This window comes from Eumetopias jubatus, unplaced genomic scaffold (assembly GCF_037043125.1).
Source record: "Eumetopias jubatus isolate StellerSeaLion01/CBP00866 unplaced genomic scaffold, mEumJub1_p1.0 scaffold_13, whole genome shotgun sequence".
NCBI lineage: Eukaryota > Metazoa > Chordata > Mammalia > Carnivora > Otariidae > Eumetopias > Eumetopias jubatus.
In genome coordinates, this window is record NW_028274819.1 from 39,929,313 (window position 1) to 39,990,260 (window position 60,948).

The 60,948-nt window shown below is 44.4% G+C and overlaps 2 protein-coding genes across 3 annotated transcripts; both read left to right on the top strand.

The window, feature by feature from the left end:
* The first annotated feature begins 2,750 nt into the window (after nucleotides 1-2,750).
* On the top strand, nucleotides 2,751-19,908 carry E2F8 (E2F transcription factor 8). 2 transcript variants are annotated; one of them, XM_028117677.2, is made up of 13 exons: nucleotides 2,751-3,000; nucleotides 4,185-4,312; nucleotides 6,510-6,788; nucleotides 7,178-7,334; nucleotides 9,065-9,379; nucleotides 9,599-9,760; nucleotides 11,384-11,521; nucleotides 13,240-13,440; nucleotides 13,750-13,837; nucleotides 14,096-14,627; nucleotides 18,234-18,366; nucleotides 18,484-18,872; nucleotides 19,187-19,908. In XM_028117677.2, exons 2-13 carry the CDS (start codon nucleotides 4,298-4,300, stop codon nucleotides 19,367-19,369), a joined length of 2,592 nt encoding a protein of 863 aa, XP_027973478.1. In that variant the 5' UTR covers nucleotides 2,751-3,000; nucleotides 4,185-4,297; the 3' UTR covers nucleotides 19,370-19,908. The 2 variants fall into 2 exon arrangements, with proteins under 2 accessions (XP_027973478.1, XP_027973477.1); XM_028117676.2 differs by lacking the exon at nucleotides 2,751-3,000 and adding an exon at nucleotides 3,517-3,858.
* Nucleotides 19,909-50,552: 30,644 nt separating this feature from the next.
* Nucleotides 50,553-60,231, top strand: CSRP3 (cysteine and glycine rich protein 3). The gene is made up of 5 exons (XM_028117694.1): nucleotides 50,553-50,664; nucleotides 55,243-55,411; nucleotides 57,169-57,301; nucleotides 58,487-58,580; nucleotides 60,155-60,231. Exons 1-5 carry the CDS (start codon nucleotides 50,553-50,555, stop codon nucleotides 60,229-60,231), a joined length of 585 nt encoding a protein of 194 aa, XP_027973495.1.
* The last annotated feature ends 717 nt before the right edge of the window (nucleotides 60,232-60,948 follow it).

Genomic DNA, 60,948 nt, shown 5'->3' on the forward strand with positions numbered 1-60,948 from the left:
GGTCTAGGAGACAAGGAGCTAGAGCACCTCCCTCTCTAGCCCTGGGCCCGCCTGGCTGGGGGCGGGGAGCTGCTCTTTTCACACCCCACCACCCTTGCGAGGCTCTGGTGATGATGACAAAACAGGATTCCCAAATCCTGAGTGTGTCCTTTGAATCTAGACACCTCAGATGACACTCATCTTTCCCCCTTACTTCTTTTCTCCCTTTTTAGTGCTTAGTGTATTACACAACACCTCACCCTCCACGTTGTGCAAACCATTAAGCATAGAGTTGAAAAACTGGTCTAACTTCGGTGAGACACAGATTACACAACATGGTGAACGAAAGACCCAAAATGAACGAATGAATATTCCCTTGGATTTTATAACGAGTAAACGGAAAACATGTTGGATGGGGAAGTAACAAAAAAGATTTCAAACCTGTCCCCTCCTCCTTCCTTCTCGGCAATGCAGTGAACATTAAAGCTTCCCTTCATATTCGTGATGAATTTTACATCAACACATGAGGCAGTGTCGAGTGGAAATACTTCAGCTTGCTTTTTCATTACCTTTACATAAAAGATCTGTTACGACTTTAAAACTCGTTCATTTCACTCTTAGTAGAGCTACTTTTCATCAGTCAGTGACTTGGATTTTAATTTCACATGCTTCAGTAAGATATGACAGTTGTCATTCAAACAAGAATGACTATATCCCACTTTTCCTATTATTTGGTTATGCTGGGGGTATGGGGAGGGATAGATGCTTACAGACTGGTCTCAGGTGTCACCAACATTGTTTCCGTAGGAACAGTGACAGTGAAATTGGATATATGAACTGGGAGCAGGTAGACCTGGATTCCAATTCTGACTCTATAGCTAACTTGGCCATCACCTAACCCTTTTCGTACCTCAGTTTTCTTCTCTATAAAGTGGGACAGAACTATCCTGTGAAGTAGGCAAGGGCGGCACCGGCACCTGAAGAACATAGCTTTCAGTGGAAAGCCCTTAGGAGTAAACAGACTTGGCTTCCAATCCCAGTCCTGCCACTTAGGGACGGGTACTGTAAAATGCGCTACTTCACTTTCCTGACCCATGGTGAACACCTGTGCTGAGTATTAAATGAGATGCCATCTGTGCACCACAGAGGTGGCTGCTCCCTGCACTGTTTGCCTTACAGGTCCTTGGCACTCAGACCCCTGGGGCATCAGTGGCCATGTAGATCAGGTATGAACCGGTTAGTCACCGCCTCTGAACACAGGGGAGCGGGAGCACTCCTATAAGCGCTGGGGATGGGGGGCAGGGAGGGCAACAATCTGAAACAGATAGTGGCTAAAGCAGAAACACCATCCAACCCCCTTCTGCGGATGCATGTATAAGCACACCTTGCTCCAGAAAAGGTGTACCTGGGCTCAAGAAGAAGCAGCTGCTTAGTGCTGTCGGTGGTGAGACCTCTGCCCAATGACCTTCGCTTTAGTTTAAATCTGAGACATTCTGCACAGCACCCCGAAAGGCGGGCTTTCAAGTAGAAGTGCCTGAAGTCGATGTGGCCCGTGACCCCCGGCTGGCGGCAAGGGGAGGACAGGGGCACCACAGCCCCTGCGCACCCCAGGGTCGCAATTCGCGGGGAGAAAGAACCACCGTTCGCAAACCGGACCCCAGGCCCTACGGTCGGTCGCTGCGGCACGGCGACCCCAGCCTCTATACCACAACAACCCCGCCCTTATACTGCGTTCGGGAATACGGGAATGTCTCGCGCTGCAAGTCAGCCCTGGTGCTTCACTGACACATGAGCGAGCCTGGGAGATCCTGGACGTGGGCCTTGCTGGAACTTAGAGACGCGAGACTACAAAAGAGGGGGAAGAGCTCAAACCAAACCGTCGGGAGATGGGCGCCCTGATCTAGGCGCGGTTGGGCAATACATGCCGTACCGCAACTCCAGCACAGGTCCCCAGAAAAGGGGAAACGCTCTAAGGCAGAGAACCGCGGGGCAAGCCAACACGGGCGCACACAATCCAGGCACAGGCAAGGCAGCTCTGTCTGCAAAACGAGGGCTTTGGACTAGAGCGTCTCCCAATCCTGCTATTAATCTAGAACTCTACAGTATTCCATGCTGAAGCTGTCCGAGACTCAGAAACCGGAAAAAGAGAGGAAAGCGAGGGAAGACGACAAGGGAGGGGAAAGCGAGGAGCGGGTGGGAGACCACGAGAGAAAAGGACACTGCGGACGCCCGGAACAGGCCTGGCGGGTTTTCAACCTTACTACACCTCCTCCCACACCTGAGTTCTCACAGCTCGGCCGAGACCCCACGCCCATCGAGTTTGGGCACCAGTTAGTCAAGCTTCTCCCTCTACACACCAGTTCCTAGAAGCCATGGGGCAGGTGGTGGGCAGCATAATAATGCATGCCAGAGATGGAAGGGGGAATGGTCCCGGCTGGGGGTCCGGAGGGCAGGTGAGTGGAGCTAGGCAGGGAGTGGGACGGCCTGACTGGGAATCGCAGAGCGCCCGCGTCTCAGCCCTCACGCCCCGAGAGGGCCAAACTTTATTCCCCAACTTTAGCAAGGGGAGGGGGTGTTCGGAAAAAAAAAAAAAAAGGGAAAAAAAAAGTTGCTGAACTTTTCCCCCAACTCTGAGTGGAGGCGGGACCGGAGGGCGGTGCCTACACCCTGATTCGCCGCCGGCTCTTTTCTGGAGGCTCCGATTGGCGCGCGGGGTCCGGGGCAGGGAAGAGCGGGCGTGGGGGAGGGGAGCGGCCCTCCCAGCCCGCGGGATCGGCTCGCGCCGGGAGCGGGTTAATTTCAAATCGGGGGCTTGACTGCTCCTGGACGGTCACGCTCCCTCTGCCCGCCCGCCGGCCCGCCAGTCCCGGTCCCGGCGTTTCCCTCCGCGGCACCCACCTCGGCGCGGCTTGAGGACCGACTGACGGCCCGACACGCGGGCTCCCGGACCTGAGCGGGAAAGGGGCGCCGAGGAGTCCCCGCTCAGCCCCCGCCGGCTCCAACCGTGAGGTGAACTGACAGGTCAGCGGGACGCAGAGGGATGCGGCGCCCAGCTGGCCCAGCACCGGGAGAGGGCTCGGGAGGGCAGCGGCAGAGACGGCCGTTTCCCGCCTCTCGCTCCGCCGGGGGCCGTGGAGGGAGGAGCTGAGCTCCCGCGCAGAGGGGAGGGGGCGAGCGAGGGGGAGGGGCGGGGATACAGTGGTTCCGGGCGCGGGTTTGCCCGCGCTCAAGCCCCGCGCAGCTAAGGGGCGGTGCCGGCCACGGTCCTGCTTTCCGCGCCAAATTTTTAAATCGAAGGCGGAAGGTCCGGACCCGCCCCTGGCGCCGCCAACCAATCGCAGGCCCGCGTCCAGCTCTCTGATTGGTTAGGAATCGTTGCCCTGGGAACCGCGAAGATGCTGTCCGGGAACTGCAGGGCTGGTGGCGCGCGGACTGGGCCCGGGGGGGGAGGGGTAGTTGGCCGGGCGAAGGGGGAAGTGCGCGGGGCGCGGAGCGGGTGGCGGCAGGGGGGCTGTACCTGGTTGCTTTACTGAACAAATGCAGCCTCCTTGGTAAGATCCAACATCGTGGCGTGAACTGGCCAACGGAATTGAGAGTACCCAGCGCTTTGCATCTTTAAGGATGTCTTAAAAAAAGGAAAAAGTCTTAATCACAAGGCGCTCTTTAAATACCCAGAGTACTTTTGGAGCTTAAGGACTGAATTTGGAAGTTTCCTATGAAGCTATTTCCCGAGACTTTACTGCTGACCCTGTGCACGTGTGTGTCAGGGGAAAAATTCAGGCATCTAGATGCAGACTTTTGTCGGGATGCTTGGGGTTGTGTCTGCTCAGCCGGAACCAGGGCTGGGGCGCTGAGTCCCGAGCCCTGACCTGTGAACAGGTGGGTGCTTGTGCTTACTAAGGTCCATTTGGTGGGGTCCGGAGAATGGCGCGCCTTCTCTAAAGGTGGGAGAGGACTGTCACTGGAAGTTCTGTGGTTTCCTTTAAGTCTCATGACAGCAGCTCGGTTTGCTGAAGGAATTTACTGGCGTTTGATTGAGTTCTCTGCCCAGGAGGACTATCTCTGGTCGGGAATAAAATGTAAATGTAATTTGTCATTTTTCGTTAGTCTTTGTTTAAGTGGCCTGTGGTGTCCACGAGGGAATATTCAACGGATCTCCTGGTTTTATTTTTCTTTAACTTTTTCTATTTCCTTTTCTTTTTAAGGAAAATAAACTTTTTAATAGAACTGATTGGACTACTTAAACCATCAGGGTGTTGGGAGAAACTCCAGATTTTTCATTCTTAAAGAAACTCTAAATGTATGAAAAATTTACAGAATGGAGAATGAAAAGGTACCTTTTTAACTTTAGTATTCATCATCCCAGTTTTAAATGCAATATCATCCTGATTTAACCCCATAATTTTTCCATATCCAATATCTTATTAATGCCACATCCCTTTTTAGTTACCTTCTGTAAAAACCCAGAAGGAAGGGAAATTTAATTTTTAACGAGGGGAAGAGTTTGGCCAGAGGTAAAGTAATCCAAAGTTTTTAATGGTTTGATTTCAAATGGAAATCTCAAAAGAGATAAGCAGAGAGAAAAGGTAGTTTTAAGAATAATAAAATTTGTTAGCTGCATTATGATATTTCTCAGAATTCTTGAACAATTAGAATTCAGAGAGGGCATTTGACATGATTTGAGATCAGATTCCTTTTGAAGATAATTTTCTACCAAATCGGCAGCTTCTTAAACTTGGGGGCCACAACACTTGATTTGTGAGCTAGACATTTTGTAAAATAACAAAAGAATTGTCAGTAGGGGTATCTTGACTGGTGTCCCACTACTGATAGGTTAAAAAAAGGAAAAATGCGAAGTTCCTCGAAGGTTTAGATATTAGTCAAGTAAGAGAATTGCTATCTTTTCGGATAGTCTGAGGCAAAGGACAGCAGCCTTTAGAGAGATGCCATTCTTGGGTCTGTACCTCCCAGGTGCACATGCTTAGGAGGGTCCCCCATTGTATCCATCACACTGATTTCCATGTAAGACCACCATAGTTGGATTGAGGATACTCTCAGCCAGGGTCTCCTCTTCTGCAGAATAGGACTACAGGATTTGGTGAAAATTACAAATGGAAAAGCACCTGATAAATCCCAAGGAGTCATAGACATGTTAAACAGTCCCATTAATCTTTGTTCCTAAAGTCACTGAGGAATTAGTGAGTCTCTGTCTTCTTTCACTTATTGCCATTCCAAACATTTTCTCTAAAATAGCCATAGGTAGTAAGAATGTGTGAAGTCCCCAGTGGCCAAAAGTGGAAGAAGAAACATAGTCTCATTCGTCTTATTTGTGCTGCTATTAATTTACCTCCATGTCTCAGGCAGTCCTGCCTCTGCCAGGAACTAGCTTTGTGACTTTGGATAACTAATTTTCTTTCTCTGGGCCCCATTTTTCCTTCTATAAAGTGAGAGAGTTAGGGGCGCCTGGGTGGCTCAGTCAGTTAGGCATCTGCCTTCGGCTCTGGTCATGATCCAGGGGTCCTGGGATAGAGCCCTGTGTTGGACTCCTGCTCAGCGGGGAGCCTGCTTCTCCCTCTCCTTCTGCTGCTCCCTCCTGCTTGCGCTCTCCCTCTCTCAAATAAATAAAGTCTTGGAAAAAAAATAATAAAGTGAGAGAGGTAAATATTGAAAGAGAAGACTTTTCCTTTACTCTTAGGCACTCTGGATTTTGCTCCCTACCAGGTTTTTTTTTTTTTTTTAAAGATTTTATTTATTCATTTGAGACACACAGAGAGAGAGAGAGAGAGAGAGAGAGAGAGAGCATGAGCAGGGGGAGAGGGAGAGGAAGAAGCAGGCTCCCCGCTAAGCAGGGAGTCCAATGCAGGACCCCGGGATCATGATCTGAGCCGAAGGCAGACACTCAACCATCTGAGCCACCCAGGTACCCCTCCCTACTAGGTTTTGCCTGTAAGTATGACCATAGGCTAGCCCTCACCCTTGTCTCCTTGGCTTTCTGACTCTTCCACATCAATGGTGTTTGACTGAGCATTCCATGCATGCAGCCATTGGGCCAGGCAGACACACACAGAGGAACGGGACTTGGTTTCTGCCATATAGGCTTTATTGCAGTGTCATGTGTGAAAGTCACTCCTAGGAGTTTTGGATCACCTAAAATTATCAGTCCTATTAGGGGAAGCTGAGTGAAAGGTATATGAGAACTCTCCATACTACCTGCAACATTTCTCTACATCAAAAATTATATCAAAAAGGTTTTAAAATTAGGCCTTCGAGGTTTTTTTTTTAATTCTTGGAACATAAGAAAAATTTAAGTCTGTGCTTTACTGCAAGATTAAAAATGGAAATTTAGCTAGTAAAAAGACAATAAGTGTCAAGTGATCTTTGGAAGACAGTTACTAATTTAATCGACTCTCCAGCCTCATTAAGCATGTTTTCCTTAGCAATATTCTATTTATTGTACAATTTCTGGATCGAAAGCTATCTGATAAATCCTGCTTAATAGTGGATTTAATTGTTTACTTGTTTTAAACCAGGAAAATCTCTTTTTTGAGCCACATAAAAGAGGACTCATGAAAACACCTCTGAAGGAATCCATTGCAGCAAATATAGTGTTGACGGAGATCCAGCCTGACTTTGGCCCTTTGACCACACCCACCAAGCCCAAGGAAATCTCCCAGGGAGAACCGTGGACACCAACAGCCAACCTGAAAATGCTCATCAGTGCTGTGAGCCCTGAGATCCGAAACAGAGATCAGAAAAGGGGGTTGTTTGACAGCAGGAATGGATTACCTGAGGCCAAAGATTGTTTACATGTAGGTTTGCAAAAGACTGGGTGGAAACTGGTGGGCGTGCGCGCGCACGCGTGTGTGTGTGTGTGTGTGTGTGTGTAGGGAGGGGTAGCTGTTACAAAAGTGCCAGTAATATAAAGCATTGCCACCTACAGACTTACTAGCCTGCTTCCGAGCACAGGAAAGGTTTGGACTGCATCAAATACAGCACTAGGAATTCTGAGCCTTTGACTTATTTTCAGTTCAAGCTTCCTTTTTAGATCTGCCAAGCGGTTTTATACTGGCTCCCATCTTTTTCCCCCAAATTTTGCAGTTGTTGAAGCTAAGCGTGTTAGCCCTCAAGTGCAGAGGGCCCCAATAAACCTGTCAGACTTTATTTCCGACTCAGACGTTATTTACCTCTTCTTTTGTAGGAACACTTATCCGGAGACGAATATGAGAAATCCCAACCAAGTCGAAAAGAGAAAAGTTTAGGATTGCTGTGTCATAAGTTCTTAGCACGATATCCTAACTATCCTAACCCCGCTGTGAATAATGACATCTGTCTTGACGAAGTCGCCGAGGAACTGAGTAAGTATGCAGAGCATTCACAGAGACAGTAATTAAAGTGATTCCGTGGACTTGCTCCCTCAGACCCACACTCATCTAGCCAGTGTGTGTAATGACACAGTAAATCTCTGAAGCCCTATTAATTTAAGAATGAAGGCAGAGAGTTTCCAATTTCAGTGAGTCTTCAAACAGAAGGAAAAATGACCATGGAGATTTGCTTCTGATTGCATTTCGAAAGCTTGGAAGCTGTAAAGGAAGGCAACATTGTTTTAGGACTTGTTTCATAAACAGCTACAACTTTGACCTTCTGTCTCGGTTCTCTCCTTGAAGAGCTAGGCTGAGGAACTAGGTATCTCCACAGTTTCCAATGGGGATGCGCTTCTGTGAGCGGAAGCCGGGCTTTACCGGGCCTTAGCGCTCCCTGCCACTCAATCTATGTGTTTGTGTTTGGCAAAAGTTACCGTGTTCCTCCTGCCCCTTTACTCCTCCAGACACTTGAATCTAGTGACCGCTAAAAAGGGGTCTGTGGCAAATTTGGGATACCTTTGGAGTCATGAAAATGTTACAATCTGAAACTGAAGGGAGGATGCAGGATATTTTCACATAGAGCTATCACTTCCTCAGAGAAAGTTTTACTCTTCAAATGCCCGTTTATAAGTATCAACTTGATTTCACATTTTAAGAATATGCCATTCAGATTCATCTATTCACCTATCCTTAATTATAACTATGTCAGCTGCACCTTTAAGTCAGTGGGTAGCTGTTGACCACCAGTGTGTGCCAGGCAGTGCTGTAAAAGCTTGGGATGACATCGATGAATGACAAGAATAAAATCTTCCCTCCTGTGGAACCTACTTTCTAGTGGGGCCTAAGAGATAAGTATGCAAAGGACAGACAATAAGGAGAGATAATTATGGGTATTATACAAAGCACATAGTAAGCAAGTAGTAATAACGTATGTTAGAAGGTAATACACGCTGTGGGAAAAATAAAAGGTAGAACAGGGTACAGGGGAGCCAGGAGTGCTGGGAGTGTGCTTTGCAACATTAAGTTAGGTGGTCAGCTCAGACCTCCTTGAGAAGGTGACATCTAAGCAAGAACCTGACAGAATGGAGGTGGGGAGCAGTGAGGGCATCGGGAACAGGGATTCCAGGCAGAAGGAAAAGCCCACTACAAAGGCCTTCAGACAAGGGCATATCTGGCAGGTTCCAGGAGCAGCAAGAAATCTCAGTGCCTTGTGCCTGTCATATGACGGCTCTGTGTGTGCATGTGCATGCATGCATGCACGTGTGCATGTTTGTATGTGCGTGCATGTGTGCATGTGCATGCATGCTTTGAAGAAGAATATAAAAACAGGTTGTAATATGTGGAATTTAGAGTACTGAAGACTTGTTTTTGCCACTTACTGGCTCTGTACCTTGGGGAGGCTACTTAGCCAGTGTGAGCTGCTGTTCCCTCATCCGTAAAGTGTGAAATAATAATACCTGCCTCACCGGTTTACGATAGACATTTCCTCCAGCTGTATGGCCCCTCATAGGCCCTCAATGAATGTTACCTCTCTCATTCGTATTCTTGGTGTACCCTATGAGAGCAGAAACATGTCTTCCTCATCTTCACATTCTTTGTGGAGTGTAACTAAGTTCTGTCATCCACACCCACACTGATCAATAGACCATGGAAGAAGAAGTTATCCCATTCTATACAACTTACAAAATCTGATCCTAGTACGTACAATTGCTCATTCTTGGCAGATGTTGAGCGGCGACGCATTTACGATATTGTGAATGTCCTGGAGAGTTTACACATGGTGAGCCGCCTGGCCAAAAACAGGTACACTTGGCACGGGCGACATAATCTCAACAAAACCCTTGGGACTCTGAAAAGCGTCGGGGAGGAGAACAAGTATGCCGAGCAGATCATGATGATCAAAAAGAAAGAGTATGAACAAGAGTTTGACTTTAGTAAGACTTACAGTATAGAGGATCATATCATCAAATCAAACACGGGCCAGAACGGACACCCAGACATGTGTTTCGTCGAACTCCCTGGAGTGGAATTTCGGGCAGGTGAGCAATGGTTGGGAGAGCCGGGCTGCACAGCACTTCTCCCTAGAGGCAAAGGTTCCTTCCAGAACACTGTTCTGACACTGCTGCTGCCTTTTAACATGTTAAAAAGCTGCAGTTGTCAACTGTTTGATCAGGCTGTGGTATTTTTAGCCTTGTTACTTTAGAAGTCACTTGTCCCTTCCTGAATTTTAATTCTCTAACCCTCATCCTTCTCCAAAGCTTCTGTAAACAGCCGCAAAGATAAGTCGTTAAGAGTGATGAGCCAGAAATTTGTGATGCTGTTTTTGGTGTCAACGCCTCAGATAGTCAGCCTAGAAATCGCCGCCAAGATTTTAATTGGGGAAGACCACGTGGAAGATCTGGATAGAAGCAAGTTTAAAAGTAAGTGCCATGACTGCCGTGGACTTCTGGGCCTCTTCGTAAACCATAAAAACTTACGTATGAACTAATTGCCAAATACATTTGCTACACTGACATCTTCTCTAATTATGCTTCTGTACCTTCACTTCCCCCCCCAGAAGCCAGGATTACACTGTTTTTCGCTAACTTGTAGGATTCAAAGATATGTATATAACTACTCTTATTTGTCTGGCACTCGGGCTTATAAACAGTTGCTTAAAAGTTCCCTCCTTGGATACTGTAACACTGTCCCCACTTTGCACATGTGGACTCTGTGGTACCCGAAGTCTAAGTGAGCAGTAAATTGTAAAGTGGGTCCAGAACTCAGGTCTCTGCTCTCAGATGTAAGAGTATAAATAACTCTTCTAAAATCGTTCCTAGAAGTGACCTACTTGCCGCACCATTGGTTTGCCGTTTTGAAAGAATGGTTTCAGCCAGACCCGCTCAAAGTAGGAATAATAAAAAATAAAGGAAGGCCTGGACTGGGTTCCTGATGCAGAGCTCTGCCTGCGCCTCAGGGACAGGCTTTGCAGGAGCCTCTAGGAAGAGAAGCATGTGGAAAGAAGAGCTCAGCAGATGGGAGGGGCCTGCTGTGCGTCCACCTCTCCCGGGGCCACGTCCAGGCAGTGTACGAGGCTAGCCTGACCAGGGGACCCGCTGTGGGGAGTGCCCGGGAGCTCAGACTTCTCCATCCCTGTAAAGCTGCGCTAGTCCCTCGAAAGTATATTCCAACACCCTCAGCTTGATAGTGACTCTATAAAGATAAAAGTAAGTCGAGGGTAAAGGCAATAATACCGGCAATTGGCCTGGGAGATGTGTAATTTCAGAAAACAGTCCCAGTACTACTGATGGGCTGCCTGATTTTTCTGACTCACCAGGCAGTTCTCAGCTCTCCATTTCACTGGTTAGTCACAGCATCAGAAACCATCCCAGGAACTGCAAATGTGTCATTTGCTGAATCCCCAGGGAATTCAGAACCCTCTGGCCTGGCTATGAAGAAGGGGCCCAATTTACGATTTTGTACTATCAAGCTGGCAGTAGAGATAGACCTCTTGTAACAAAACTTTTTAAGATATGTAAGATTTGTAGAATTCACAAATCTCTGCTTTGCATATAACTTTAAGGACAGTATGAAAATGTACAAATTTTGATGGGGTAGAGAATCTTCCATGCTTATGAGCTAAGTAAATCTCATTGTTATAAACCGTCACAGGCAGGAAAGCTATACATTTTCTATTGGTGCTTTATTTGTTCATAAAACTCTTCTGAATCCCCATTAGAAGATGCCCAGCAGTGGGAGCTTTTTATTAAAAAATCTGTAATGTAGTTCCCGATAGGGTGATCTCATGAAGGCTTTTTTCCTTTTTCAACCGTTGTCATTTCAAAATTCGGTACCCGCAGCAACTGAAGTCTTTTCAATATTTAAAACTATTTTTTGTTTGAATTAAAGCAGTCTCACCAGAATAACTTAAAAGAGTCACATTCTCCTCTGTCTGACGTTGATGGCTGGGCTAGCTCTCTGAATATACATGAAGTCTTTATGAAGCAAAGTCCTTTGATCTTTCATTATTCCACTGAGTGGTATATATACCTTTTATTTTCCAGCAAAAATTAGGAGGTTGTATGATATAGCTAATGTTCTGAGTAGCCTGAATCTTATCAAGAAAGTTCATGTTACAGAAGAAAGAGGCCGAAAACCAGCTTTTAAATGGACAGGCCCAGAAATCAGTCCAAGTCCCTGTGGTATGTATTTGCTTCCCTTCATTCCTCGCTTCATTGTTGTGAATTAATGCGCATTGGGAGATATTCTCTCTTCCCCTCCCTGTCCACACTCCGACATGGAAAGGATATCTGTAAGTTGTTGGAAAGACAAAGATGACTGCCAATATGGAAAGTTTGGCTATGGGTTCCATCAGCAATCCACGGTCCAAAACACCTCCTACCCTGTACCCAAGAGGCAGAATCTGTGTGAAAGGCCCTAACAGAGCCTATACACACTGAGAATATGAAATGAATTCATTCCAGTATTAATATTCTAGTCTCCATCTCACCTCTGGTGTTCTGACATTTTACATTCCACCAAAGATCCCATGCCAAAATGTTTAAAGTGGCAAGAACACGGGCCACGGAGGCAGAGGGAAACTTAGCCCCTTATTAGTTGTGTGGCTTTGAGCAAGTTGTATCTCCAAGGCTGTTTCCTCACCGGCAAAATGGGAAGAACAGTGGTGGCTTTGCAAGGTTATTGTGATTTTGAATATACATTGACTCTTGAACAACGCAGCGTTTAGGAGCGCAGTCGAAAATCTACATATGACTTTTGACTCCCCCAAAACTTAACTACTAATAGCCTATTGTTGACCAGAAGACTTAGCGATAACATAAAGTCACTTAGCAAATACTTTGTATGTTATGTGTATCATATACTATATTCTTACAATGAAGTAAGGTAGAAAAAAGAAAATGTTACGAAGAAAATCATAAGGAAAAGAAAACACACTTACAGTACTGCACTGTAAAAAAATCTGTGTATATGTGGACTCGCTGCAGTTCAAGAGTCCACTGTAACCTCAAGAGAGAGGTCCCTTGGTGCAGGGATTCTGAGTGTAGGCTCAGGGGCCAGACTGATGGGTTCATATCCCAGGCCCACTTTCTACTAGCTTAGAGACCGAGGTCAGTGGGTTAATGTCTCAGAGATGGGGATGCATTTCCAAAGAAGTACCTACCTGGTGGAGTTGTTGAGAATGTCTTACTCCATTCAGGCTGCTATAACCGAATACCATAGACTAGGTGGCTTATAAACAACAGAAGTTTACTTCTCACAGTTCTGGAGGCTGGAAAGTCCAAGATCATGGCACGAACAGATTCATTGTCTTGCCAGAGCCTGCTTTCTAGATGGCCGTCATTTTGTCATAACCTCACATGGTAGAAGGGACTAGAGAGCACTATGGGGCCTCTTTCATAAGAGCCCTAATCCTATTCAAGAGGGCTCCACCCTCATGACCTAAGCACCTCCCAAAGGCCCCATCTCCTAACACCACATCAGAGGGGTTGGGATTTCAACCTATGAACCTGAGGGGCCCAAATATTCAGCCCATCACTGTGAGGGTTGCCATATTTCATTGGGTTAGAACTCCACCGATGAGAAGATGCCCAATTTTGTGTCTGTATCTGTAAGAAAGAGAAACCACTAATGATTACACTCTAGCACATCACTGGTTGGTTGTAAGACGCAGTGGGTTTCAGAGAAGTTAACGTGTGAAATCTTACCTCCGAATTCAGTTAAAATAAGATTAACAAGGTTTTGTATCAAAGCCCTTCAGACAGTGTCTGTCCCAGGGTCGGTGCTCTATAACTGTTGATGCTTTCATTCCTAAAATCGATCTCAGACTACACTTGGGCTTCAGCCCCCACAAGGAAGTAGAGCTGGCCAGCTTCTGACCCCCCGCCCTTCTCTCTTTCAGGCCTTGGCCCTGTTCCTCTCCTCCCCTCCGATCTGGAAGCAAAGCGTCCTTCGAAAGACAACTGTGCCAAAAACCTCTTCTCCACGCGTGGGAAACCGAACTTCACTCGACACCCATCTCTTATCAAACTGGTAAAGAGTATAGAAAACGACCGGAGGAAGATAAATTCTGCCCCCAGCAGCCCCATCAAGACCAACAAAGGTATGTTTTTAGTCGCGTCGGGCTCTGCTCCGAGGAATTCCTTTTCTATCTGATTCTTTAGCTTACTTGATCCCTCTGGTACTTGTTAGAGAACTGTTTCAATACCCTAATACCCGGACCCACTTGAAGCCTAACCCATGTATGAATGAAAGGATAAAAAGTAATTGGTGGACTTTATCGTTTCTGCCGTGTGATTTGGGGGGTGAGGTGCATGTGTTCTGTTCCTTTGACTTCAGTCATGTTTCATCTGTGTGAGCATTTATTCTTTTGCTTTGACCAACACTACCCGCCCCCCTTTCTGTTTACCAGCTGAGAGTTCTCGGAATTCGGCACCCTTCCCAAGTAAAATGGCTCAGCTCGCAGCTATTTGCAAAATGCAGTTAGAAGAGCAATCAAGGTAGGTTAGCAATACTTTTTAGTGGCAGGATGAATTATTTTTACATTGCATCATTAGGATTCCTTATTTTATGTAAGAATATGCGCTAGCCTTGGAAACCGGCGAGATAATCTCTTCTATAACTCTTAGGCAGTCATTACAGACACTATCTGCTAGTTTCATGAACGCATGGCTTCAATTTGGGCCAGTCTAAAGTGGCAGAACATTTTAGAGAAAATGCATTTCCACTGTGTCATGTTTTGAAATCTTGTCTCTTAGTGAACCCAGAAAGAAAGTGAAGGTACAGCCGGCAAGATCTGGGCAGTGCAAACCCGTGGCCCCTCTGGACACCCCAGCAAATGCTGAGCTGGACCTGACGGCACCGTCCCTCATCCAGCCCCTGGGGGTGGTCCCCCTCATCCCCAGCCCGCTGTCACCCGCAGTGCCCGTGATCCTACCTCAGGCCCCTTCGGGCCCGTCCTATGCTATCTACCTGCAGCCTGCCCAGGCCCAGACCGTGACGCCACCCCAAGGCCTGAGCCCCACAGTCTGCCCCACCCCCTCTTGTAAAGCTACAAGATCAAAAGATGCCGCAGATGCCACCACCGAGAAGGCCACCAGTGATGCCACCAAGTCCAGTGCCTCCACCAGGCCCGGAAGCTTGCTGCCAGTGCCCGAGAGACCGGGTGCCAAGAACCGAGACAAGGAGCCTGCTGGAGAAAGAGGCTCGAAGAGGGCAAGCCTGCTCGAGGACAGTGGTTCCAAAAAGAAATTTAAAGAGGACCTAAAAGGACTTGAAAATGTCTCCACGGTAAGTAGAGCCTTGAACTGTGTAAAGCTTTGGGAACTCTGCAATTGATCAGGGGAGAATGCAGTAGCTCTGAAATTAACCAGAGCAAAGGGCAGTTTCTCAGAAGACAAGGAACTGTTCCTTAGCATCCCATAATCCAAACAAAGCCCCAGACAGCTAATCCCCTGACTGGGATGACGGCAGGGATATATTTAACCTTTGGAGGAAGGGATTATTTGCTCTCTTTTTAAAGCACCACGGGTGGTTGTCCTTAAGTTCATTTCTCTGTCACATACTGGAATGCAAACACCTGTCATGAAAGTCTTGAATAATTTACAAGCAGACATAACCTCAAATGAATGGATGGATGGATAGGGTTCCGTTAACTCCTGCTTTCTGAGTCACTACCTAATGTTTGTTTGAGGTCATGTACCTGGCATCTGTTGCCTGGATGAGAAATTGCTCCCTCTGTTTTCACTTTCCACCTAAAATTTAACCCCAAATTTCTGTTTTGTGTACTAGAAAAGTCAAGCTTATCTTGGCAGACTGTAGGTATATTTGCTGCATTGGCTTCTAGGGATTTCGATGTTCCAGATCATTTTTTTCCTAGGTGGAGTTAAGTTTAGGAAGGAATTTATTAGATGCCTACCAGAAGTATTAGGCACTTTTATATACATTATCTCATTTTTCTCCCTTGGGACAATTATATATGGAGGACATTATCACCAAATAAACTACCACTAAACGTGGAGGCAGACGTTAATCTCTCATTTTGTTCCAGCTCTTAACTCAAGCTATTTTACTTCTCTGCATCTTGTTTTTCTACCTCCATCAAGAATTTATTCCCCCAGTTTTTTCTGATCATCTCCTGGGTGTAAAGCACTGTGCTCTGGATCAAATCAAACCCAGCACCCGCCTTTGGTCACTGTTGCTTTTGAGTTCTTGCCCCAGGGCCCTGCCACAGGTTTTGTGAGGTTAACTGCATTTATTACATGATAATATACATAGAGGGGCTTGTGATCCTTTTAAGGCACCGTATAAGCTGAAGGGCATTATCTGTAACTGTTATTAAAGAGGCTTTAGAGTTTGTCAAATCTTCCCTGAGGATGGCCTCATGGTAACCATTCGAAACATCTATTATCTTAGCATAGTATCATTTTGCATTTAATATACATGCTAAGGGGAAAATCACCAGGCTTTGGCTTGATTCAATTTTCTGGGAGGTCCATAATCTCTTCGGGCCAATGGATATGATTTAATAATGGTCTCCTGTTGCTCACTTAGTCATTCAGGATCAGGATTTTCAGTGGATAGATTTTCCACGTCCCTCTTCTTTTCTCGTCTCTATGACTTCATTTTGACCATTTCTTTTTAGCATGGACTGAGCTGAACAAAGAAAATGAGAGATTCATGTGTCAATTCATTCATCAAACATTACTGAGAATCTACACTTCTATGGGGGGAGAGAAGGCAGTATACAAGTAAACACAAATACCTCAGGTAGTGAAGAATAAGTAGTAAAAATAAAACAGGCTGATGGAACGGGAAGGAAGGGGTAAGAGGTCTAATGTAGGACTGACTAGATGAGAAACGTGCAAGCTGAAATATACCAAATTCATTCATCCTGCTAATTCATAGTTCTAATATAAAAAGACACAAAGGAATTGGCATTATAGGTTAAAAGATTTCATAAAGAATGAAGTTTGTAGAAAATGGAAAAATAATTATTATTAGAGTACTATAGGTTTTGCTGAAGATTTGAAAGAATTAAACCAGCAACCAGAGTAACTTGTACTATGAAAGAGTATGATTAATGGTTAGCAAAGAACAGCTCTTTGTAAAATGCCTAAATCCACCCATTAAAAGTTTCTGTTCCTGTAGCTTTCAAGGAACCCAACCAGTAAAGCTATGGAAACAGTACCAAACCTTTAAGAAACAAAATTAATAAATAACCGTGTCGTAGAACAGTGTGAGCATTGCGGATTCTGAATTCACTGGTTCCCAAGGAAAAGATGGGACCTATTAACAGCTAGATCAAAGCGTAGACTATTGTTTGGACGATGGCGAGAAGAAAGATCTGGAGGAAGATAAAAGGAGGCCCCCCCAGGTTACAAGAGCTGCTTTTAGCTTTTGCCAGGCCTGCTCATGGTAAAGAGGAAATGGACTTTTCAGGCAGTTCAGCCACCCAGGCAGGCTCTGTTTGGTGAAATGCAGAGACCAAGCAGGCTTGGTGGGGGATGCACACAACATAACACTGGCCATTTCTGTCGCAAATATAACTTTATTGCCTAAAACTTTTGCTCCATGACATTTGGGGTCTGCGATATGAATTAATCAGTTCTCTTTTTTATCTATAGTTTTTGAACTCTGGTGCCCTGCCCTTTAGCTTGTATGTTATTAAGAGCATTTCCTCAGTATCACTGGAACCTAAAATACTAGGAAAAAAAAAAACATAGTTGTATAATTACTTAGTTCTCAGTGAGGGGTCAACAAACTTTTTTTGGAAAGGGCCAGATAGTAAATATTTTTGGCTTTGCAGGCCATATGGTCTCTGTGCTAACTATTCAACTCTGTCATTGTAAAAATACAAGAAAGCAGCTATAGACAGAACATAAATGAATGGGCATGGCTGTGTTCCAATACAATTTCATTCACCCAACTAGCCCGGAGGTCACATTTTGGCCCGTGATTTTGGCAACCTACTTCTCTAAATCACCATTTCTTAAAATGTTTCCCTTGAATACCAATGGTACCAAAAATTTAGCTGCCAAATCACCCAGGAAATGCTACATGCTGGATGCTCCCTGGAGATTTACAAATGCGTGCCATCATCAAAGCCCCTCAGAAATTCTCTAATGAAGACACCATATTCCTTTGTTTAGTTCAGCATTCCTGAGACCTGTTCAACCATGATTCAAGTAGGGCCAACTTGCATCTTATGGAACCAGGGTTCCTCAGAATACTCTAGGAAATGACCATCCTACATGATTCAGGAACAATCCTACAGTAATTCGACAGTGCCATTATGGTGCCCAACTGCATTAAACGTGATTTTGATGGCACCACATCATACCAAAAAATCTGTTGGTGGGACTTAAGATGTCAGTGTGAGGGGGTGTGCTGGGCAAATTCTACCCTTAAGCAGGCTCACTGCTAGCTTTAGAATACTTCCTAAGACCACAGACAGCATTTAAGAAACCAATGGCTTATGATAGTCAGGACAAATGTTGGACTAGGAGGGAGGGATATTGTCTTCCGCTAGCCGTAGAGCTGGCCCACATGTCGCCAATACCGTTGGATGCTTTGGTCTTATAAGACAAACCACCACTCGGGGCGCCTGGGTGGCTCAGTCGTTGTGCTTCTGCCTTCGGCTCAGGTCATGATCCCAGGGTCCTGGGATCGAGCCCCACATCCGGCTCCCTGCTCGGCGGGAAGCCTGCTTCTCCCTCTCCCACTCCCCCTGCTGGCGTTCCTGCTCTCGCTGTGTCTCTCTCTGTCAAATAATAAATAAAATCTTAACAGAAAAAAGTCAAACCACCGCTAAGGGATATGAGTCCTGGCACAGGCACATGGCCATTGTCCTTCCATATTTGTGTGTAAAATAAATCCTTCCTCCTTGTTTTCTAGACCCTGTTCCCATCAGGATACCTAATCCCTCTCACCCAGTGCTCATCCCTGGGGGCAGAGTCCATTCTGTCTAGTAAAGAAAACTCAAATACACTTTCCCCAAACCACAGGATCTACAGCTCCCCAATCACAGGTGAGTGTACGTAAAACACTATTCAGATGAGTGTCAGGCTCAAGTTCACGTAAGCCTTATAAGCTTCTCAGACAAATGCCTGTGCTTTTAAGATATCTTCCCCCCTCTTCTTTCCAGGTGTTATTCCAGTGACATCATCCGAACTCACTGCTGTTAATTTTCCCTCTTTCCATGTAACACCTTTGAAGCTAATGGTCTCACCAACTTCCGTGGCAGGCGTCCCTGTCGGGAACAGCCCGGCTCTCACTTCGAGCCACCCCGTTCCCGTCCAGAACCCGAGCTCAGCCATTGTAAACTTCACCCTGCAGCACTTGGGACTCCTCTCCCCCAGTGTGCAGGTGTCCGCCAGCCCGGGAGCTGTTCCCGTGTCTCCAAGAATAGAGGCTGTTAGTGTTGTACCAGACAATGCAGGCACTCAGCAAGGACGGGCCACCAGGTACGACTCTCCAGCCCCAGGACAGAACCAAACAAATGGACAATCAGTTGCTTTGACGGGGACACAACAGGTGAGAGCATTTCCGTTTAATGGATTTTTTTCCCCCTTGGGTTAATAAGGCCCAGATATCAGTATCACGGAAGACTCGCTTTTGCTTCTCTTCGCTGGCGAGGGGAAGGATGGGAGGAGGAGGAGACGGAAGGCCTCGCTGCCTTCCAAACCCAGGATGAGTACCCAGAAGTCCACAGTCCTCCCGGCCCATTGCAGAATATGCTGGGCTCCTGCTGTGTGTCTTGCCCTTCCAGTTCCGCCCTCCGATGCTAGTAGGCCATACCTATCTGTGTGGATTTGACGTCTTTTTCTTATTCTTCCCTTTCCAATCAGCCTGTTCCTGTGACACCCCAAGGGTCACAGTCAGTGGCCGAAAGTTTCTTCCGGACCCCAGGTGGACCAGTGAAGCTGACGGGCCCATCCCACGTGGATTTCGATGGTGCTAATAAAACCTCCGTAGGAACTCTCTTTGTCCCACAGCGAAAACTGGAAGTCTCAACGGAGGATGTCCATTAATTGACATATTGGGCTTCATTTACTTTTCTAAAGAGTTGTTTAATAGAGAAGATGTGATCAGACTGATTTGGAGAATACATTCTCTGAAAATACTGTAAATATGTTGGGAGTTTACTTAATTTCAAAGCAGACACTTGTTTTTCTACACACACACACACACACACACACACACACACACACACACACACACATTTGTACTAAGCTAATTTCAGCCATCAGTCCTACCAGGTAAAAGCACAATGTTGAACTAAGGTGTATTAACGTCCGGAGGAAAGGCTTCATCGTCTCATCTGTGCCTATATTATTATGCAGTGTAACCGTATTAAAGTTTACTTCCTTCTGAGTGACCATGTGACATGCGCAATGCAGCATTCTCGTCACCCTCGCACAGTGAAAACGCTGTGATGTATAGTGCTGTATTTTAAACGGAGGGCTATAGCTATATTTTTTGTAATTCCTTTAACCTGTTCTTGTTGCCGTGTGTCCTTTTGTAAAGTTTGCAACAATCCTCGATCAAGTCTATGGAAAAATTATTTATAAAGCGTATTTTTAATCATAAGTTGTTCAAATTAAAACTTTTCTAAAATGTATTTCACATTTTCATTTGGCCAGTTCGGGCACTGTTGGGAGAAAATGAAAGCCTCACTAGCTGGGGAGGCGGATCCTGGGTAAGGACGGTACCTCCTGAGTTCCTGTAGATGTGCCACATTTATAAAATGTTCCTACATTCCTTCCCACTTTTGATCCCCCCTGTGGCTCTACTTTTCAGCAGTTAAAATGGCTTTGGAGAGGCTGTTGCTGGGCCACAGACACCCAGCTGAGTCTCCTGCACTTTCCATCATGCCTGGGGAGATGAGAAATGAAAGAGAGGAGCAGGGGCACTTCCTACGCGGGCCTGACCTGACCAGCATCCAGCCCGTCTGCTGCCGTCTACAGAGGAGGGGCTGCAGTTCAGTCCTCCCACCACACTTTCCAAACAGCCGGGCTTCGGGATGGGAAAGCAGCAGTAGGGATTCTAATTTACGCAAGGAACTACCACGGTAAACCCCCATGAGCCCCAAGAGAAGGAACGAGCTACAAGGGGTTAAGCGTGCATCTCCTTGACTACCTCGTTATGGGAACTGCATCTTCACAATTGACACAGGCCTTCACTGGTCAGGGTCTTAAAGGATCATCGTGCTATCTATTTCCTATATATTTACTATATGCTAGCTACTGTGCCATACATTTTAAAGGCATTATCTCCACAAGCTAAAACTATGAGGTCACCGAGGCTGACGGATTAAAGCAGTAAGTCCAGAATCACACTGCTAGAATATGGAATGACTCAGGTGTGTGGTCCTTATCTGTCACCCATCTGCTAACACACGCCCACCTAGCTGCTGTAGTAGGAACCAAGCACACTCGGGGTAATCTAAGATCATCCCTTTCAAATATACATATTTTGTTTGCACAACCAAGTAAAGAGCAGATTTTCACACTGACGTACAGACTCCCCTTCCTTCACCCTAGAGAACCAATATGAGCTATTTCTTCCAAAGCACTTCTGCCTTTGCTTTTATCCTACTTGGAGGTCATGTGAATGGTTCCTGATACAAGAAATGGCTCCTGCCTTTAAGGTGCTTATAGTATGTGTGCATGCATAAATGAAAGCATTTCCATGCAGTAAAGAGATGGTAACTTGCCAAATGGTAAATACTGGCAGAAGATACAGTTCAGTGGAGGCCACTAGATTCAACTACACACTGACAACCGAGAGAAACCAACCCAGTCATGGTAGCTCTGAGGCGATGAAGCTCCTTACATCCCCTCCCCTGCCCCTAAAGCTGAGCTAGAGAGATCAGAGGCCAAGATTTGGTTCTGCCCCCCTATCAATTCACATGAAGAAGTACCTTCCCAGCACTGAGGTTTGGGGAAATCAGATGCACAGAAAGAACAAGCTATGTTCGACTTCAAGACAGCTCTGGGGATCATCCCACTCAGTTCTTCCACTTGGACAGATTCATAAGGTTGCCCCCAAAATCCCCACTTCCTGGTGTTCATGCCCTTGTGCGATCCCCTCCCCTTGAGTGTGGATGGGACCTACGTCTTCCTTCTAATAATAGGCTACAGTAAAGGGGATGGTGTATGTGTGATTATGTGTCCATGGTTATCCACTTACGTCACGTAAGATTGTAGTGTAACCCAGTTAGGGGAACCCAACACAGCAAGGGACTGTACGCAGTGTTCTTGGAGCTGAGGGGAGCCTGCAGCTAAAACTAACAAGAAACCGAAATCCTCAGTCCTACCTAGAACCACAAAGAACTGAATTCGGCCAACAACCTGAGTGAGCTTGCACATGGATCTTTCCCTAGTCAGGCCTCAGATGAGCAACTCTAAATGACACCTTGATCACAGCCCTAAGAGACCTCAAGCAGAGAACCCAGCTAAGCTGCTCCTAAGCTCCTGACCCATAGGAACTGTGAGATGGTAAATCTGTGTTGTTTTAAGATGCCTTTGGTGCAGGGCACCTGGGTGGCTCAGTCATTAAGCATCTGCCTTCGGCTCAGGTCATGATCCCAGGGTCCTGGGATCGAGTCCCACATCGGGCTCCCTGCTCACCAGGAAGCCTGCTTCTCCCTCTCCCACTTCCCCTGCTTGTGTTCCCTCTCTGGCTGTCTCTCTCTCTTTCAAATAAATAAATAAAATCTTAAAAAAAAAAAAGATGCCTTTTGTGGTAACATGTTATACAGCAATAGATAACCAATACAACCACTATTACACAGTGATGAAGTCATCAGAAGTTGGACAACTAATAAACCACTGGTTCTTCTAATTGTCTTCTTCCAGTTTGTCTTATTATTGTTCATTGGCTTTATAGACATTCATAGAAGCAAACAGCACAGGGACATGCTAACCTGAAAGGCTTTCATGGGAGAAGCACTGTCTGTTCATCTTAAAGCAGGAATCAACTTTCAAGATGCCAAGTAACACCACAGTAGTGGTCAATTACCTGCCCAGCTGGCAATTTCTTTTCCTCAGCTGCCTCCTGATTTCCTCTTAAGGAATTACTCGGTGGAGCCCATTGGCTGTAACTGGGGGCCCCGCCCATATCTAGCAAGAGTGAGCATGTCACCCAGCCTCAGACAACCTCCCTGGGATTTGATGTTCCATTTAATCCTAGCAGGGACCTCTCTCCCCATGCCGTTCCGGCTGCAAGACTATTGCTTGGGCCCCTGTGTCCCAGCTTCTGGAAAGGTCATGGTACCCGCTCCTGTTGGAGCCTGATTTTCAGCCATCCACTGATTCTGCAGGCCTTTGGTGTCCTTCCAATAAGTTTCCTTGGCTTAAAGTTGCCGATCATTTCCACACCTGGTAACTAAAGGGCTCTTACCAAATCACAGAGGGAACCCAAGAGCCAAGGCTTCCCAGTTCTCAGACCAGACAGTTCCCTCTTCGCTGGGCCTGGTGGAATGCAGCTGAATGCAGCTGAGGAGTGAATAGATAAGATGCTTACCTCACCCGCAACTCTCAATTCGAGCAACTCACCTATGTTCAAGTGAATGCCAAGTGCCATTTAAAATACCTGAAAGGGAACTAGTTGAAAGAAGAGATAAAAGGAAACCAGGAAACTGATGGCTTTGAAACAACTTCCCTCAGCCCTGTCCTTTTCAAGCGATTAGTGTTCCTGCAGATAAAGGATAAAGAGATTTTCAGAACTTAAGCAGATAAGCTGTCTGAGCAATCCTATTAATTATACAGAGGAGTGTGGGTTGACTGAAGATTCCCTACAATGTGTATCACCTGACTGGTAGTTTTCAAATCTTGAGGGCCTAAAATAAGAGATAAGTTGGAAGGAAATGTGTCATCATTTTAGGTTAAAAAAAACTATCAGTATTTACATCAACTTTTAAAGAAGTGATTTTACATCTCAGTGGCCTATTTGAGTACATTCAGGTCAATTATTTGCTCCATCAGATCAGTAACTAAATGAGAACCTGTCATAATGGCCAACAATTTGTAGGAAAATACAGGTAGGTCATATATTATCAGTGTCCTCTGACAGTCAAAGTAATTAAAAGCATTTTTGAAAGGCTACAAGAGAATCTTCCATAATGCATGAGTTAGGCTCAGAGTCTGATTTGCCCTGTATAAACTGAATTCTATTTAAAAAGGTATTTTTCCCAGCTTTTACCATTTGCCTAGCACTGTGTTATGCAAAACAATGCCTATTATCCTACTTTGGATAAGAAAAGATCCTCTGTGTGTGAATCGTCTATAAGTTTATCCTGAATGAAACTTCTAGTTACTATTGACTAAAATCTTTTTAAAATGATAATATAGCTCCCTAGATTCCTAAGTAGAGTACTTGGAAATAAAATTTTTCTTCATGTTTCAGAAACTCATGAGCACTATTGTTTTGTTAAATTCAAAGTCAACCAACAATGTAGACCATCTATGATACAGTAATATCCTTGGTGGCTGGCTATTTGACATGTAGGTAGGTCTATAAGCTCCTAAAATAAATGGCTCCAGGGTATTATGCCTTTTGAGTTCTGTTGTTATGGTTCTCTGCCTCCAACTTTGATATTAGCTTTTCCTTGCCTCTTCCCTCTACCCTCATGATAAATCTCTTTTCTAACCCAGAGAAACTAGAGGATTCCAGGGGAACCGAAGTCACCACACTTGCTTTTATAAACCATTCCAAGTTGATAGATTTCTAACTATTCAAGGAATGCTCTTTCTCCTGGGGGAAGAAGGCCATGAGCTTCACCTCAGGTGTCCCGTCCACCTTGCCAATCCATTGTCTTTCTCACTGTCCACACAGATCCAAATTTGTTGATACTGAGAATCTGGGACCATGATGGAATGCCAGGAATGTTGAATATAAATTATATACCTATATTCATTACCAAAATCCAGCACTTAGACAATAAGGGCATTTCTGCATGAAGATATTCTTAAGAAATAAGACATGTCCCAGATGCACTAGGGGAAAGAGTGGGACTCAAGAGTTAAAAGGAATCATTTTTACAGAGTATCTACTACCATACCTACTTCAGAACAATATTATCAGGTGTTTACTATTGGTCCCATTTTATGAATGAGGAAGCTAATTGCAGAAAGCAGGAAGAACGCATCCCAATCACAGCCTAAGGGTGCAGAGCCAGCCTCGATGAGCAGATCTGCCTGGCAACAGCACTGCATTGATTCCAGAATACCACACTCCTGAGCGCCACCATACTAAAGCTGTCACACATTTCCAGGCTGTGGTAAGACGGGCTGATTCCAGATTATTCGCTGGCAAATGAGAACAGAGCTTCAGGAGCATTACTCCTGAGGCGTCTCTATTTTTCAGGCTTCCACCTGTAATGCAGAACTCTACTGAGTTCTGTAAGCCATCACAAAAACCCTTTCATGTTATTGCGCTTGCGCTTTTGAGTTGGCCAACAGAGGAATGCTTGGTTTCTCAGGTTGAGTGGTTGGTGACTGCTCTGATTCTCCAACTCACCCTTTCAAACGTTTACTTCCCCAGCTCCTCCTATGATTGCGCATGGTCTAGTTCCTATAAGACATCCCTTACATCATAACTCATCATGGTTCTGCTTCCCTGATTAAACCCTGACTCTTCTTCTTTGGGGAAGAAATGGGAAGGGGGGTGTTCCAGAGGTAGCCAGGGGCTGTCTGCTTCCCAGTGCCCAGAGAATAGGATATGCTAGCAAGTTGGCACTTTACCATCTGTGGGTCATTCTGGTTGCCAATATTTTCACAGCCACAAATCTAGTAGCTAAACAATTTTTAGGTCATAGTGCCCTTTACAAATGCATTGCATGGAACTCAGTCACTGCCCAGTACAGCTGACTGACTCAGCTCAGTGATGATGCCAGGACACTCTGCATCCAAGGATTCACCTGATTCAGCTCAGTCAGACAGAAAATGCATGGCCGAGGAGCCAAAGGCTGGCTTCCAGCCCCAGCTCTGACCCCCCGCACAAGACATGTCACTTCTCGGGTCTGCTTTCTTCTTTCATAGATGTGAGCTCAAGGAAATAACTTCTGAGGTCCCTTAGAAATAAATTTACATGAAAAGCAAATTTAAACTCACCAGTGATTCCTAGCACATAAGAAACTGCACTCAACTGAAAGAATTTTGTCAAATGTATGGGAAAGGATTAATCCTAGGGAGGAAAGGAGGCTTTTAATGAATCCACTAATCCTCAGACGTCAGTATATTCCGTATTTCTCCTGGCTACCACCCAATAGAGCAGACTTCGAATTTATTGCTGCTATTATTCCAAGAAGTTGTAATTTCCACAAAACTAATTTTACAGGTTGGGTGTCCATTCGGTCTGTTGGTTTTAATATCTGGACTTTGTCTATTAGTTCTATATATATATATATTTTGTCTGCTTTGTGACATTATTTGAGATGTCCTGTGTCATCTATAGCTTCAGTTAAAAACTTGAGGGAAGTGAACAGACTGGCAAATCACTTAACAAGCAGCTTCATGAATGGAATATTCTGAATATAGAGCTTGGGTGTCTCAAGGTTGTAAAGAAACTTGGAGATCATCTCATCCAGGGGTTCCCAAACTTCCAGCGTGGACCCCCACTATGGGCCCCTAAACCGGTGCCAAGTTGGCTATAACAGAAACCCAGAAGCATCTTCTAGATTCTTGGGCTCCTATCCTCAGAGATGAGTCTGGGGTAGGGCCCTAGAATCCTTGAGTTTTTTGTAAGTTTCCTGGTTAATTCAAATTGGTTGCTAGGTTTGAGAATAACAATCTGGAAGAATCTTCATCTGGTATTTAAAATTGTCATTACAGAACTTCTGGTATGAATTAAGACAGAGTAAGCCCATTACAACCTATCTCTCCCATTGATTATAAATAAAACCTCTGGACAGAATACAAAAGCAATTAGCTGAGGACTCTGAAAAGTAAACAGTAGCAAATAGATTGAGAGGGGAAGTCAAAACTTGAAGAACGGCTCGTATGGCAGTGAACTTAACTTGGTTTTTCTTTCCTTATTTCTTGGCTTTAGTCAAAGGGTGGGCTGAGGCCTAGAACTGAGCCACAGTCTGACAGCAAAGAATCTGAAAGGCACCCCCTTTTCTAGCCAGAGGATCAGGAAAGGGGGCCCCTTAATCTGAAGATGGGGAGAATGCCTTTCATTTTTTGATTTTTATTCTTCTTTTTCCCCTCCTAGTCCTAGTCCTAAAGCGGCACTGTCATGGCGACAGCAGCTCAGGCATGGGCACTCAAACCCTACCACAACCATCCCTCAGTGCACAGAGATTGGGGAAAGGAGTCTCAAGGGTCCAGAGAGTATGGGATTCCGATTACTTTCTTCTCTTTTTTTCTCTTCATGTTGCCCCAAGGCACCCCAGGTGCTCAGAATTGTGTCCAAGGGCATGAGCTAAAATTCTGAGAGAAATATTGGCTTTCTAGCCAGAGGGTTAGGAAGAAGGACCCCTGGGAGCCAGAGAGTGTCAGGGAAATTCCAAGGATGAGAAACTTGGAGACGGAAATCCCTTAATTTTGTATATGAACTACCATTAGTGTCTGATTCACTCCTAAGAGATGCATGCACAGAACAGACCCAAACAAGAACAGGGAAGGCTTTGAGAACCAAAGGATGATAGAAATCACTGCCCAAGTGACAGATTAAGACCTGAATGGGGTATATGTTGGGCAGACACGTCACACAGCACAGCAAAAGCTTTCAAAACTGAACTGACATTAGAACCACCACTCTCAGAAGGCAAGATACAACTTGAGCTATGAGCCAAACCAGGTACACTGCCCGCTAAAATAAACAAACAATTAATGGAAAAATTAATGTTCTCCAGAGGATTTTAATAGGACCCAGAGTCTCACAACATAATGTTCAAAATTCTAGGACACAATCCAAAATTACTTGACTTACAAAGAAACAAAAACAAAAGAAAAAGTCTGCTCAGTTTTCAAAGTAAAAGATAATTGACAGATGCCGAACCCAAGATGATCTGGGTGTTAGAATTACAAAGATTTTAAAGTGACTATTATAACCATGTTCTATGAAGTAAAGGTAGACACTCTTTTTTTTTTTTTTAAGATTTTTATTTATTCATTTGCGGGAGAGACAGAGAGAGAAGAAGCAGGGGGAAAGGCAGAGGGAGAGGGAGAAGCAGACTCCCTGCTTAACAAGGAGCCCGATGCGGGACTCGATCCCAGGACCCTGGGATCATGACCTGAGCCGAAGGCAGACGCTTAACCATCTGAGCCACCCAGGCACCCAAGGTAGACGCTCTTGAGATGAACAGAAATATAGATGTTCTGACCAGAAAAATAGAAACTGTAAGTAAGAACAAAATGGAAACTTTAGATCTTTTTATTTTAAGATTTTATTTATTTATTTGACAGAGAGAGAGAAAGCACAAGCAGGGGGAGCAGCGGAGGAAGAGGGAGAAGCAGACTCCCCGCTGAGCAGGGAACCAAATATGGGGCTTGATCCCAGGACCCAAGGATCACGACCTGAGCCAAAGGCAGATGCTTAACCAACTGAGCCACCCAGGCATCCCAGAAACTTTAGATCTTAAAAATACAGTTTTTGAAATAAAAAGAAATTCATTGGATGGGCTCAATAGCACAAATAAAAAATGAACATTCTCTAGAGATTTTAGTAATACCAAGAATCAATAAAGAGTCCAGAAATAGACCCATGCAAATACAGTTAATTGTTGGGTTGTTTTTTTTTTTTTGATAAAGTGCAAAGGGACTTCAATGGAAAAAGAATAGTCATTTCAGCAAATAGTGCTAACACAGTTGAACATCCATACCCACATAAAGGTAAACACCAACATACACCTCACACCTTACACAAAAATAAACTCAACATGGATAGTATGCCTGAATGTAAAAAGTAAACCTATCAAACATTTAAAAGAAAACATAGGAGAAAATCTTTGTTACTTTGAGTTAGGCAAAAAGTTCTTGGATACAACCCTGAAAGCATGATTCATGAAAGACAAAATTATTTTTTTACTTTTATTTATTTGTATTTTTAAGTAATCTCTACACCCAAAATGGGGCTCCAATTCACAAACCCAAGATCAAGAGTAGCATGCTCTACCAACTGAGCATTTCAACAAAATGAAAAATGTGTACCCATAAAGAGGCTTTATTTTTAAAATGAAAAGACCAGTCACAGGCTGGCAAAAATATTTGCAAATTACACATCTAACAAAGCACTGGTAGGCTGGATATGTAAAGCATTCTCAAAAATCAACAATAAAAAACAATCCAGTTCTTTTTTTAGCTTAATTTTTTAAAATTTTTATTTATTTTCTTAAGTAATCTCTACACCCAACATGTAGGGGTGTAGAGACAACCCAACATGGGGGTTGAACTCATGACCCTGAGATCACGAGTTGCATGTTCCACTGACTGAACCAGTAAGCACCCCAGAAAGATCTGATTTTTTTTTAAGTGAGCAAAAGATTTGAAAAGTCAGTTTACTATAGAAAATACATGGATGGCACACAAAAAGATTCTCAACATCATTGTTCGTTGAAGAAATGCAATTTTAAACCAGTAAAATACCACTATTAGAATGGTTCAAATTTTAAAAACAAAAAATTGATCATGCCAAATGCTGGTGAGGGTGCAGAGCAACTGGAACTCTCATTCATTGCTGATGGGAATGCAAAATGACCCACGTGCTTTGGAAAACAAACTGATAGTTTCTTATAAAGTTAAACATGGACTTACCTTATGATTCACAAATTCCACTCTGAAGTATTTACTTCAAAAAACGAAGAGTTATGTTCACACAAAAACCTTTATATTAATGTTTGTAGCATATTTATTCCTATTCCCTCAAAACTAGAAACAACCCAAATATTCTTGGCATTTATCCTTCGTGGTGTTCTCTCAGCTTCCTAGATCTCTGGTTTGGTGTCTGACATTAATTTGGGGAAATTCTGTCATTATTCTTTCAAATATTTCTTCTGTTCCTTTCTCTCTTCTCCAGGTATTCTCATTATGTGTACGTTACAGCTTTTGTAGTTGTCTTACAGTTTTGGGTATTCTGTTCCACATTTTTTCAGTTGATTTTCTCTTTGCTTTTCAGTTTTTTGATATGTCTATTGACATATCCTTATGCTCACTGATTTTTTCCTCAGTGTGTCCAGTCTACTAATGAACCCACCAAAGGTATTCTTTATTTCTTTACAGTATATTTGATTTCTAGCATTTCTTCTTCATTCTTTCTTAGAATTTCCATCTCTCAAGGGAACCCTCTTACACTGTTGGTGGGAACGCAAGCTGGTGCAGCCACTCTGGAAAACAGTATGGAGATTCCTCAAAAAGCTGAAAATAGATCTACCCTATGACCCAGAAATTGCACTACTAGGGATTTACCACAAAGATACAAATGTACTGATCCAAAGGGGCACCTGCACTCCAATGTTTACAACAGCAATGTCCACAATAGCCAAACTCTGGAAAGAGCCCAGATGTCCATTGACAGATGAATGGATAAAGATGTGGCATATATATATATATATATATATATATATATATATATATATATGTATATATGGAATATATATATATAATGGAGTACTACTCAGCCATCAAAAAATGAAATCTTGCCATTTGCAACAACATGGATGGAACTAGAGGGTATTATGATAAGCGAAATAAGTCAGTCAGAGAAAGACAACTGTCATATGATTTCACTCATATGTGGAATTTAAGAAACAAAACAGAGGAGCATAGGAGAAGGGAAGGAAAAATAAAACAAGATGAAATCAGAGAGGGAGACAAACCATAAGAGACTCTTAATTACAGGAAACAAACTCAGGGTTACTGGAGGGGAGGGCGATGGGGGATGGGGTAACTGGGTGATGGATATTAAGGAGGGCACGTGATGTAATGAGCACCGGGTGTTACATAAGACTGAAGAATCACTGAACTCTACTCTGAAACTAATAATACTCTATATGTTAATTAATTGAATTTAAATTTAAAAAATGAAAAAAAAAAGAATTTCCATCTCTCTGCTTACATTATCTATCTGTTCTTGCATATTGTTTACTTTTTCCATGAAAGTTCTTAGCATATTTACCATAGTTATTTTAAACTCCTGGACAGATAATTCCAACACCCTTGCCATATCTGACTCTTCAAACCCTCTTTTTTGTCTAATTGATATGTCTTCTGATTCTTTGTTGAAACCTGGACATGATATACTGGGTAAAGGAAACCCAATACTGGTTTACATGGATGTTTCTATTCCAGTAAATTGTGATTCTCTGTATACACTTGACTGCCTCTCCAATTTTGTCATGTGATCTTGATTCTCTAATGGATCTAAGAAAAGTTGTTGATTTTCAGTTAAGCTTTTCACTTGTTGTCAGAATGAAGTGATGACTTCCAAACTCCTTACATGCTGTACTAGAAACCAGAAGTCCCTCAAATATTCTTCAACTAGTGAATGGATGGACACTATGGTAGATCTATACAATGGAATATTATTCAGCAATAAAAAAGAACAAACCATGGATGAGTCAACAACATGGATGAATCTCAAGTACACTCGGCAAAGTGAAAGAAACTTGACTCAAAAAGCTGTACGCTGTGTAATTCCATTTACAGGACATACTCAAATAGGGCAAAACTATGGAGATAGAGAACAGATAGGTGGCTGCCAGTGGTAAAGGACGGAAGTGGATCTGACTATAAAGGGGAAGTACAAAAGGACTGGGCGGGGGGGATGGTGGAATTCTGTATCTTCATTGTGGTAGTGGTTATGCGGGTCTAGGCGTCTTTCAGAATTCACAAAACCACCTAATAAAAAGTACATAAATTGTAAAGAATTTTTAAAAATTGCCATTACAACATTCCATCTGAGTTGCTTTCTAACTCTACTTGAAGATTTCCTGTGATGGGGAATTTACTCTTCTCAGAGACCACTGATGCTATTATTACAGAGCCTGCCAATCACTGTGCTGCAAAAGGGTCACAGGAGGCTAAGACAGTAAAAATCTCAGTCCTCAGGCATGCAGGAGTCATTGGGCTACTCTTATGCACAGTGGGCTGTAAAATTCTTCCATTTTCTATTATTGCCATAAAGTGGAAAACGATGCACTATATTATTAGATAACTCAGATTTTTTTATTTGTTGAAACAATATCAGTCTACCTGCAAGGTGTACCCTTATTGGTCCTAGTTTTTCCCTTTCTCGGGACAAACTTATTCCTTCCTTATATATATGACAGTCTATCAGATATTTGAAGATTTGCTATCCATTTTCATATTCCCACCATCATCAACTCTTCTCTGAGTAAATGTGTCTGGTTCTTTGAGCTGTTCCTCACATGGCAGGTTTTTAACATTCTTTATTGTCCCCTGAAACATATCTTTATGTTCAATATTTCTTCTCAGTCTCCAGAATAGAAAATGATATTTAATTTTCAGCTTTATCATAGGATCTACAAAGAAAACATTTTTATTGAAAATGGTCCCATGATTTCTGCCTTCACACATCCAACAGAGAATGTATAATGCAATCTTTCTTTGACTCAAAATATTACAGTGTCTCATGCTCATCAAGTTCTGTGGTCTAATTGAACTGCCCCTATATCCTCTGAGAGTTCTTGGAGCACTTTCAAATTCCAGTGTTTGGGGACAACCCAATAAAAGGAATTCATAGGCTTCAAATATCACCAAACAAATCAACAATAACTACAACACAACCACCAGCACCATATCTCAGCATCTATAAAAGGATCCACATCTATAAAAAGATCCACAGTTGTCACACCATATACTTGGCCCCCTCCAGCAATATGTCATTCTGTGACTAGAGATCCTTATTGCCCTGACCACATTCTCTCAGCTACTCATGAGGCCAAGTCTTCCCATCTTCCAGGAAATAAAGAGACGTTTCTTAGGTTCCAGCGAATCTGAGGAAATTGTTCCTCACTTACAAGGCATCTCACCCTCTACTTTCAGGGGACAAAGACATTGCTATAACAGCATGTATAGTCAGTAAGAAATAAATTTTATCGGGGCGCCTGGGTGGCTCAGTTGGTTAAGCGACAGCCTTCAGCTCAGGTCATGATCCTGGAGTCCCAGGATCGAGTCCCACATCGGGCTCCCTGCTCGGCGGGGAGTCTGCTTCTCCCTCTGACCCTCTTCCCTCTCATGCTCTCTATCTCTCATTCTCTCTCTCTCTCAAATAAATAAGTAAAATCTTAAAAAAAAAAAAAAGAAATTTTATGTCCTGTGGGTTTACGGAACATTAGTTGAAATCTTTTGGTCAGTGACCTCAGATGTGACAAAAACCTGTTTAAGAAATTGGGTTGAAGTCAGCCAACCCCAAGACATCCCCTCAATGGACATTTGAAACACATATTGCAAGTTATATCTCAAATTTGGCCACAAATGATTTTTCTAAATTCCATTTCTATTAATTCCTAAGTCAAGGAAATACAGGTAAAACAAAGTGTATTTCTATAGGCTAGAAAGAAATTTCTGGTTAAGTGGTATTTCTGCTAAAACAGCTTAAAAGTAGAATTTTGTTTAAGTGTGTCTACGAAAAATGAGAATAACAGGGACGCCTAGGTGGCTCAATTGTTAAGTCTCAGGTCATGATCCCCGGGTCCTGGGATGGAGCCCCGCATCCGGCTCCCTGCTCCACGAGAAGCCTGCTTCTCCCTCTCCCACTCCCCCTGCTTGTGTTCCCTCTCTCACTGTGTCTCTCTGTCAAATAAATACATAAAATCTTAAAAGAGAAAAAAAAGAAAAATGAGAATAACGACTCTGTGAAAGACACTGACAAGAGACTAAGAAGACAAACCACAGACTGGGAGAAAATATTTGCAAAAGACATCTGATAAAGGACTGCTATCCAAAATATACAAAGAACTCATAAAACAATAGGAAAATGAATAATTCAATTAATATTGTTAGATGCTAAAAAGAAATGAGCTATCAAGCTATGAAAAGAAATGGAGGAAACTTGACTGCATCTTACTAAGTGAAAGAAGCTAATCATGAAAGGCTACATACTGTATGATTCTAACTATATGACTTTCCAGAAAAGGAAAAACTATGAAGACAATAAAGGGGTGCCTGGGTGGCTCAGTAGGTTAAGCATCTGACTCCTGGGATCGAGCCCTGTGTTGGGCTCTCCCTGCTCGGCGGGAAGTCTGCTTGTCCCTCTGCCCCTCCCCCTGCTCATGTTCTCTCTCTCTCTCTCTCTCTCTCAAATAAATAAATAGACTCTTAAAAAAAAAAAAAAACTATGAAGACAATAAAAAAAAGATCAGTGGTTTCCAGAGGTTACGGGACAAGGTGGGATGGATAGGCAGAGCACAGAGAATTTTTAGGGCATTGAACCTATTCTGCATGATACTCTGATGGTGGATACAGGTCATTATATATTTGTCAAAGCCCAGAGAATGTAAAACACCAACAGTGAGCCCTAATGTAAACTATGGAATCTGGATGATAACGACATGTGAACAAAGGTACTCCTCTGGTGCAGGATACTGAATATTGGGGGAGGCTGTGCATATTTAGGGGCAGGGGGCATATGGGAATTCTCTGTACCTTCTGCTCAATTTTGCTGTAAACCTAAAATTGATTTTTAAAAAATAAAGCTTATTTTAAAAAATGGGTAGAACAGCATTTCAGAATATTGGGGGACTTTCAGGTTATACAAAAGGAAATTGTCACAGCATCTAGCAAGAGACAGTGACACAGCGGCACTCTCCATCCTGAAGACTTCCAATTCTCTTTGTACCTGTGACATATTAAGGAATGCTTTCCCTAAAAACCTGAGTTTAAAACTCAACAGCCAAGTACCTTCTCCTTCCTCTACAAACCATCTTCATGTATGACCTGACCACTTTATTCTCTCCTGCATCTTTATGAACCCAAGATTAGATCAACTCATCTTTCTGAGGTCTTTTAGCCTGATGCATGGTCTTTCAACTTTAAAGGGGCAGAACCCTGATGCTTTAGCAGTAAGGAGTTTTTTATTTGTTGTTTTTGCTTTTATTTTTTTTAACATGTATTTATTTATCTATTTGAAAGAGAGTGTGTGAGTGGGGGGGAGGGGCAGAGGGAGAGGATCTTCAAGCAGACACCCTGATGAGCGTGCAGCCTGACCTGGGGCTCGATCCCAGAACCCTGAGATCATGACCTAAGCTGAAATCAAGAGTTGGATGCTTGACTGACTGAGCCACGCAGGTGCCCATATTTTGAATTATTTCTAATATCCAAATTTTATGTAATGGGGCCACAGTCAAGTAAAAGTGTTTTTATGACAATATAGAATATCTCCTCTTTGCTAGGGGACCATCACACTCAAAGGGAAATAAAGACTCGGTTTTCCTAACTAGAAAATAAGAATCATCAAATGTTAGAATTAGAAGGTAGCTTGAAAGTCATTTTGTTCAGCATGAACATTGTACAGATAAATCAGAAAGGGAAACTGAGCTGTCAAAAGGCACACGGCGTTCAATTAGCAGGGCTGAGACTAGAAAGAAACCTGCATCTATCCATTCCAACCCGTTGCTATTTCCACTTTAGGCACAGCATGAACATTTTGGGGAAGGCAATAAAAAGCTTCCAACTCTTCTAAAAATGCCTCCAATCCTTATTTTTAAATTTTAGATGGAGTGGACATAAGTAATTTCTTCTTGATGAATTTGTGCTTTCTCTTCTGCTGATTATTCCAGATCTGATAGAAATTTAGCCCTTGTGAGGTCTCTCAAAACCATTCAGTTATATAAATAAATTCCACCCAAAATTTTCAAATGTCTACTAGGCGGCAACACCGAGGGCACAAAAATAAATAAGACACTCTCTGTTCCCTTAAGGAGTCCACCAGCTAATGAGCCAAAAGGACATGTGAACAACCAGACAAAGCTCCTTGTGATGAGAAGCGTGAAGTGTTTGGGGGACCCGGCACGGAAAGTGGCACATCCCACCTGGAAAGGGGTGCGTGTGAGGCCTGCACTGAAGAGACAGCATTTGGCCTGCTTATGAAAGGATAAGGAAGATTCCCCCCCCCTAGAAGGGGGAAGGTTAAGGAGGCGGAGGACATTCCAGGCAGAGGACAGAACATGAGCAAAGCAGAGAGGCATGAGAATGCTGGCTATTTTTGGAGAACAGTGATTAGATTGGAGAGGCTGGAAGATAGGAGAAAGGCAAGTGGGGTGGTGGGAGAAAAAAGGTGGAAAGTTAATTGGGGCAAGATGAAGAAACTTGAATGCCATGTCAAAATTGTTTAACATGATCTCGTAGTAACGGGACGCTAACGGCAGTCTTCAGGCTAAAGGTGCCATCATCAGATGTGGTAACAGTGTGAGAGATGGAAAAGAGGTGCAGAAATCTACGTGGTTGGAGGCTCCTGAAACTAGGCAGGACATCTGACCCTGCGCAATAAGAGGAGCAGGGATAAAAAGAAGGGCTAGATTCAAAGGCATTGTTTAAATATCTGTTGTTGACACAGGTGAACAGTCATAGACTCTACTCAACCCATGGAAATATCTCCTAAGAAGACAATCCCATTGACCCGCTTCTGAACCTCTGTGAGTTGATTCTCCCATTTGTCAATTTGCTGGCCCTGTGATTCCCACCTTAGGAGCTTGCATTGCTCTGGCTTTATACTCGCTGAATAACAAATGTAGGAACAGCATCTACCAAACCTGAGGGACCACTGATGTAAAGCCCTGCTAATCTCTCAGGGCAGGATGAAGCTTAGTTGGTCCTTGGGTTGTGGAAGTGTTCAGACCTGTGGTGATTCTCAGGCCTTCAGTGTCCTCTCTTCCAACTACTTAGAGCCAACCAGATTAGTTAAAATTTCCCTCAGAATATTGGCTCTAGAGTAGAGAACCTGGTTCAGGTCCTGACTTTGACTTATACTATCTGTGTGACCTAACCTCTCAAGCTGGGGTCTTCATCTGGAAAGTGGGATAATAATATCCAAATCCTCCCACTGCTTTCAAGAGAGACAAAAACAGAGAGAGAGAGGGACAGAGAGAGAGAGGAAAGAAATCACCCCCAAGAGAATGGTAGTGCTTTTATGCTGAAAAGCATTATGTAGGGAACAGTTACTACTAGAAACAGCAAGTGATAAATGGCTATAAAAACAAGAAGACCAATAAAAAAAACCTAGATGATGCAAGTAAATCGAGTATTTGTTTCACTAAATCTCACTACACGTCAGTGAAGATGATAATATTTGTTTTTCTTTTTCCTCCCTTGGGAAAAAAAAAAGAGCCATTTTGATGAGCTCAAGTGTTGCTTTGCCCATTTCTTTGCCTTTCATGGATGGAACATATGGCCACAAGCAGACTTTGAATGGTAGTTTAAAATTAATTCTCTCTTTGAAATAAGAGCCAATGACAAATGTCAGACCACTGGTGCATAGAAATAGTGAAAAGCCCTAGTTACTCCAAGAATGTGGCTGACATTGAATACATTATGGTCCAATTATGTTTCTTTTCAAAGTAGTTTGGATGAAGCAGATGAAAGCAGAGACACCCAGGCCTGTAATTTCTTGTGTATTCTTTGTGTGGCATAGTTCAGAGCAGGGGCTCCCGAAGTGGAAGGCAGGCCAGGGAACATGCGAAATAGTACTGGAGTATGAGAAAAAGAATCAGAACTTTTATTACATTTATTATTATCTTTTTTAGTGTGTAGTTTGGCATATGTTTCATAAGCACATATTATTACAGTAATACAGTTAATAATTTACAAATAAATATGCACATGTGCACACATACACATACTTACTTATAAGTGCGTGTGTGCACATGTGTGTGTGTTGCTCAAACTTGTTTACTGAGGGACCGAGATCAAACAAATTTGGGAACCACTATTGTAGAAGGGTTTTGGAGTTAGATCTGGGTTTAAATTTCCCTGTCACCTCAGTGATCTATATTTCCCATGACTTACCAGCCTTCAGTTATTCTAGAGGAAAGAAGAGTAGGAAGCAGTAGATTCTAGTCCTGACATTGCCATTGACTCATTGTTGACTCAACTGTGCCACCTTGGAGGAGTCACTTAGCTTTCATGAGCTGCATTTACTCCATTCTTCACTCAGACAATAGGTATAATAATACCTTCTTTACAAAGTTATTGAGAAGATTAAATAGAATATGTTTATTCTGATTTGGGGTATAGAAGTAGTGTTTTAAGGCATGTGTTTAATATTGCCCCCATTGTCCCACCTCACTCTCCTGCCTGGTCTTCTTCATGTCCTATGTTTCACAGTGGCTTACTTATTTATGGTTATTCTGGGGGAACAATGGGGTGGGAACAGTGGGTTCTAGTCCTAATATTACCATACATTTACTGCTGAGTTAATGTTCAACAAGTATTGACTGAGTGCCCTGCTATGTGTCCAGCATATGCTTACTATTATCTATTCTTCACAGAATCCAAAAGAAATGTGCTTCATTTTTCAGATGAAGAAACTCTAGAGCACTGCTATCCAACAGAACTTCTACAATGATGGAAACATGCTATATCTATGCTGTCAATGTGTAGGCACTAGCCACATATGGGTATTGAGCACTTGGAATATGGATACTGTGACTGAGGAATTCAACGGCTAATTTCATTTTAAATAATTTCAATTTAGGGGCGCCTGGATGGCTCAGTCAGTTCAATGTCTGCCTTCGGCTCAGGTCATGATGCCGGGGTCCTGGGATCGAGCCCCACGTCTGGCTCCCTGCTCTGCAGCAGTCTGCTTCTCCCTCCCACTTTCCCCTTTCCCATCCCCCAACCCACCACCACTCATGCTCTCTCTCTCTCTCTCAAATGAATAAATTTTTAAAAATCTTTAAAAAAGTAATTTCAATTTGAATAGCCACATGTGACTATGGGTTACTCTATGTCCAGTACAACTCTAGAGATTGCTGAACTAGCATTCAAGCATAAGGTAAAATTAGGACTGTTATGGGACAAATGTGTCTCCAAATTCCTATGTTGAAGTCCTAACCTCCAGTACCTCAGAATGTGACTATATTCGAAGGAAGAGTTTTTAAACATAAAATGCGATTATATGAGTGAGCCCTAGTCGAATATGATTGGTGTCCTTATAAGAAGAGGAGATTGGGACACAGACACACACATGCGGGGTGACCATGGGTACATCTGGAGAAGACGACCATCTACCACCCAAAGGGACAGATCTCAGAAGAAAGCAACCCTGCTGACACCTTGATCTTGGACTTCAAGCCTCCAGAACTGTGAAAAAATAAATTTCTGTTGTTTAAGCCACCCAGTGGCTTGTTAAAGCCACCCAGTATTTGTTAAAGCAGTTCTAGCAATCTAATACAAAGGGCTTTTCAATTATGTGATAATTTACATCACTTACAACAGATATCCTCAATGAATTCATCAAGAATGCATTCTATCATACACATAATCACAGAATTAAAAACGGAAGATACAGAAAATATGCAAGAAACAGTAGTTGAATGAAGAAAGCAGTAATATTTATAATTAGGTTTAAACAAGTACTGATGCATAATGAACAAAACTAATTACAACCTGGAAGCAAAATCCCAAATGATTTACACACAGAATGTGATGGGTAGGTATGTAAGTACAAGGCCAGCGTGAAGGGAGAGGGCAAGGTGGTGATAGTAAAAGCATGCTGAGGTTCTTACAAGTTTCTCATCTCATGGGAAAAAAAACAATAGAGCGAGAAAAGAAGAAACATTATAAAATAAAACATAAAATGAGATGAGGTTGGATAAGTCCATATATATCCAAAATCCCAATAAAAGTCAATGGGCTAAAATCTTTTAAAAGATGACTCAAATTAGGTAAAACTAAAAATATTGTCAGTTATTAACTCTGGGAAAAAGAGTAGGCTTGTGGGAGGGCACGTTTACATTTTACCTTAAATACATCCTTCTTGTTTAGTCTTTCATATTAGGTAAAACTAAAAATATTGTCAGTTATTAACTCTGGGAAAAAGAGTAGGCTTGTGGGAGGGCACGTTTACATTTTACCTTAAATACATCCTCCTTGTTTAGTCTTTCACAATAAGCATGCATTTCTGTGTTATTTATGTAAGTTAAAAATATTTTATTTAAGGGTCAGAAGCATTAGACTCGGGGCGCCTGGGTGGCTCAGTTGGTTAAGCGACTGCCTTCGGCTCAGGTCATGATCCTGGAGTCCCAGGATCGAGTCCCGCGTCAGGCTCCCTGCTCAGCGGGGAGTCTGCTTCTCCCTCTGACCCTCTTCCCTCTCGTGCTATCTCTCATTCTCTCTTTCTCAAATAAATAAATAAAATCTTTAAAAAAAAAAAAGAAGCATTAGATTCAACCCCAGATTTTCTGGCTCTGGAAATAATTTGACTATATATATTGCATTTCCCCTTGAACAAGTCAGATCCCTTCTTTGAACCTTAATATCTGTATTTATAAAGTGAAAGTGGTGGGCCACACTTGTGACTTTTAAATTCTGCCCAAAGAAGTATTTTATTTGTATTTATTTATTTATTTTAGATTTTATTTTTTAAGTAATCTCTACACCCAACGTGGGGCTCAATCTCACTCAATCTCTCTCAAACCCCAAGATCAAGTCTCATGCTCACTCACTAAGCCAACCAGGCATCCCCAAAAAGTATTTTGTTTTATTTTATTTTATTTATTTTTTAAAGGTTTATTTATTTACTTTAGAGAGAGAGAGAGAGACAGAGCAAGCAGGGGAAAGGGCAGAGGGAGAGGGAACAAACAGACTCCCTGCTAAACGGGGAGCCCGTCGTGGGGCTCAATCCCAGGACCCCAAGATCATGACCTGAGCCTAAATCAAGAGTCATTTGTCCAACTGACTGAGCCACCCAGGTGCCCCACCAAAGAAGTGTTTTAGAAGCTACCTTAGGGGAATCAGGAAAAGGTTATGTGATTGAGATTCTAAGACCACCTACTTATTTCAAGCAATGAATTTCCTCTTTTATCTGCTTTATATATTGATGTTCCATTTAAGATTATCTATAGAAAAAAGTATTATTATTATAAAAAAAAACCCACAAATGTTTGCAAGCTGTTATCTTAAAAGACTTCTAAAGTCCCTTCTAACTGTAACATTCTAGAGTACTTGCCCTTTCCCCGTTTCTACGATGAATACTTTTGATGTATGTCAAAAGTATGTCAAAAGCATGATGTCCCCATTAGATCAAGGACATTTCATATGAGGTTGTGCTGTGTCCATATTTACAAAATTACCCCAACCTTCTTTACAGTGAAGTATTCAATCACTCAACCAACTGCTTTGTGGGCATGTAACTGAAGGGCTAATATGGCTGATCTGAAGGGCTGGATTTCATACACCTCTTAGTTGGGTACTACCTACACCTAACCTCAACATCCAGGTCAATGCTAGTATAAAGTGCCTTTGGCCTGAGAAATGGATGACCTGAATTTCAATCTGGAACATGCCAACCTGCCTGGCACCTGGCCTGAGCAAGTTAGGTGTCTCAGTTTCCTCAGTGACAACATGAAGAATTAGTCCATTAAATCTGAACTTCTTGTCACCTATCAAATTCTAAAATTCATGTGTGTCCTTGATGCTTGATCAAAGCCAAAAATATGTACGTATCAGGCAAAGAGAAATTAGGCCTCCAAAGAAAACATAGTTTCATAGAAGCTTATCAAGATTTGTCGTAAATATGACACACTGCCATATTAAATTCTTAAGTAGAAAAAGATGACGAACATAGCAATTCAAAACTTTTTGATGGGGCGCCTGGGTGGCTCAGTTGGTTAGGCGTCTGCCTTTCGGCTCAGGTCATGATCCCAGAGTCCTGGGATCAAGTTCCGCATCAGGCTCCCTGCTCAGTGGGAGGCCTGCTTCTACCTCTTCCCACTCCCCCTGCTTGTGTTCCCTCTCTCGCTATCTCTCTCTCTGTCAAATAAATAAATAAAATCTTTAAAAAAAAAAAGTTTTGAGAGAAAACTTCTCTTCATAGGATAGTGGGCCATGGAGTGCCAGGACCCTGATGATTAACTGACATTTTTTCCTCCAAGCTTCTTTGAAGAGATTATCTAAGTATCATTTCAGACACCCATCACTCTTATTTTTAGCTCTGAGTTCTCTTCACGAGTGTTGTGACCTGTGTCTCGGAGTTCCAGAGGGCTCCCAGATATGGCTCATGATTCATTTGCAGGTACCTTGCATTGATTTCCAGGAAGTTCCGGGGAGTAGGAGCCTGGAAAAATGATTTTCAATATAAAATCCTTCTTTGCTGTTCCAACCACTTGATCAGAAATTTACACCCCACAAATTGATCCCTTAGTGCCATAGGCAATTGGGAATTAAAACAGAACCCAAGCAATATTGTTCTCTAAGGGCCTCACAGCTGGCGTGGGGGGAACAAAATTCAGGGCTTTGGTCACAGGCTATTTTCAGCCTCTGATAGCAGTTGTGTTACTCATGTCTCATTCACCCTCTCCCCTCGGCCTCCCTCCCACCCTTCCCTCCACAGGCCAACGCTGGGGACGGCCTCCATGTATTTAAAGAGGACGAGAGCCCCCATACTCAGTTGAGCCGACAGAGACCACACAGGCAGGTATGTGGAGCAAAGCAGACATTTGGGCTGGGGGTGGGCTGGCTTGGTGGCTGGTTGGGACTTGGAAGGGTCCCCTAGAGTAAGGGTGTGTTTCGCGTCCCAGGGGCCAGCGTCCAGTCTGGTTCTGTGTGAGGAGGCTCAAACTGTGCTTGATTCTGGTGTGGACTTAGCAGTTGTTAAAAAAAAAAAAAAAAAAAAAAAAAACTCCTAAAAGGGGGATTAGCATTTGGGGGTTAAAGGGAACCTCTCAGAGAAATGAATAAGGGATAATGTTTGGCCTAAGACTATTTCCATGTTGTAATGTTTCCCAGTGTCTTAGTCAAAAGACACGATACCAGTTCTAGAACTATCACATAATGACTGGACGTGGAGCTCTGGAAAACTTCAGGCCCTCAGGTCTCCTCCGTACCAGTTCTAGAACTATCACATAATGACTGAACTTGGAGCTCTGGAAAACTTCAGGCCCTCACGTCTCCTCCATGAGGCTCAGTATGGAAGCAGTGATATTTTTCTAAAGTTACAAAGTGGTTATTATAGATACAATACAGCTGAAGCCTTCTTTCCAATGCTCAAAATACAAGGCATTGCGCTATTCAAAAGGTGTGGGCGAATGACAGATTTCTATAGTTCACCATACCCTGCCTTGCACATGGGAAATACTCAGTGAAATTTGCTGGTTTAAAATAGATTTTATATCTCAAGGATGCTCAGCAACAGGCTTGCTTTTAATAATTTAAAATTAATCAAAACCCATAAAAGGACCCCAAAAAGACCTTGCTAGACTGAAAAACCCATTAAAAGCTCTATTTAATGGGAGGAGAATTCCCTGCGGGGGGCGGGGGGGTGATTCCCAGTGTTTCCTCCAGGTTTCAGTTAAGCATTTGAATGACAGGCATGAGTGTGAGGAACAATGAGAAGTGGTTTTAAGCAGTGGTCTAAGTGAAGATGCTGCCCAAAGATCAGAGCCGCCACGTCTAACTTCTGTTCCCATCTTGAGCTAGGCCAGTGACATCCCCAAGGAGGAGGAGTTGGGTGTCAGGTCTGAGGAGCTTTGCCTCTCTGCAGTACGATTCAGTGCAATTGAATGAGCTTGTGTTGACCATCTTCTGTGTTGGGGCAGGGCTGGGGTGGGGGGGTGGGGAAAGGTAGCACTAAGGCAGGGAAGGGTGGGGAAACAGGGAGAGCCTGTGTCCTTGGTTGACTTTTGGGACCGAAATCTCAATGCTGGATACCTCCAACTCATCACAAACTATATAAAACTGCTGTATGACCCAGAAAATGTAAGGGATTCTTCTGACCTGGCTTTGGTTCCATTCTGAACAAACTGGTCATTAAAATGAGCCCGACTATTGGCAGGGAGGGCAGTTTATCCCCAGGGCCAGGCAGATAGGTGCTCGGCAGCCCAGGCACACAAGCCATCCATTAGAGATAGGGGAGGGAGGCCAGGGGGCAGGGGAAGGAGACAGACAGAGATACAGAGACAGAGCCGGAGAGAAAGAGAAGGAAAGTGTGAGCATGATCACTCAGCAGGCAAATAGCCGTAATCCTCCTGAAAGAAGTGGAAACAAAATCTTGGAAGAACAGACTCAGAAATCCTGGGAATCTGAAGAAGGAAATAGAAGAAAATAGCCTCTGTCTTTGAGATGGTTCAAAACCCAGCTCTGGACATCACTTAACTTCTCTGAGTTTCCATTTTCTGCGCAATCAAATTAAACTAAGGCCACCTATCCCAAAGGGATTTGTTAGCATCCAAGGAGATAAAGTATAGGAAGTACGCCCGGGGCCAAGCCCGGTGGGTCGCAGGCGGATTTCCTGCTAAGCACAAGTGTAATGAAGAAAGTCCAGAGGTCATAGTGGATAACAAGGTGCCCAGGCATTAGAAGATGATTAATTTGTTTTACAAGAGGAAGGACACAGACAGGGAATATAACACACAGGAAATGCAACTCCCGAGGCCTGCAGACTGCCAGGTATAAGCACGCTGCTCAGATCCCTGGGCATACTGTAGCCAAGGCTGGGCTTCACAGCCAGAGAGAAATGTGACAGCTTCGAATGTGAAAAGCTGCAGTTATTCGTCGCAGTGAAGAAAAGCAGGAGGGGAGGCAGCGATGGTCATGAGGACCACACACAGGGCACGGGAGCCTTTTCTGAGCCTCTGTGTGGACCTCATCGTGGGAAAGGATTAAGCACGATTTGTGGGCTGTGTACTGCCCTGTGCAGGTGTGGAACAATATTCGCTTATTTGATTGTCACAGAAAGTCCCGTGAGTGGTCATTCTTCTGAGGAAGAAACGAAAGCTCAAGGAAGTAAAGTAATTATTCAGGGTCACGTGGCCACAAAGTGGCAGAGCCAGGATCTATCTAAACCAGGGTGCAACGTGCTCTTTAAAAACACGTGGTAAGGGCCAAAATAGAACAAAGTGAGTTTCTGAAAGTAAAATCTGGCCACACGTCAAGAGATAATTTCAGGAAAGGTGCAATGGAACCCGCGTGTCACAGCTGTGGGTTCAGCGGGCAGGTCTGTCTATCCGGAGTTTTAAGGGGATGAACGCCAACACTCGGGCTTATTTCTGTGCTGGGAATAAGCAACCTTGGCTTTCCAGGCCTTGCGGAGGGGCCTCTGGATAGGAGACTTCATTCATCTGTTCAGGAGCGCAGGACGAAGCCACTGACCTTGAGTATCCCACACGGGGAAGCTGAAGGGCATGGTCTCCCCGGGGCCATGAGGACTCTGCTCGGGCTGGCTGCTTCCCTTCCACGTCCCCATCGCCAGCCAGGTCAGCTGGTGTTAGGCACCAGGGCTGCCAAATGGAGGAAGCAGCTGTCCTGCGGCTCAGGCTTAGGACTTTGCCTGACATGCCACCTCTGGCTCCAGGCACCCCGATCCCCACTCCCTGGGGGAGCTCTCTCCCTAGCCTGGCTGCATCTGCACCTCGGGGCAGCACGTTCCAAAGGCCGAGAAACAGAGCTGGTTCACAGTCTGAGCCACGAGGGCCATGGAGAAGAGGCCAGGAAAGATTTGCTTGTTTTAAGAAAATGGATTTAAAAGATGGCGATAAAATCATCATCATCATCATAATAGTAATAAGGAAAGCAACAAAATTATTAGACACCTGCCATGTATTACACATTTGTATATTTAGTTCCTTAGCTATTATGATGATCTTATCTAACCCGGAAACAACCTTTGACGACAAGCCTTCTCATCTGTCTTTACTTGCATGAGGAAGTAAAGGTGACTTTACTTCCAGGGACACTGGGCTCAGAGATTTTGAGCATTTTGCCCAAGGTCCAGCAGAGAGCATTTTTTTGAGCCCTGGCCTGGTTCTTTCCAAAGCCCGTGATGTTCCACTATGCTCTATTGTCTCTTCTACTGGGATTAAGAGAGTAAAGAAGAGGCAGCGTTTGAGAGGGGATTGTCACTGGGCAGCAAGGTGAGGCTCTAGTCACTGTTCAGATCCCTACATCTGTCTCAGGGCTTGAAGGATCCTTGAAGGGGCTTCACAACATTGCAGTCACATGGGCAACCATTCCCAGCTGAGCTAAAGTCAAGGTGAAAGGGAACTCTGCAGCCTCAAAGGAGCACTCTCCGTGTCTGAAGAGCAATGACTCTTAGGGAGGGTTTCATTTTACTGAATTAAAGTCAGGTTCCTGGATACTCCCACCCATGAGTACTCTCTGTCCCATGGAGAGACAATGGGGTCAATCAGAACCCAGTTCCCATCAACTGGAAAGTTTGGTTAATGGAGGTGCTGACCCTAGCCCCTCTCCAGCATATTGTAAACAGAGACATGGGATATAGAACGAGCTTCACTTGGGTCTGGATTGCAGCTCTGCGGCTTACTAGCTGTGTGATCTCAGACAAGTCACTCAAGTTCTCTGAGTCTCAGTTTTCTCATCTGCAAAATGGAGATGACTAATTTTGCTCTGTGGGGCTGTTGTATTAAAGATAGTACATACAAAGCAACCAACACATGGTAAACAATAAATAGTAGCTAATGTTAATATAAGGACACATCTTTGGAGTCAGAGACCTAAATTCTAATCTAGCCATGTGACCATGGGCAACATAATTTCCCTAGGACTCCATTTCCCCAAAAGTTACAAAAGGCAACTTTTGTAAGAGTGCCTACCTTGAAGGTCTGTGAAGACAGAATGAGATAAACCACAGTGCCTGGCCCAAGGGACCCCACACACTTCAGCTTCAATAATAACATAATTAGATTGGTAATGACTATCCGTTACATTCCAGATATAAGCTCCTATGATACAAAATCTTGGCCTCAGCCAGTGTAGACAATTTAACTAGCTATGCAGAATCAGGCATCGAAAAGGATGACCACATGAACCAACACTGAGCTGAAAATCGCATCGTCACTAATAGTCTCTGCTCAAAGTCATGGCCTAAGGTTCCCTCCCGCATTCTTTAATGGACCCCTACAAAGAAGAAACTGAGTCACTCAGTGCCCATTTTATCTCCCCCACCCACTTTTGCCCTAAAGGATCACCTTTCAGCTCCATTGTTGATAAGCAACAGACAGTGAGCGCTGCAGGAGGAAGACGGAGCCAAGATGCATGGCACAGTTATCCTTTTAAAAGTTCAGATTGAGATGTGACAGTTCAGAGTTATTGCAGATCTGATTAGCTCACATTTTAGAATACTCAATGGTTTACAAAGTGATTTGATGTACTTGAACTGTTTCGATCCTCCCAGCAATATAGAACAGATGCAACTCTTATGCCCATTTTAGAGAAAGGTTCCTGAAGTTCAGAGACTTTCGCTGGTTTCCCCAGACCACACAGCTTTGAGGAGGCAATATGGAACTAGAACTCTGGCTTCCTGCATCTGATCCAGCACTTTTCCCAGTACCCGCTATGGCACATGCCCAGTATAACTGTTCCCACAGTATTATTCGTGAAGAAATTGACACAGGTAGTCTTTCACTGGGATTTGGGTATCCAAAAGTCTGGAGCCCACCCTCTTCCTAGCTGACATAGCAAAGCTTGCAATCTATCTCTCACCGTCAGGAACCCCAGACTGTCCCCCGTTTCAATCCTGACCCTCGACTTCATCAGTGACAACACAGCCATCTCCGGGACCGGCCCCAGGGAGTAATGCCAGGTGATGTGATGGAGATTGTGACCCAGGTGGCAGATGGGGCTGAGTAACGGGCAAGCCTATATTTGGCATCCTACCTTCAATGACCCTTGCCTGTGCCAGGCAACACTGATAAACAAATGACCCATCCCTTGGTATCTTGCCAGTATAAACGCACATTCTGGGCCTGGCTAGTGGAGTGTTGAGACACAGGAATTCCAAAGCAATGTGGGAGGCTAAAAAGGTTATGTATGTGAGCCAGGACTTAAATGTGCTTTCAAATCACAGTGACTTAATTAGCAGATTGGTGCTATTTGAATAACCTGAAGTAAAGGGGGTAATGATGCCTTGCCTTTGACTAGCTCCTCGATACTACTTTCAATTCCATCATATTTCACCCAAGTTCAAGGTCACAAGGTCAAAATTAGAACCCATGTCTTTCAATTCAGGATGCTTTACCACACACTCTGCCTTTTGGCCTTTGAGCAGAAGAAGAAATCAGAGATGTCTTCTGTGTTTAGCCTCCGTAGCTACATTTCCAACTTTAAAAATGGAACTCAGCACCTGTTTAATAAAATGCTCATGGATTTCTATTCTGGGTTTCAAGTCCTAATATATGTATGTCAGATATTTTATGATCACTTAAAAAATAACCTGTGCTAGGATCCATTACCTTGTGAAGAAGGTATTATCTGTAATCTTATCCTCACTTTGAAAAGTATCATGTGTAGGCAATTGCTGAATGTACACGCACACATCCTCCCAAGGGCCATCTCTGGCTACCATTAACTTGCAGGACATGCCAATGAGATTTCCACCAAAGATTTGAGATAAGAAATCTGACCTAGGCTTGTTTTCATTGAAATTTTCCATCTCATTAATTTCACAAGTGTCACTGTCTCATTCCCAGATATATATTACATTTCTCTTCTATTTTATGTTACAATCCAGGATCAAAGTGAACATGAACAAAATTATGTGATTCTACTCTTTTCCAGAGAATGTATCATCTTTAATCAGAGAAGGGTGAATCTTAGTAAAAGAAATTAGCTAAGAAAATACTCCCACATGTTTACTTCTTTTGCCCTACCTGGTTTGTAAATAAGGGGGTTGGTCAATCTTGAAGATCTATTCCAACCATAGAGACCTAAAAAAAAAATTTTTTTTTAAGATTTTATTTATTTATTTGCCAGAGAGAGAGAGAGGGAGAGTACAAGCAGGGAAAGTGGCAGGCAGAGGGAGAAGCAGGCTCCCCGCCAAGCAAGGACCCCGATGCAGGACTTGATCCCAGGACCCGGAGATCATGACCTGAGCCGAAGGCAGATGCTTAACCATCCGAGCCACCCAGGCGTCCTGAGACCTAAAATTTTTAATGGAGTCAAAAATAAATAATTTGGGCTCTTTTAGGAGATATTAAGATATGCCTTTCTGTGTGCTCTTTTCTCTGCCTGAAATGTCCTTCCTCCTTTTCTCTATCTGGTAAACTCCTATTCACCATGCAAAACCTCATTTGGATGTGACAACTGTGACCCTCTAACAACTCATTGCTTTCATCCCCAGTCTAAACGTGGGTAGCCATATTCTCCTTTGAGTTTGCACGGTACTCTCATAAGGTTCTTCTTTGGTACAGAGTATTCTGGTTCCTGCCTCTTCCTCTAGAATGTGGACTTCTCATTCTAGGTGACACAAATTACTTACTTTTATAAGTTTTCTTCCCCTTGATCCGTACCAAGTACCCAGTACAGAACTTGACACATGATCGGTAGGTAGTAAATGCATGGCAAATGAACGCATGTAGACTTGATACCAAGCCTTTTCATTTCAAAATCCATTATTCTTTCCTCTAGACTAAACAACCTGAACTACAGAAATAGATGCACTAAATGTTTCCTTTAAAAAAAAAAGTTTCAAGTGTATTTTCTAAAATTTTACTGAATAAAAAGAAGAGCCAGCTTCTATGAGAGGAAGCAGATAGGATGTTCCTGGCTAATCTCACACTGTTTTTGTAAGTGGGAAAGCTCTTTACAGGGACATTTAGGTAGGGATGTTCCCTTCGGTCCTGGTATCAGGTCCTGGTATCAGGTTCAGTGGTCGGTTTGCTATTTACCTTCTGTTTCTTAGCAAAACCTGTTTTTGTTATGAGGCTGGAAGGCACATTCCAGACCAGTTGACATAGGAGGGCTTAGTGTTAATCGCCAACTATTACAAGAAGGTGACTGGCTTCCCAGAAGGGAAAGAGAAAAGGTCAGAAGCAGCCACTTGGAAGGGCCTGATAGTGCTCGGTGTCAATGACAAGATGACATACCAGGCTTCTTAGAAACCAAAGGATCTCAGAGAAAATTCAGCCCCCTGGAGCTGGCAGGATTTCAGAAATGTCACTGAGTATGGGTGGCTGATTTTAGTTCTGCTCTGGGAAAACTGACAACTGGATTCATACTTATGCACAGACACAGAAAGAAAGGGAAAGTTGTTTTTGGATGCCCCTACTTGTCTGGTATCTCTCACACAAATGTTATCGCGAGGAGACAATGAGGGTCTGGGGCTGTGACTATCAGCCACTCCTTGCAGCCGAAGGTCCTGGAAGGGTGTGGGAGGACACGCAGCATCATCACCTGGCTCCTGTGATCACACCTGGCACGGTGAGCTCTGCCAAGTACCTTCCTGCACATCGTGTCATTTGGTCCTCTATATACACACAGGAAAGAATGACCCTCTTCATAGTACAGGTGGGGAGACAGACGTAAGAGAAGCCACACAGTTCATCTCACTGCCCACGGCCGGCGACGGTAGCCCCAAGACCAGAAGGCATGTGTCCAGACTACTGAGCTAGTGTAGTGCCATTGTAGCTTATTGCTTGAGTCTGAGGGATAGGAGGATTCTATTTATCATAGATTTTTATCAACAAGATTAGCTAAGGCTTTGCTACCCAAAGGGTGGTCCCCTATGGGTAGCATCAGCACTGCCTAGAGACTGTTAGAAGTGCAGAATTCCTGCCTCACCCACATCTACCAAACCAGCATCTGCAGAGCAGCAAGATCTGACGTGATCTGAGAATCACTGAACTAGATAAGAAGATATGCAATTTTCATAGATCATCCCCACTTCTGATGGAATGTTTAAAACCTTAGATGCAAAAAAAATTTAATATTTGTATATAATTTCATATACACAAAATTAGCTCATCTATTCCTTCTAAGAACCCTGTGAGGTACATAAGGGCAGGTGCTACTGAAATTTAACAGAAGAGGAAAAGGAGTCCTAAAGTAGTAAAGTGACTTGCTCAGAGCCATCTGAGTGTCTGAGCTTTTTCAGGGATGTACACACAGTAACTATTTGCTGAACGAATGGATGAAAGCATGCATGGATGAATGAATGAATGAACCACCAAACACACTGGGGCTGGATCCTGGTCTTGAGACCACAGTACTACCAGGCACTGGTTCCCTCCTGAGGTTACCTACATTCAGGGTATTTGCTTTATATCCTGTTAGACTTGACCTTGGTCAGAGGGTCTTCAAGATGCCAAACTGGGGCGGAGGAGCGAAATGTGGAGCCTGCGAAAAGACAGTCTACCACGCAGAAGAAATCCAGTGCAATGGAAGGAGTTTCCACAAGACCTGCTTCCACTGCAGTGAGTTGGGTGAACACCACGAGGGCCCCACAGCATCCAGAGGGCTTTGCAAAGTTCACATTTAGCCACAGATACTGTATATCCGTGGTCCTCAGGCTCTGGTCCCGGGAACAACAGCAGCAGCATCACCTGGAAACTTAATAGAAATATCACTTTGGGGGCGCCTGGGTGGCTCCATCAGTTAAGCATCTGACTTTTGATCTCAGGGTCATGAGTTCAAGCCCCACATTGGGCTTGGGGCTTGGAGCCTACTTAAAAAAAAAAAAAAAAAGAGAGAGAGAAAGAAAAATATCACTTTGGGGCCCCTCGTAAAAGGATGGTGTTCTCCTGAGCACCCTCTCACCAACTGCTTGCCCAGCAAGAGGCCATTACCCTGCCACTCAAAGTCAGAACAAGCTGGCCTGCTGCTGCCACCATGGTGAAAACCTTGACCCAGTGGCAACATTTATAAAGTGTGACTTGGCAGAGAAAGGAAGCCATCGCTTATCTGGAGCCAGGATGGATCTGGCTCTATGTTGTTCCCACTGGCCAGTGTTACTGAAGCCAGCTACCACTGGTCTTTTCAAAAGAAATAACCTGTGTCAGGCGAGGGGCAACGTATGCCAATTCTGTAATAGTCCAAAAGGGAAGAGTTTGGGGCCTGGGCACCAGTAGCCTGACAAAGGGTATCTTTACCATCACCGGCTGGACACAAATGCACAAATGTCAAAACTGGGGGGGATACAAACCCTGGGGTCCACCTGGAAGACTGGCTTTGCCTGACCCATGACTTTGGACAAATCATTTCTCATCTCTAAGCACCTGCAGCAGAGCCAGGAGTAGAACCTGTACCTTTAGACCCTCAGTCCAGTCTCTTCCACATGACTTCATTCTAGAGTTTTCAGTGGCTAGTTCAGTTCCAGGAGAACAGTCTTTTTTGGCCACTTACCTTCCTTGCTTTGCTCCTGCAGGTCTGGCTTAAGGGCTAGCTTTGCTGGACATTTGGCAGACCTCCTCCCCACATGGTCCCCCACACCACTACCATGATTTAGCCCAGTGGCCGCAAGGCATTGCACGGCTTCAAACTGTTTCACACAGAGCTTCAAGGATTGGGCTCCATCTGTTAAAGCATGGAGGCACTTTGTCCTTAAGCTGCCAGAAATAATAATGTTTTACCTGCTGCAGGAGTTTCCATGATCTCTTACCTTCCACAGCAAACAGAATTCTTATGGAAGAGCAGCTCTGAGTGACTGGGTTGGCGGATTTACTAAAGCTTTGGGTTCCAATGATGGGTAATTTTTTTTGAGGTGGGGAGGGGCAGAGGGAGAGGGAGAGAGAGAATCTTAAGCAGGCTCCATGCCTAGCACGGCGGATCCTGATGCGGGGCTCAATCCCACAACCCTGAGATCATGACCAGAGCCAAAATCAAGAGTTGGACGCTTAACTGACCGAACCACCCAGGCACCTCAATGGGTAATTATTTTTAAGTCATCATATACACCCATCATATTCAACATTATTACCCAGAAGTCATTGCTCAAGAGTCCCTTCTATAACCTTCCGGCTTTTGTCCAAAAACAGCTAGTGCTCTTTAAAAAGAGTAGGCGCAAGGAGTTAATGGAAAGACCACTGGAATTAGAGTACAAATGACTAGGGCTTGAGTCTGGGCTCTACCATGTGATAACTGCGTGACCTTGGGCAAGTGATTTCACCATCGTGAGCCTCAATTTCCCCATCTATAATATGGAGATGATAGTACCCACCTTGTGATAGTTGTCACAAGATGAAAACTGGGGTTCTCGATCAGGCCTCTACTCTCCTCTGATCAACTTTAGTACCTGAGTGAGAACAGGATTGGTAGGGAAGCTCTCCATGGTCAGGGGCGTCTTGTTTTCCTCAGGTAGCAGGAAGACGCCCTGTTCAATGGAGCCATGGTGGAAGGGATGTGAGTATTTACTGGTACATCCCTTTTAATCCTTTGATATTTTCCTTAGAACTCATGGGTGGGATGAGGATGTGAGCAGTAAACATTTTTGTGGTAGTGGACAGAAGGATCCCGGAGAGGAGCATGCTTTTCTATTTTATCACCCAGAACTTGCCTGTCTACAGGCCAACCTGTAGTTGTCATAAATAGGCTTCAGAAAACCAGAGCCTACCTTAGCTTGTCCCCTGGCCAGTGTTCTCCAAACTTCTAGACAAATCTTAATCCTCCTTACCAATGCAGTCCAAAGAAATATAATGCAAGGTATATATATATACATTTAACGTTTCTAGTAGGCATATTTTTAGAAAGGTATAAAGAAGTGACGTTAATTTTTAAACTTTTTATTTAACCCAATATATCCAAATATTATAATTTCCACATGTAATCAAGATACACATTATTCATGGGATATTTTATATTCCTTTTTGTTTGTACTTAGTGATGGAAGTCGGTGTGCATCTTGCACTGACCACACATCACGTACATGGCGGTGAATGGCTACAGTGATGCCTGTGTATGGAAGCTGGTCAGGACCCGGGGTGTGGCTATAAGAAGGGCCCAGGCATGATGGGGCATACGCAGTCCTGGAGGGATGGACTGGAGCAGGGGTCAGAGGGCCTGAGGCCAGTCATGGCTCTGCAACTTACTGCTGTAGAATCATGGATGAGTCACTGACCATTATTCACATGTGCGTGCATGCATTCATCTACTCACTCATTCATTCATTCAACAAATGTTTACAGAGGACTAACTCTGGGCCAGGCCCCATACTATGTACTGAGGTTATTAAAATACAAGTGTTGCCCTCAAGGAACTCACAGTCTAGAATATCAATGAATACTGGAGATGTTTTTCTGGAGACTTGTAGTGATAGTAATAAGGGTGGAGATAGGTAAGATACAGATTTTTTAACACATACAATGTTGACATAATTGTTTAATGAATTTCCACTCACTTTCCCATCCACACAACCACCAACCCCTCATCCACAACCTTCTTTCTCTTTACCCACTCTCATATTCAATTACTTTATGTTTTTAAATAAAATACCATTTGAGGAAGGCATATTACCCTGCAACAACTTCATTCATGCTGGATTGCTTAAAAGGTCACTTGAACTGGTTAAAAACAAAAAGGAGGCAAATAAATCGAATGCACATGTGTTATTCATTCTTGGGGCTACGACCTCACTATTATAAGCAGTGAGTACCACAATAAACAACCTTTAAGAATCACTGTTACAAAGCAGTGAAGCAAGTTATTAAGTTATAGAAACCCTACATATATTTTTTTGATTTTATTTATTTAGAGGGAGAGAGCACGACTGGGGGTAGGGACAGAGGCAGAGGGAGAGAGAGAACCTCAAGCAGACTCCATGGCGAGCTCCAAGCCCAATGCTGGGCTCGATCCCATGACCCTGAGATCATGACCTGAGCCGAAATCAAGAGTCAGACGCTTAACTGACAGAGCCACCCAGGCGCCCCAGCTACATGTTCTTTAAAGCTGCTCAAATGTTATGCTAATAGGAACTTCTGGTTGAGATATAAATTCCGGGTGACAGCCTCCTGCTCAGGTACAAACAGGGCTGCCCCTCAAAGATGCAGACAGAAGTGGGGAGCTGGAGAGCTGAGTCCGCTGCCTCAAAAAGACACTGGTGATAGGGAGATGCTGATGGTGACTATGCAGAGGAAGAATTTGGATACAATCGTTTCCTGAATTTGTGTGAGGTTAGAAAAAGGAAACTCTCCAAATCAACATATTATTGATCTATATTATTAAATTAAATATTATAAGTAGATTTTTAATACTTTCATGTACATCCTTAAAAGTTTATTTTATTTTTTTAATTCAATTAGCCAATATATAGTACATCATTAGTTTTAGATGTCAAAACTTTATTTTTTCAAATTGGCAAAAAAAGCACCTTTTCTATATATCTTCTTTTTGGAAAATGGAGGCTTGTCTTATATACTTAATACTATGGGGGATACTTTATATTGGGTAACCAGTGACCAGGGGGCTTAAGTCAATATAAGCCTAAGGGTCTACGAGATAGGTCTACCCCTTTACCACCTCCCGCTTCCAGAACTGAATCAAAAGTAGCCTCAGTGGTAACTGACTCCTTGCATATCATAGTGCTCTTCAAAGTAAGTAGAGAAACTGTTTGCCACTGATTCTGATAAGATTAAGGAAAAATAAACTCACCCCCAGCCTCAGCGCCTTATCCTCTACCCACACCTGCACACACACAGACACACACTTTCCTGGTGTCATCTGGGCTGAGACACTCAGGGATTCAGGTTGTTTGGATTCAGGGACAATATTCTTAGCTGGTCCAAGACCACACAGCTGGTTCCGATCCCGGCCTCCCCCTCTTTCTAGCTGGGCTCCACTGAGCACATTCTGTCCCTTTTCTGCTTCCCAGCTTCCTCACCTATGAAATCAGGGGTGCCATGGAGCCCACAGCTCAGAATGCTCTGGTCAGGAATCAGAGTTGTGCTCTTGGCCGGGGACCCCTCTTGCTGGGTCTCTTGGCCCTGAGCATGGCATCAAGGCTTCGGGGAAGTGGGAGAGGAACCGTGGCCCCAGCCCCCTGACCCTCCCTTCCCCGGCAGTGGCCTGCAGGAAGGCTCTGGACAGCACCACGGTGGCAGCTCACGAGTCGGAGATCTACTGTAAGATCTGCTACGGGCGCAGGTATGGCCCCAAGGGGATCGGGTACGGACAAGGCGCCGGCTGCCTCAGCACGGACACAGGCGAACATCTGGGCCTCCAGTTCCAACAGTGAGTTACTGCCTCGCTTCTCCCAGCCCGGTAGAGCCCCAGCTATCAGGACAGTTCATTCTGTTCCTATAGTAACGTTTTCTGCAAGTGGGAGAATGGACTCTATTGTTGACTTGCCAGCAATAGGAATACTCAGTCTGACCAAGTTTTAACAATGTGTCATCTCTCCCAAGACTCTCTTCAAATTATCTGCCTTTCTAAAGGGCAATTACTTTTACACCATGGCTCTTGGTTTACATGTCAAGAGAAAACCCAGAAAGTGCAGATTTTCCATTGTTTGACCTTTGCTAAAACTGCATGGAGTCTCTTTTCTTCCCCTTTGAGCGTTTCTGTGTAAATCCCATAAATATGGCAGGGAAGCAATGGCCATTCGCTGTGCACTTGTCACTAAAAGATTTCTTCCCTCGGGTTGTAAGATGACTAATGTCCACATCACAGGGAGGGTGGGTCTGCAGGGAGGGCAGTGGGCCTCAGGAGTAAACAATCAATTATGACTGTTCTCTGGGCGCCCCTAGCTGCCCGCTGACAACACAGTGCTGACGTCCCCCCAGCATGATGAAGGGAAGCTGGGCTACCACCCCGTACAAGGTCCATCTACCAGGCTGGTCTACTGTCTTGATGATCTTGCTGACTTCCAGCCTGGAACTGAGTACAGACTGACAGCCACTTGCCCACAGTGTCATCCGGAAGCTTCTGGGCTCAGCTCCACAGTGGGACTAGGCAGAAAGACCCACATGAGCCAGTGGCCCATGGAGGGTCTCCCCCAGAGGGCAGCAGTTAGACCATCTAAACTGTCATCTGGCCCCTTCCAAAGAGAGTAGCCCATGGTAGAGCCTGGGAAAATGATGCAGCGATGTATGATTAGTCATTTGAATTTTTCTCATTACTCGATCCCAACTGCACACTGTTTAGTGAAGAAAGATACCGACCTCGGAAGAAAGATACCGACCTCGTTCTGGGCCACGCATTGCCCGAAGCCCACTCTTCTCTGTTATGGCTTCCTTATGACATTACACCAAAGAGGAATAAGAGTCCACAGACCTGGGTTTGGTCCCAACTCCACCAGTCATGAGCTGCCTGACCTTGGGCAGGGACCCCTCGAACCCTTGCTTTCCCCCAGCTAGTCCCGCCTATCTTAGAGGTTATGATGAGATGCAAGTGGTAAACGTACAAGGAAACACCAACAGAGATGGAAACGGTGGGGGGGGGGGGGAGGCTCCTGTGCTTCTATCTTAGATGTTGCTCGACATGGGGACAGGTGACCTTTTGAGGCAGGATCACCACCTGAACTGTGACAAGGACTCATCAACGTACTGGACTGTGGTTTGTTTACTATCAGCTGTCGAGATCCCATCTTGCTCTATAGTAATCTTCACAACTCACTCGGTAAAGCAGACCAGTAGGCTTCGAGATGGTCCAGAAAAATCTAAACACTAGCAACAATACTAACATGACAACAACACAAGCTAATGCACATGGAACACTAGCTAAAGGCTTAACGACAGAAAGGAAAGATTTAAGCCAATGGGAGCTAGGTTTGTTAGCCCTTACTACATACCAGGAGACACTCAGATTTCCAAGGGCTTTCCTCATGTCCCCTCATCAAACCCTCTCAACAACCCTGTGAGGAAGGCAGCTCCTTTTTCCAGATGAGGAGTGGGAAGCAGAGAAGTTAAGTAACTCGCTCACGGTCACACAGCTAAGTGCTTGTTGCCAACAAGGTCTATAGGTTTCATTCATTTGTCTGTTCCTACCAGGTCCCCAAAGCCTGCACGCTCAGCCACCACCAGCAACCCTTCCAAGTTCACCGCAAAATTTGGAGAGTCAGAGAAGTGCCCCCGGTGTGGAAAGTCAGTCTATGCTGCTGAGAAGGTGATGGGAGGGGGCAAGGTAAGGACTGCCATGTGAGCCAAATGGGACTTGCTCATCTGCACAGGCTCAGTCGGGAGGAGTGAGAGAGGAGTAGGAACTGTGCACAGGTGGGAGCCGGGCCCTTTATTCTCCTTTGCTCCCAGGAGCCACATTAGGAGCCACGTTAGGAGCCACCCATTCTCACCCACTTTCCTGGGCTGTGGCTGCCACTCGGCAGAGCCCTTGGAAACTAAAACTGGTGCAATTCGATGCAACAAGCCTCAGTCCACTAGGTGGAAGGCACCCAGCCAGAAGCTCGGAGATACAAAGGTGCACCAGCCCCTTGTCCTTCAGTGTCCAAAATCCTTCCAGAAAGGTGTCAGCCCTGTGAGCTAGTCACCACTGCATAACTCAATCACCACCGATGGGTAGAGCAGACCCCTCATGGCAGTGAGAAGCATCCCTGCTCCCAAGCATCCTGGCAGTCAGGGGAGTTATCCAATGTCTGAGACAGTACCACACACTTGGTTCTACAACCTCTGGTTTCAGGGTATTCACCAGAGGGTTTGGGCCCAACAAAGGCAAAGGAAAACCCGTTTATACTAAAGTGGAGTGGGGTGGGTGGAAATAAGGGCCCTGGAGAGTGTCTGACTTCAAATATGAAGGCAGTCTCCACCCTCAAACCGACTACTTGAAGATGTATGAGAACCCCTAGGCCATGCCTGGTGGACAGGCGGGTGTGAGGAAAGAGGCCATCTTGTGATGATCCAAGCCAGGCAACTGTCTTCCATGAGAAATACACAGAGTACAAAGCAAAGCTGAATTACCTGGCTAATTGCCTTCTCTCTTCACTTCTTTTCTTCTTTAACTTTATATTCAGTGTAAATGAACGTATTCAGGGCCCCAAGTCCGAGTTCCTTTCTCTCTACTCTATTCCTTGATCTTCTAGAAGGGGGAAGCCCTTTTCTATTTACTCTGTTCTGAAGGAATACATGTGGTGATCACTTCGATAAATTTATTTGTAGGGATTCTAAGAATTGCTGGCCGAATCCATAGTATCTCATTTTCTCTGAATCCCTGGAAAAATTATTCTGGGGTCGACTAGATACATGAGTGGTTAAGACAGTGGCACTCCTTTATATGCTGCTGGTGAGATTTAACATGGACACAGAATATGCTGCCCCCCACACTTACGTAGCTCTCCTGCTCTCCTGCACCCCTCAGCCTTGGCACAAGACATGTTTTCGCTGCGCCATCTGTGGGAAGAGTCTAGAGTCCACGAATGTCACTGACAAAGATGGGGAACTTTACTGCAAAGGTGAGTGGTTCAGGGACTCTCTTGAGAGGTTTTCCCAAGGAGGATCCTTAGAGGGTAAGCTGTGTTTGCCAGGGGGTATGGCTGCTCAGCCTGAGCGGAGTTTGGGCTCTTAGGATGGGGAGCAAAACCACTAAAGGGAAAGAATTCTACCCCCGGCCCAGCTCTGGTCTTCCATTAGAACACGTGGGAGGGACCGGATGCTTGCAGATGCTCAGTGGTTCAAGGCAGCTGGGTGCCTGGGGGCAGAGAGCACGAGTCCTGGAACAGGCCACAGGACTCGATAAACAGCATCACATTCCCTTCTGAAAACCCAAATGCCCTTTGTCGACCCAAGTGGTAGTTACGGGCGACTGGGGGAGGATGAACTCTCTTTAGTTCATTAGATTAAATAATAGCTCATTAGTTTAGAGAGTCTGACCTCTCTTTAATTAATCGAGACATATCTAGATCCTTCCCTCCCTCCCTCCCTCCCTCCCTCCCTCCGGCTCTTGCTCTCTCCCTCCTTCCTTCCTGACGTTTCTGTTTCTAATGTTGCGTATCACTTAGTGATGGCAGGGACAGAACTGAGAAACAGGTTTTCCTTCTGGTTCTCACAGCTCTAGCCCCAGATGCCTCCACGGTCCCTTTGTCTTGTGGAGAGGTAGGAAAGGTTAGCTCTCTTCTGATGCTATGAAAAGGAGGGGAAGCATTCGGGCCAAGGCAATGTGTCCTCAACCTCAGAGCCTCTCCAGGGCCTATTGTTTCTCAGTGGTGCCCGCCCACACTTGCAAGTAATAATGGTGTCCCTAGGTCTCCAACTGTGTGTGTTGGAATGGAGTTAGAGGAGCAATGGGAGGGGGCAGAGGCAGGCCATTCCTAATCAAGACTGCAGGATGCCAAAGCTTTGCCCACAGGGAGAGAGAATGCGAAGGAATGCACTATCCCACGGGAGATGCCTTTTCCTGACAGCGGAGGACACAGAGGGTCCTCAGCATTCACAGGCCAAAAACCCTAAAATGTTGCTGCAGCCAGCAGAGAGATCGACCCATAGACAAATAATTGCATTGCCAAGGGAAAGAAGCTCTGGTAGTATACAGTGCAGTAGCATACAAAGAGGCAAGTGAGCAGCTTGGGGTGTTAGGGAAGGCTTCTTAGAAGACAAGCCTCCTCTGGTCTTAAGGGTGAATGTGGACTTTGGTGGCGGACAGCCAAGGAACGGGGAGCAGTGCGTGCAACAGCACCCCAGCCAGGGCACCACGGTTCATTCCAGGGACCGTGGGTGGTTCTCTGTGCCTGGGGTGGCGGGAAGGAGGCAGAGGCAAGAGGGGACGAGGCTGGGCAGGCAAGCAGGGGCCATTTTGTCTTGACTCAAATGACAAAATGCCTGTGAACACTTGGTCCTAAGTGCCCGGAAGTATGAACAATTTTTATCAGGAGATCGAAAGTCAAGGTAGTTCAATATACTTCAAAGTTCACTTAGGAACACAGGTATGGCAAGGATGCCTCTCACAGGTGAAAGGACTGTCCAGACCCCAGGAAGCGCAACTGCGGTCTAACCAACCCATTCTCTCTCTTTTACCCCCTCTCGTTCACAGTTTGCTATGCCAAAAATTTTGGCCCTACAGGTATTGGGTTTGGAGGCCTAACACAACAAGTGGAGAAGAAAGAGTGAAAGGTATGCCAAACTTCACCGGCCTCGAGCATTTGCCATGTTCTCCTGCAGGACGGAAAGCCTTGCCCGATCATCCTCTCGTGGAGGGTCAGCCAGTGTTTCTCTTCGGAACTGATCACAGTCTTGACCCAAAGTTAGAAAACACTTTTGGAAGAAAAGTATTAAAAGTTTAAGCTGTAACAAATGTGTTATTATTTCTGATACCGGGGTGGGAGAGGCAATAAATAAATGTTTTAGTGGCACTTTGTGTGTCTCTGGATCTTTTCTTTAGAGTAGAGGGAGATTTGGAGAAAAAAAAATACAGAGGGGTTTTTGAGAAACTCACTGCAAAGGATGTCACGAATCCTGGTGTCACCTGGGGAAGGCGGGAAGAGGAGGAACGAGAGGCCAAGGAGAGTGGGCTTCCAGAATCTGTCCGCTGAGCGGCTCTCTCGCTGCAGAAGGAAACGGGGTTCCAGAGGAAGCAGACAACAGGAGAGCAAATTCTGAAAGGAACATCAAAACTAAAAAACTGCTGAAGAGTCAGTCCTGTTGTCCTACAATGGTCTTTGCAATCTTCACACATTTCATAAAAACCGGACATGGCAACAAAACGCGGAGTTTGCTTCTGTGTCGTAAACAACGGGAGGATGATTTTCTTTTATCCTGGGACAATTCCCTAAGGTTTAGCAATTCCCTGAAAACCTCTCCTACGTCAAATTACCAGTCTCACCCGTG

Excerpts from the sequence above, each read along its gene's own strand:
- E2F8 (XM_028117677.2), top strand. Across the intron at positions 9,761-11,383 it reads GGATAGAAGCAAGTTTAAAA|CAAAAATTAGGAGGTTGTAT; the intron begins GTAAGTGCCATG and ends TTTATTTTCCAG. Across the intron at positions 18,873-19,186 it reads CTTTGACGGGGACACAACAG|CCTGTTCCTGTGACACCCCA; the intron begins GTGAGAGCATTT and ends CTTTCCAATCAG.
- CSRP3 (XM_028117694.1), top strand. The coding sequence starts at position 50,553 with ATGCCAAACTGGGGCGGAGGAGCGAAATGTGGAGCCTGCGAAAAGACA. Across the intron at positions 55,412-57,168 it reads CTGGGCCTCCAGTTCCAACA|GTCCCCAAAGCCTGCACGCT; the intron begins GTGAGTTACTGC and ends TGTTCCTACCAG. Across the intron at positions 58,581-60,154 it reads TGGGGAACTTTACTGCAAAG|TTTGCTATGCCAAAAATTTT; the intron begins GTGAGTGGTTCA and ends TCTCGTTCACAG.